At 34.3% G+C, this 72,089-nt stretch overlaps 1 protein-coding gene across 1 annotated transcript; it reads left to right on the top strand.

Moving 5' to 3' along the window:
- The first annotated feature begins 33,209 nt into the window (after window positions 1–33,209).
- LOC139857873 (auxin response factor 5-like) lies at window positions 33,210–39,153 on the top strand. Its single transcript, XM_071846723.1, has 14 exons — window positions 33,210–33,312; window positions 33,550–33,662; window positions 34,133–34,231; window positions 34,323–34,379; window positions 34,660–34,812; window positions 34,915–34,999; window positions 35,197–35,287; window positions 35,695–35,859; window positions 35,933–36,055; window positions 36,163–36,238; window positions 36,339–36,474; window positions 36,681–37,696; window positions 37,802–37,992; window positions 38,882–39,153. Exons 1-14 carry the CDS (start codon window positions 33,210–33,212, stop codon window positions 39,048–39,050), a joined length of 2,577 nt encoding a protein of 858 aa, XP_071702824.1. The 3' UTR covers window positions 39,051–39,153.
- The last annotated feature ends 32,936 nt before the right edge of the window (window positions 39,154–72,089 follow it).

Here is a 72,089-nt window from a genome sequence, read left to right as displayed (position 1 = left end):
CCCTACACACACGCACCCATTTTACACATACATATGCGTATAGTAAATTTACACTCACCTTAAATGCCTCGATGAAGTGCAATCCAAATCCCACAACTTGCCAATTGAACGTACCTATTTCATTTATCGCATAATCATCAATACAAACTCATTTGGACTCTCGAACCGCCCAAATGAATAACAAGTGCAAATTACACCCTTTTGCACTTTTAACGCTACTCGAAGGTCCGAAACCAACAAGACCAATTCCCGCGTACCTGAAATACCTAACTGTACCAACTTTATCACTCGAACGCATTTTACTCGAGTTTCGCTGGAAAACCCATTTTGACCCTTAAAAGTCAAAATCTCACCATTTACAAGTTTTGACTTCAAAATGCCATTAACTCGAGTTTATACTTCAACTTAACTCATTTTAAGTTTATAAACCTTATACAAATGACAATCGAACCGAATTCACCAACAATCCCAAATTTTGACTCTATTCAAGATTAGTCAACTAAATGAACACAAATGGTTTCCATTACTTCAATAATCACTAAATACTAGTGATTACACTCATTTGCAAGTCTCACATGTATAAACTTGCTCACCAAACCCAAAACCCGCCTACAACACTAATAAACCCATTTTCTAGTTCACATCTTCCATTAATGAACTAATGGGGTTTTACTCATGAACAACCATTCAAACCCAAGATATGAACAATGAAGCACAAGAATGAATTTCAGAATTAGAACTTACCACTAGTATCACCGCGTAGCTAAGAACGAGGAGAACGACATTTCCTCTTGTTCCAAAGATCGAATCTAACTTCTTCACTTCCAAATCTCACTTTGAACGTATTGGGGTTTGAAGAGAATGAGAGAAAATGGAGAAGAAAAAGAAAATGAAATGAATAAATGAGGTGGATGGACCAGATCTCATAGATATGATCTGTCTGGAACAGATTTTTAAAAGAACCAGCCATCAGCTCCTGGGCCCGCGGCACGGCTTAAAGCTGAAAAACCAAGTCGAGCTTTTTAAAAGAACCAGCCATCAGCTCATGTTATAGGCCGCGGCGCGGCTAGAGGGCCCGCGGCGCAGCTCGTGTCTGGAACAGATTTTTGGGATATTACAACTCTCCCCCACTTAAACTGGATCGCGTCCTCGCGCTCTAAACCTCATCGCGAACAAGAAAGCACGCCTTCCTCAATTTTTCGAGTCCTCACACAACTCTACACCCCCTTGATTCCACCCCTTGCATCCTATCGGTCACACTTTCTCGCCACGAAACGTTCCAATCACACAACTATCCTCCATGATTCTTTGGCACACCCTAATTTACAACTTAGAGCATCCTTGCCATCCTTCAACTAATTTGAGTCATCTACATCATGCACACGGTGATGGGATTTCTCGCAAACTCTTCAGTAACTCCAATAGACACGCAACCCTGCATGACTCACAACTCGCCCACCATTACTCTGTAAACATCATTTCGATCATCTATTAAGGATGATCTTGTCGCTTCTCGCGCATACAAGTCCTCAATACTTTAGAGAACTTACTTTCGAACACGCACTACACTAACGCATCTCTACATGGAATGGTCAAAATCAACACTCTACGTCCCGAGTTCGCTCACCAAACGAAACGACTCCCGACAACCACTCGAACGCGCCTAACAAACCGAGGCAATATCGTACTCTCTAGGTACACACTCCCCCACTTAGGGTTTTAACCCCATACTTTCACCGCCAAGATGATAACATCTTGCGGAATTTTGACATTCCATAACACACATGACCGGTCTCGACGTTGGTCACACTCCACAATTCTACGCGGACTTACTACAAGGTACTCGAACCTCGACCTTTCAAATCGGTCAAATGTTAACGCCGCTAAACACCACCATAAACTGCCCAAGTACCCAAGTACAAAGTAATCACACCATCGGAGTCAAACATTACACTAGCGGGTACAAGGAGGCACCTGACACAGCGTTACGTAATTCTCCCACTACTACCACCGAGACTCAACACTTGACCCTCACGGGGTCTACTCCCAGTGTCACACGTCACCTGACTACTCAAGTCACACAAGTCTAACAAACCTTACGGCTCAACGCTCACAACGCTCTAGCGACACCCGCTAGTCACAATCCACCTAGGCCGCACAGCTAGCCTATTTACTCTTCAGCTCACACTAAGGAGATGCTTGGGAACACCAAGACTTACACCCTTACAACTTCATCATAACCATTAACACGGCTTCTTTCCACCTCCCAATCTAGTCAACAACCATGACCCTACTCACACACGTACATGGTCGACGAAAGCGCCTACCGAACGGTACTACCACGCATACACACGGGAAAAGTGGTCGACAAAGAGTGTACAACACTCACCACATAACTTCACACGCAAAAGTGGCCGACGAAGAGTGAATAACACTCGCCACATAACTCACAACGAGCATCAAAACACGATACTCTAGATAAGACGATCACACGTCACGTACCATCACATGGTGTTAAAACACCTGGTACATCCTAACCCAACAACATGCGCACACAAAGGAACGGTACTCGCACAATAACCGTCGGTGTTCCTAACAACCATTAGTATACTTACCGCCACGTATCACTAATCCCTAGGTGGTATCGAACACGCGAACTTAAACCAACCTAACACGCCCACACACACATGATGATATGGTATCGAACGCCCGAACTTTAAACCCATATCACATGCCAACACGATGTGGTATCGTCAACATCTAAGTTAAAACCCACATCTCACCGTATGGTTAACCATACTTGCGTCATGGTGCTACCGGCTCCGTGGTTCACACCATACGCATTTTCATGATGCTACCGGCTCTGTGGTTCACATCATAACTCGAGTCATACTCACGCTAAGGCGTTACCAGCTCCGTGGTTCATACTTTAACAACTCGTACTATAGTGCTACCGGCTCCGTGGTTCGCACTACAACACATGTACCATGATGCTACCGGCTCCGTGGTTCACATCATAGCACACTCGCACGTGCTATGGCACTACCTGCTTCGTAGTTCGTACCATAACACAACAACACACGCTCTTTTGGCCTCGATCACAATGAGTAGTGTAACATCGCGCCCTGCTACACCATAATGAATCCTAACGGATAACTCTAACCATACCACCGAGAACAATTAATTCTTATACATATATGCATAATCGTTCTACTCACCATGACACTATCGCCTCCAATGTCCTACAGGTCTCACTCAAGCGAGCTTAACGACCTGAACGCCATAACACAAAATGCCTAAGTAACAAAGACTCACACAAATGTCAAGGCATCAAACAAGCAACACACTCTACCGAGTACAAATCAAAATCACAATAGTAGGTCGACCACTCGCTACTATTATCTCCAATGGAGAATAAAATTTAGCTAAGGCCTATACTCACACTGCATTTAACACAAAAATACGTTATACAAAAACAACATAAATGTACCTTATCGTCTCCTCATGACGTTCGCCGTTCCTAGCGCGGGACACTCCGCTTTGCGATGCCCTTTTCCACGATAATTAAAACACACAACATCACCATCACCCGATGCCGGGCACTCCCAAAACTTGTGACCTCTTTCGCCACATTTGAAACATCTAGACGCACTAGAATTTGATGTTCCTTTCCCCACATTACTCGTACCTCCAATTGCGCTCTTAGTCTTCTTACTTGGAGCACCATAAGAATCGACCCTTCTCTTACTTGAAGGTTCACTAACCATCGACCGCGAATGCGATTCGAAACCCCTAGCCACGTCGAATAACTCTGCAAACGATTTTACTTGACCAAGGCTAATTTTTTTCGGCAAGTCATCATTCAAAGTTCGATAGAAATCTCCCATCAACATACTATCCCTTCCGTTATACTCCGGGAAAAAACGAGCCTTCGCCATAAAGGTCGTCTTAAGAGTATTCAAATTCATAGAACCTTGTTGCAAATTTCACAACTCGTCACTCAATTCCGCCAAATCGGCTTGCGTCCGGAACTCCTCGAAGAATTCCTTCTTAAAATCGTCCCATGATAACCCCATAACCACCAACAATATCAATTTTATCATCCAACCAATCCTTCGCCCTACCCCGCAACAAGCTAGTAGCGAGTCTTGTCCTCTTCTCGGGAGGGCATTCATTAGTGTGAAAACACCCTTCGACATCCGAGATCCATGTTGTGCTTATCAAATGATCCGGTTTCCCCTCATACATTGGAGGTTTAGTTACTCGGAACTCCTTGTAACTAAACTCCTTTTTACCATTACCCTGAGGCTCGATAAGCCTCCTTTCGAACTCTTCCCGAATCGTTTTCACTTGCTTCGCAACCTCGGCTTCAACCTAGCTGCAAACTCATCGTTGTTATTTCGTTCCTCACTCGATGCACCACTTCCCGTCGCCATTCTAAAGAATGCAAGAAACCGATTAAACACGAACGAAAATCAACCATACGCCCCAAACCGCCCCATCTTGCTCGGCACTTGGCGTACATCACTTGTAGACACGATCTGCACCCGTAATAAGGTTTGCAAGTCCTTATTACGCACGCACTTCGTACCAACTCATTAGTACAACGACCATCTTGCTCAATGACAAACACAACCCAATAATAAGCGCATGCAAAAATAAGTGCAACACAAACACCATCCTAGTTAGTTAACTTACACACTAAGGCACTAACTATGGTCCCGTCAGACCCGTACTCCTACAAGTCCCACAACAACAAGCAAACACAAAAATTCTAAGTCTAGGCACCTATCTCAAGTCGCCTAAATCCCTTAGACCATGCTCTAATACCACTTGAAACAACCCAACCCGTCAATTTCCGGCCCATAATTTTTTTTCCTTTTTAATATACATTAAATAACACTTTATGTCCCATTACGCAATTCCCAAAACATATTTGTTATCATAATAAGTTCAACGAACTTAAAAACATACAATAATAATTTAAACTCCTTAATACAATAATACGTTAGTTAAATCATAAACCGGTTTATACTCATGACCCGTTTGACTAAGCCAATATACGTCACATGACCCGACTAGTTACTTTACACAAAACCGAGCATGGTGATTGGGACTACGCTACCCAATCCTAAATCGAATTCAAAAGCAAGATCTTCTAAAGCAACCTAGCCAAGATCTCTAATCCCCACGCTAACCCGAGCCGCCATCACGCGAACCTATAAAAATATCAACAACGAGAGGGTAAGCTAATGCTTAGTGAATGTAAAGGTACTATACACATACATATGCATAAAATGACTACGCATCACCAAGCATAAAAAATAAACACATACCACCTCCGCATAATAAGCAAGCTAAAAATGAGCTCATACACAAAGTAGCTACGCGCTATGTAAACACCAAGCTAACACCACAAGATTAGCTACAACACAACAATGAGTATATACGCGCACACAATAAATATAATCAACAACATCAATAAGGTTAACCCCTTAACCTAACCCACATGAAGGTTGGCCAAACTTCACGCGCCTTAATGAATTCGGACTTCACGCGACTCACTACCTTCAAACAACTTGACTATTAAGGATGGCCGAACTTCACGCGCCTTTATGAATCCGAACATCACGCGACTAATACCTTAGTCAAACATCACAACAGGGTTGGCCGAACTTCACGCTCGTTAGTGAATCCGAACATCACGCGATTCACTACCCTAATCATCTCCACGACAAATGCTAGCAAAACCCATCGCCAAAGGGGTTTATCCAATACGCTAGCCAATCACAACATCAAGGGTAGTAACCCAAAATGCATAAGCGTATCACATGAGCCCGAAGCACAAGAGGGGTCCATTATCCCACACAAACATAGAGTAAACCCAAGCAAGGGTCATTCTACACACACGCACCCATTTTACACATACATATGCGTATAGTAAATTTACACTCACCTTAAACGCCTCGATGAAGTGCAATCCAAATTCTGCAACTCGCCAATGGAACGTACCTATTCCATTTATCGCATAATCATTAAAACAAACTCATTTGGACTTTCGAACCGCCCAAATGAACAACAAGTGCAAATTACACCCTTTTGCACTTTTAACGCTACTCGAAGGTCTGAAACCAACAAGACCAATTCCCGCATACCCGAAATACCTAAATGTACCAACTTTAGCACTCGAACGCATTTTAAATCGAGTTTCGCTTGAAAACCCATTTTGACCCTTAAAAGTCAAAATTTCACCATTTACAAGTTTTGACTTCAAAACGCCATTAACTCGAGTTTATACTTCAACTTAACTCATTTTAAGTTTATAAACCTTACACAAACGACAATCGAACCGAATTCACCAACAATCCCAAATTTTGACTCTATTTAAGATTAGTCAACTAAATGAACACAAATGGTTTCCATTACTTCAATAATCACTAAATACTAGTGATTACACTCATTTTCAAGTCTCACATGTATAAACTTGCCCACCAAACCCAAAACCTGCCTACAACACCAATAAACCTGTTTTCTAGTTCACATCTTCCATTAATGAACTAATGGGGTTTTGCTCATGAACAACCAATCAAACCCTAGATATGAACAATGAAGCACAAGAATGAATTTTAGAGTTAGAACTTACCACTAGTATCACCGCGTAGCTAAGAACGAGGAGAACGGCATTTCCTCTTGCTCCAAAGATCGAATCTAACTTCTTCACTTCCAAATCTCACTTTGAACGTATTGGGGTTTGAAGAGAATGAGAGAAAATGGAGAAGAAAAAGAAAATGAAATGAATAAATGAAGTGGATGGACCAGATCTCATAGATATGATCTGTCCAATACGTGAAAAGACCAAAATGCCCTCGAAAACCCTCATTTAAAAATGCTGATCAATACTTTCTGCCGTTATAGGCCGCAGCGCGGCTCCTAGGCCCGCGGCACGGCTTAAGGCTGACAAACCAAGTCGAGCTTTTTAAAAGAACCAGCCATCAGCTCATGTTATAGGACGCGGCGCAGCTAGAGGGCCCGCGGCGTGGCTCGTGTCTGGAACAGATTTTTGAGATGTTACATCATATCGATTGGCTCCAATGGTTGAGAATCCTTCGTCTTTCGAATTTGCTGGGCACAACCAGACTGGAGTGGGCTAACAATCGAATTCTTATGCCAATTATTGTTTTATGTATGTTAATTTTACATCGAGTTCATAGTCTGTACATGTTGTATCTATGTGTCTGCATGATTTAGCTTATCATGTATTGGGAGTATGCTTGCTGTATCATGCCATGTAATTGTGTGTCCTCATGTACTTTGATATTGTCTATATATAAATATAATTTTTGGCTTTTCAAAAAAAAAATTAAAAAAAAATAATAGTCCGGGGTATAATTATATTCAAATAACACAGTTTAACCACATTATTTCGTAAACGTTTTGACCATTTTTCGTTACCACGATATATGCTCATATTGCAATTTGAACGTTAGACACCTTGTTAGGATATTAAGACTCAAAATCATTAAGCTATCCTGAAATAATTTAATCAATCATGAACAAGTAAGAACTATTGTCGTAATTTAATGAAAATCACAAGATGATCTATAAGACCCTCTAACGTTCGCGTGCTACACCAGATGTGTCATCAACACGCCCCTAACACGTGGCTAACACAGCGTGTTGGAGGGTATACTCTTTGGAGTGCCGGAAGTTAACATGGAGAGGAAGTGAGCGTGGAGGGTTTTTGTGTGCGACGTGGAGGCTTGTGGTTGGAGGGAGTGGCAACGAGAAGAATATATAAATTAAATTATGGAATTAAAATAGAGTTGAACTAATTTGTATCAATACCTGGTACACGATCGATATAGAGAAATGGATGAAAGCTGCTTGAAGGAAAAATAAATAGAAGTGTGAAATTAGGGTTTGAAGTGAATGGAGAGACAGAGGGGAAATAAATACGGTGATAAATAAGTAGCACCGTATGATATTAAATTTTTATGTATAAATAAATAATACTCCGTAAATATGGTTTTAATCAACCCAACTCCATTCATGATAAATTTTTTATTTTATGCAAGGTCCGACTTTCTCAACTTTATTGTTGAAGTGGATTTTTAGTTTGATTATTACTTCGTATATATTTGTTTTATTTATTGATTACTTATATTAATTTTTAAAGTTAACTAATTAAACAATATAAAAATTAAAGTCATTGTACAATAACAAAAATAAGAAAAATAAAAAAGAAATTAAAAATACTCCACCCCTTATCCAATAACATGCCACTCAGCACAACACTCATTATATAGCAGTTTACCAGCACGCCCATCAGGCACCACACCACCACCCAACAATACCCCAACATGCCCGAAAAGGTTAAAGATGGTCTAAACTTAAGTATGAACGATTGTTTTTTAATGATATAGTCAATCATTAAAGTACTTTTCAGACTAGAAAAACATTTAAATACGGAGTATAATTTAATGAAAAATACATACTGTAATACAATATACTCATACTTTTATGCATATAACAACTTATATTTGAAAAGTAGAAAAGACGTGCATGATTAAAGTTGATTCAACACGCGATTCAACTACAAAATGAACTTTGCAAATGTGAAAGGGATAAACTATAAAATAAAATCGAGTAATTTCGAAATTACTTTGATTTTTTTTATCCTTGACCAAGCGCTCATCGTCATATTTTGAAATGATTTGAATGTTAGACATCTTGTTAGGATATTAAGACTCAAAATCATTAAGCTATCCTGAAATAATTTAATCAATCATGAACAAGTAAGAACTATCGTTGTAATTTAATGAAAATCACAAGATGATCTATAAGAACCTCTCTAACGCTTGCATGCTACACCAGATGTGCCATCAACACGCCTCCAACAGGTGGCTAACACGGCGTGTTGGAGGGTATACTCCTCGGAGTGCTGGAAGTTAACATGGAGAGGAAGTGAGCGTGCATGGTTCTTTTGGTCGACGTAGAGGCTTGTGGTTGGAGGGAGTGGCAACGAGAAGAATATAAATTAAATTGATGGAATTAAAATAGAGTTGAACTAATGTGTATCATTACCTGGTACACGATCGATGTAGAGAAAGGGATGAAAGCTGCTCGAAGGAAAAATAAATAGAAGTGTGAAATTCGGGTTTGAAGTGAATGGAGGGACATAGGGGAAATAAATACGGTGATAAATAAGTGGCACCGTATGATATTAAATTTTTATGTTAAATAAATAATACTCTGTAAATAAGGTTTTAATCAACCCAACTCCATTCATGACATTTATTTTATTTTATGCAATGTCCGACTTTCTCATCTTTATTGTTGAAGTGGATTTTTAGTATGATTATTACTTCGTATATATTTGTTTTATTTATTGATTACTTATATTAAATTTTAAATTTAACTAATTAAACAATATAAAAATTTAAGTCATTGTACAATAACAAAAACAAGAAAAATGAAAAAGAAATTAAAAATACACCACCCTTACCTAGCAACACGCCACTCAGCATGCCACTCATTATCTAGCAGTTTACCAGCACGCCATCAAGCATCCCACCACCACCCAGCAACACGTCAACATGCCCGAAAGGGTTAAATATGGTCTAAGCTTAAGTATGAACGATTGTTTTTTAATAATATAGTCAATCATAAAAGTACTTTTCAGATTAGAAAAACATTTAAATACGGAGTATAATTTAATGAAAAATACATACCGTAATACAATGTACTCTTTTATGCATATAACAACTTATATTTGAAAAGTAGAAATGACGTGCATGATTGAAGTTTATTCAACACACGATTCAACTACAAAATGAACTTTGCAAATGTGAAAGGGATAAACTATAAAATAAAATAAAATAATTTCGAAATTATTTTGATTTTTTTTTATCCTTGACTGAGCGCTCATTGTCATATTTTGAAATGATTTGAATGTTAGACATCTTGTTAGGATATTAAGACTCAAAATCATTAAGCTATCCTCAAATAATTCAATCAATCATGAACAAGTAAGAGCTATTGTTGTAATTTAATGAAAATCACAAGATGAACTATAAGTCCCTCTCTAACGTTCGCGTGCTACACCAGATGTGCCATCAATATGCCTCCAACACGTGGCTAACACTGCGTGTTGGAGGGTATACTCCTCGGAGTGCTGGAAGTTAACATAGAGAGGTAGTGAGCGTGCATGGTTCCTTTGGGCGACGTGGAGGCTTGTGGTTGGAGGGAGTGGGAACGAGAAGAATATAAATTAAATTGATGGAATTAAAATAGAGTTGAACTAATTTGTATCAATACCTGGTACATGATCAATGTAAAGAAAGGGATGAAATATGCTTGAAGGAAAAATAAATAGAACTGTGAAATTAGTGTTTGAAGTGAATGGAGAGACAAAGGAAAAATAAATACGGTGATAAATAAGTGGCACCGTATGATATTTAATTTTCATGTATAAATAAATAATACTCCGTAAATATGGTTTTAATTAACCCAACTCTATTCATGATTTTTATTTTATTTTATGCAAGGTCCGACTTTCTCATCTTTATTGTTGAAGTGAATTTTTTGTTTGATTATTACCTCGTATATATTTGTTTTATTTATTGATTATTTATATTAAATTTTAAATTTAACTAATTAAACAATATAAAAATTAAAGTCATTGTACAATAACAAAAACAAGAAAAATGAAAAAGAAATTTAAAATACCCCACACATACTCAGCAACACGCCACTCAGCACGCTGATGTGTCAAGACGTAACCTTTAAAATATAGACAATATGCTTAATAATTAACACATAATACAGGCAACTAAAACCCAATCATGCAGTAACTAGCAAGTAAATTGACCAGTTCGATCCACATGGAGAAGTTTGTTTTAGGAACTTTAAACGATTAATTATTCTAAAGAGGGATTTGTGTTTGAAGTTGTATTTTTGTTTAACGAAACAGTAAATAAATATAATGAATAACAAGAATGAGAATGTAGTGTTTACTTCTATGCTTGATAAATGACAGGAATTGTTCTTTTATAATTAAAACCGTTATGTGATAGTTACATTAGAGCAGTTTATATCAATTTCACAATATCTATAAACTTAAGAGCTATGTTTAATCAACAAGATTCTTTCGTGGTTGAATTCACATAAAACCTAGTTTACTAAGATCACTCTAAGTAAACTACATGATTGTATATCCTAGATATCATTCAATTAACATCCTATACTCACATATAGGTGGCTAAATCACTAGGTGTTGAAGTATAAGCTATGGCCTTTGATAAACTCACATAAACCAAGTCATAACTTACATAATTGAACTAGGATACAAGGATGGTTACAACAATGGATCTTTTGAAAGAACATGGTGATTTAGATTGATTAACTAACTAGACCCAACCCGGTTAAACTCACGTGAAACCTAAATTACAACAATCACTTGAGGTAATTTCATAACTATGTTGCTTTGGAACTTATTCAATTACCAAATTAAACACATAACAAAATCACTTAAGCTTATGCATCTAATCGTCTAGATTACTAGGTGTATTGAAGTATAGATTGTTTTCCTAGTTAACTCACATTAATAGGTTTTCAATCTATATAACTGAAGTAATGAACTAAGCAATCATAACTATGGTTCTTGTAGTTGGACTAGATGATTTAATCAATCAAACATATATATAACTAGCATAACATCAAAGTATAGAACAATCCCAAGCCATAAATCTTACATTGAAGCAAACACACAAGGCTTTTTGCCAAACATAATCATAATAGAACTAATGGAACAGTTAATACAAGTTGAATTCATGTTAAAAGATATAGAACGATAATACCGATTGCGGTGAATAATCCTAGCTTAATCTTGATGTTGAAAGAATGGAGATTGACTTGTAGTCTTCCTTGAGCTTTGAAAAAACGTATTGAAACTGAGAGAGGATGTAACAGTGAAGGTGTATGAAAGAATGAATCAAAGGCTCTCTTAAATAGGCTCAAAAGTTAGGTAAACTGGCCAGAATTTGATCAGATGCGCCGCATCTCAGACCAGATGCGCCGCATCCCTTTACAGTTTGTTTAATCCAGCTTATTTAGCACTCAGGATCTGTTGGCAGGCACTAGATGCACCGCATCCCACAACAGATGCGCCGCATCTGGCTTTCTAAATGCGTCTCATGGCCTAAAAACGTCGTATCTGAAACCTTCGGCAAAAACACGCATACAGATGCGCCTCATCCCTTTTGGGATGCGCCTCATCTGAGTCTGGAAGTGTATTTCTGGGATGTTTTCCTTATCGGACTTCATTTTAAGCATCGTTTTCGCTGTTGGTCTTCATTTATTCAATCACAATGGACTTTTACAAATATACATGAATTACAATACATACGTACAACAATTACATACAAATAGATACAGAATTAGATTGAAATAACGACAATAAACATGTATGATTTTGGCGTTATCAAAATCCCCACACTTAAACCTTGCTTGTCCTCAAGCAAGACTTACAAGAAATCAAAATTTACTATAATGAACACACGCATTTAATTGAGAACATAAAAATGGGAATCACACTCACACGATATAATACACAAGTTTTTACTAGTCACACGAAGTACACAAAAACACACACTCGGATCACACTCACACTTTTTTTTATTTATTTCACAATGTAACACGCGCACGCGTTTGAGTATACACACACCTTTTGAGTACTCACGCTTTTGAGTACTCACGCGACTTGAAATCGCACCAAAGTCGAAAGGTGGGTTTTAAAGTCCACATTTATTGAAAATTTGGATCCTTAGGGAAATTAGGACCTTTGCGAAAAACCTTTGATATTTTGAAAAATCTCCATGTTAGTTTTTACACTAATCAAGTTTTTCGGTTTTAACCTCAAAGTCCGGTTGAGGGTAACTGAAAACCGAAGCCTCAGTCGGCGCTTAGCAAGCTACTTGCCCCCATGATTGAAGTATCATGGAACTTGAAACCGGATGTCCTAAAAAATGGTTTTACATAATATAGTTCATAAAATAGTATAAGTTTTAGAAGAAACTATATCATGTCCAAATATCATCGGTGAACCATGAGTTTGCACACCTCAATTTGTTATGGCATATGTATGTTGACCGCAATCAACATAGATGCGGTTGATCTTTACGGAGATCATTCATCTGGGGATTAGATTCATTAGTCTTAAAAGCTAATTTGCACTGTGCCCCCCCATTGTACGAGACAGATCCATCTCATGGTTAGGATAAGTCTGACCACCAAAAACCCTGTTTGATGTTGAGGTGAGGTGGATTTCTAGCCGATTATAGGGATGACTTTTCAAGATTTTTCATCAACCTACAGCTGTTCTGGACTACATCTTCTAACATAGGTTAGCAAGTGTGTCATTAGAAGACTTGACTTCCTTTACAATCATTACATAGATGAGCATTGGATTAGATTGTTAGAACAACAAAGTACTTGATGATTCTTTTCATTAAGAATGTGGTATAGCATGATGATTATCTCTTTTATATGACTACTAGTTTTATGATTTTTAACAAAATAAACTCAATCATTTGGTTGTTTCTTAATTTGTTTTGTGATAATAATTTCGGTGTATACACCTAGTTTTAAAATCTACAAATTTTAAATAAAATTTGAATTTATGAAGATAAAAGTTCAAAAATTTTCACCATTTTAAGCCTTTTTAACCAAAATCAAAACCCGAAAGAATTTATAACTTCCTCCCCACACTTGAGTTCATGTATCGCCCTCGTTACATGAAATCAGAAAATTAAATTTAAGAGGGTTAAATAGTGTATAAGAGAGTTATTACTTTCTAGGTTTAAAACCGAAGTGTACGGGATGATGGAGCTGAACTGAATGCTAGCATAAGAACATCATCCACTTCTTGCAACCACAAAACAATCACCAATCAAGTATGTGTTGAACTTATTGCCAATTTTTGTAAAAATACAGCATATAGCACAATGCTCACCTGTATCAAACCAAACCAAGGAAGCATTTCATACAAACAATGGGGTGGTACTCCATGTACCGAAAATACCCCACTTATAAAAACCTAAGGAAGTCAAATTAAGCAAATTACATCACAATCCAAATTACCATAATCCTAAACAAACCAAATGAAATAAATTATTTTCAAACATAACCAACATTGTTCAAATCATCAAAGAAACAAACCATCATCCACGAAAGTCATCAATATAAACCTGCGAACACAAATCAAGGGTTAGAAAAATCCCCAAAATGAGCTGCTTGGTCCAGCTCCACCTTCATTTTGGTTTGCTGAGTCGTCATCCTGAAATACTGAAGGGTTGTACCCTTGATCGGTCGCTTGAGCAGGAGGGTTAGGGGAGTATGCAGGAGGATAAGGAGGCGGATATGGATCACCCATTCTTACCCATGGGTCGTATGCCGGCCAAGGAGAGGGAGAGTAGTTAGCGGGATCTGCAGCATATGACACAGTCTGATCATGTATCCAGTTTAGCTTAGCTTGCTGCCCGGCTTGAGTGTACCAATTCCTATCATTCCCCTCGTCAATGTGCCCCATCAAATCTTGATAAATTGTAATGGTAGATTGTTCTCTGAGTTTCCCGAGTTTGATGAATTCGTAATTCTGAAAATTGGGTGTTCATGTATGATTCCCAGTTACCCGGTGGACCCGAACCACTTGCACCTGTACCAACTTCATGGTGCACTTGTTCCTCCATAGGAACATCACCTCCTTCCTCCGGCTGAGCAGCAGGCTGTGTATCCACATATCTTCTTAACAACTTATCTTAACCCCTTTTCAAGATTTTTGCCCCAATGTAAAACTGGGTGTCAAATGCATCCATTTCTCTCTTCTCCAAACCATGCAAGTCAATGTTGTAAAATTTTGCAATTAAGGTAACAAAATGCCCCCCGCGGTTTGGTCTAATCTTCTTTTCACCTTTTTCACCCAACAAGAAAGTAAGAATCATTCTAGGAATATGAACATGGACTTTGTTCCAAATTCGATCCACATACCAAATATCCAGATTTATGACTTTTTCGCTACTATCTTTTCTAAAATTAATGGTGCTTGAGATAAACCTTTGAATGCACCTCTTTCTGCAGTCATTTATTTTGGTACATGGATTCTTGCTTGCGCTATAGGCTGCATTGCTCATGTTACTCCATGCAGTTGCATGGTCAAAGTTGGAAACATAGTATTCATAATTGGCGAAGCAATTTGAGAGTATGTTGACGGGCATTCCCTCATAGATACCAAGAGCATGAACAAATTATAAGAGTGTCATTGTCCGGTCTTGGCCACCTAGTCTGAACCTCATAAAAGAATCATTACCCGAAGAACCAAAACAACACCTCAAGGTGGCTAGAAACTCAATAGTGATCAATGAATAAACATCTTCTTTTAAACTAAATAATTATTTCCAAGCTCTAACAATTCTTTCTTCGTATGGGATTCAAAGAACTACTCGAATGTTCATTAATTCATTTGCCTCCACTAATGGTGACCAATCAATATATCTCCCAGGATGGATCGCTTTTGCTTTAACTTTCATTGCCTTCTTGCGATAATGAGGATCTTCCAAGATATCATTGATCCATTTATCTTCGGTTCATTGATAAGGAATTTGCATAGCTTGACCGGTGTATTGGTATGCTTCCATGAACTCTTCTTCACTCTCTTGCTCCTCTTCACTTTCTTGTTGAGTTTGTTGAGCGGGTTCCTTTCCTTTTCTCTTCCTAGTTGATGGACTTTCATAAACTTGTTCCTTCCTTTTATCCTACAAACAATCAAATTTGACAAAACAAAACCAAACAAAAAAAACAAACCAAATTGATTAGCGTTAGAAATCCAAATCCAAAACCTAACATTAGCCACAATTTATACACCAAAACCATTTAGAATAAGTTTAAACACGTTATATTATACATATCTAGTAATCTCTCGAATTACATGCGAAACATAATCCTATCATGGTACGGACTCATTCCATCTTCAACAAACATGTACTAGTATGTCATATGATTAGAGACACTTTTACAAGCATAATCATACCAAACATGTTTAATTTCACCTAAACTTTAAATGCCATAACATATTAAACCATAAGCATTTATCAATAATCATGTCTAACAATATGCTATCTATGGTTTTTATACATTTAAACATTAAAGTCAAGCCAAGCCAACATTTCACCAAAAAGCCTAACGCATACAATGCTTTAACTCTCAAATGTAATCTTTCAAATCGAATAAACAATAAGTTAAGGCATAAATGAGTTTAGCATTAGTAATGTATTGCAACAATTCCACTTAGAACAACAACAAGTCAACACAAGTCAAAATCCCCAAATTAAGAACCCTAGATTTCAATTTATGCAAGATTATGTGATTCCGCAAGGATTCATGGCATTTTGCTAGTGTAAACAAGTAGTTAAACATCAAAACATCTCAATTTAAACAAGTAATGGTCAAAAATTCGAAACCCCCAAATTTCATCAAGAACCCTAATTTACAAATTGAAGATTTAAGCATGTAATCATCAAATTAGAGCATGAATAAGGATTAATAGCAACATTACAAGCATAGTATGACCAACACATGAAGATTCAAACATCCCCACACTTAGAGTAATCTTACCTTTCCCATGTTAATAGTCGGATTTGTTGTTTAAAGATGGGGTTAAACTGTTGATTTTGTGTTTAGAGATGAATGTTTTGAGAGAAAATGGAATGGGGTTCGGTTTTGTGTGTGAAACTATGAAAAATGGAGTTTACAACCATATTTGGGTATAAAATCACGCAGACCAGGAGAAAATAACCCCAGATGCGGCGCATCTGGGGATAAATGCGGCGCATCAGGCAGTTTAAAAGGGCACCAGGAAAAAACATACCCCAGATGCTGCGCATCTGGGGATCGATGCGGCGTATCTGCTTGATAAAATGAGGCGTATTTCCTCTATGCGGCGCATCCTTAACCTTAGGGATTTTCATGCATTCAGATGTGGTGCATCCATCACAGATGCGGCGCATCTGGCCTTGGTTCACCAGTTTTCGTTGTTTTTCACTTTTAGTTCAGTTCTTAATGTGTCTAAATCACTTGGCTCACATTAAAACTCGAAAAATTAAATTAAAACACTAAAATCTATCAACGAGACATACGAGTGGAACTATATACAAAGTGTGAAGTTTATTAGTGAGTCTTTCACGCGACTCCGTCCCAAGCTAATTAGCCTTGGGGAATAGGGTGATGTCATCTCGAATCGTGGTGTCAACTCCATCGAAATAGAGTTTTAATCGATGATCATTCACTTTAAAAGTGTTTCCATTTCCAACTAATTCAACGTATCCTGATGAAAATGCTTGTTTCATCAAATAAGGTCCCGTCTATCGGGACCTCAACTTTCCGGGAGAAAATTTAAACCGTGAGTTAAAAACCAAAACCTTATCACCGGTTTTAAACTCTTTTACTTCCTTCAATCGGGCATCATGCCACCATTTCATTTTCTCCTTATATGAGCTCGAATTCTCGTACGCTTCTAACCTTAACTCCTCCAATTCATGCATTTGCATGAATTGGTTTTCTCCGGCCTTTTCCATGTCCAAATTACAAAGCTTCAACGCCCAGTATGCTCGATGTTCTACTTCAACCGGTAGATGGCATGCTTTACCATATACAAGTTTAAATGATGTGGTACTGATAGGTGTTTTAAACTCAATTCAAAAAGCCTACAACGCGTCATCTAACTTGCCTTGCCAAATCTTAGGGTTGTTATCAACCGTCTTCTAAAGTATGCGTTTCAAGGCACGATTTGTGTTCTCTACTTGACCACTCGTTTGCGGGTGGTACGGAGTAGAGAAACGATGAGTTACGCCATACTTCTTCAACACCTTTTCAAGAAGGTTGTTGGCAAAATATGTTTCTCGATCGGATATGCGCCCCTTTGGAATTCCAAAGCGCGAGAAGAGATTTTTCAAGAAGTTCACCACCACCCTAGCATCATTTGTAGGCAAAGCTTTTGCTTCAGCCCATTTGGACACATAGTCAACGGCTACTAAGATGTACTTGCACTTATGGGAACTTGGAAATGGTCCCATGAAATCGATTCCCCGAATATCAAAGACTTCACAAACTTGGATGCCGTTTTGAGGCATCTCATCCCTTTTTGATATGTTACCCGTTCGTTGGCATGTATCGCAATTCCAAATGAAACTATGGGCATCTTTGAAGATCGTGGGCCAATAAAAACCTGAGTCAAGGATTTTTCTTGCGGTGTGGTTTGGTCCGAAATGACCGCCGGTTGGCCCTTGATGGCAATGCTAAAGAATTTGTTGAGTCTCTTTTCCGCACACACAACGGCAAATCACTTGATCCGCACCAACACGAAATAGGTTGGGGTGTTACCAGAAATAGGACTTCAAATCCGCAAAGAATTTCCTCTTTTGTTGATAAGAAAGTCCTTTTTGAAGAATGCCTGAAGCAAGATAGTTTGCAAAATGGGCAAACCATGGGATTTCAAATTCCTTGTCAACCCTCATTAGAGATTCGTCGGGAAATGTGTCCTTGATGATTGTATCATCGAGTTTATCTAATTCAGGGTTTTCAAGTCGGGATAAATGATCGGCAGCTAGATTCTCGACTCCTTTCTTGTCACGTATCTCAATGTCAAATTCTTGAAGTAAAAGAACCCAACGTATGAGACGATGCTTTGCATCTAGTTTTGAGAATAAGTACCTAAGGGCCGAATGGTCGGTGTAAACAATGGTTTTGGACAACACCAAATATGACCAAAATTTATCAAACGCATAAACAACCGCCAGGAGCTCCTTTTCCGTGGTGGTATAATTAATTTGAGCTCCCGTTAGCGTTTTGCTCGCATAATAAATTGGAAGAAAATGATTATCGGGGCGTTGTCCTAAAACAGCACCTAACTCATAGTCGCTCGCGTCACATATTAGCTCAAATGGCATACTCCAATCCGGAGATACGAGAAAGGGAGCTTGTGTGAGTTTTGACTTTAGAATGGAGAGTGCGTTCTCGCAATTAGAATCAAAGTCAAATGGAGCATCCTTTTCAAGAAGTTTGGTCATTGGGCGGGCGATTTTAAAAAAATCTTTGATAAATCGTCTATAGAATCCCGCGTGACCAAGAAAGCTTCTAATGGCCTTAACATTCGATGGTATAGGTAGCTTAGAAATAACTTCAATTTTAGCTTTATCTACCTCTATTCCCGCACGAGATATCTTGTGGCCAAGTACAATGCCCTCCTTCACCATGAAGTAGCATTTTTCCCAATTTAGGACCAAATTTACTTTCTCACATCGGATAAGCATACGTTCAAGGTTAAAAAGACACGATTCAAAGGAGTCTCCAAACACGAAAAAGTCATCCATGAAGACTTCCATACAATCCTCTACCATATCATCAAAAATTACCATCATGCACCTTTGAAAGGTTCCGGGTGCATTGCATAAACCAAATGGCATGCGGCGATAGGCAAAGGTACCGAAAGGACAAGTGAATGTGGTCTTTTCTTGGTCGTTGGGATCAATTGGAATTTGGAAGTAACCGGAGAAACCATCTAGAAAGCAATAATATTCTTTCCCCGCTAATCGTTCAATCATTTGATCAATAAAAGGCAACGGGAAATGATCCTTTCTAGTGGCATCATTGAGACGTCTGTAATCAATACAGACTCTCCAGCCGGTAACCGTTCTAGTTGGAACGAGTTCATTCTTTTCATTTACAATAACGGTTGTACCCCCCTTTTGGGTACTACTTGTACTGGACTAACCCAAGGACTATCAGAGATGGGGTAGATTAACCCGACGTCAAGAAGCTTGACTACCTCCTTTTTAACAACCTCATTCATGTTGAGATTTAGCCTACGTTATCTTTGTACTACTGGTTTGAAGTCATTCTCAAGGAGAATTTTATGTGTACAATAAGACGGGTTTATCCCAGGAATGTCGGTCGTTTACCAGGCTATAGCCTTTTTATGGGTTTTCAAAACAGAGATTAACCTATCCTTCTCGTTACCGGAAAGATGTGAAGCAATAATTACAGGTAATTGAGATGTACCTTCAAGATAAGCATACTCCAAGTGTTTGGGTAGCTCCTTAAGCTCGAGTACGGGTGGTTCTTCCAAGGAATTCTTTATACGGAATTTATCTTTATTTTCGATATCTTCAAATGATTCCACTTCCTTGGGAATTCCTTCTTCTATGGTCTCATCATCCGTTATCACCTTCATCAACTCATCAAAATCTTCATCAATATTGAAGTATTCACTTTCACTTATCAGGGCAAACCCCGAGGTATCAATTTCAAGTAGCTCCTGTAATTCATCCTCAACACAAAGATTTATAACATCAATTTGAAAACAAGAGTCATCGGTGGAAGTGGGTCGTTTCATGGCCTTGTCAATGTGACAAATTATTCTATCATTTCCCACACCTAGACTTAATTGTTCTTTTTGGACATTAATGATAGCATCTGCGGTGTTAAGGAAAGGACGTCCTAAAATGATAGGAACTTTTGTGTCCTCTTACATTTCTAGAATAACAAAGTCGACGGGAAAGATAAGTGAGCCAACTTTTACAAGAATATTCTCGGCTATACCTATAGGAGTATCAAATGATTGGTTTGCTAATCGAATACCCATCCGGGTTGGTTTCAAGTCTCCTAAGTCAAGTTTTAAATATAACGAGTAAGGCATTATGTTAACACTTACACCTAGGTCGGCTAGTGCATCGTACACTACCGAATCACCCATCATACATGGTAGGATAAAACTACCCGGATCTCCCAATTTTGGAGGTACATTTTGCTTTTTCAATATGGCCGAACACTCCTCATGGAGGAATGTGGCAGAAACTTTGTTGTATTTACCCTTCGAGGATATGAGATCTTTCAAAAACTTCCCATAATGGGGCATACCCTTAAGAACCTCCGCGAGTGGCATGTTAATGCTGATTTGCTTGATCATATCCGTAAATTTTTTATATTGGCTAGCGAGTCTGTCTTTCTTCAATGCTTTTGGGTATGGAATAGGTGCCTTGTACACCTTTACTGGTGGTTCTTCACTTTTCTTTGATATGATCTCTGGTGGATCATCTTTCTCTTGTTCCTTTTCAACATGCTCATCTACATTAACGGGTACCTGTAAAACAGAAGGAGACAAAGGAACTTCTGGGGACTTAGGGGTCTCCAGGTTAATAGTTAAACCACTTCTAGTAGTTATAGCATTTACATGCTCATTCCTTGTTTGATTGTTGTTGGGATTCACTTGAGTATTTGAGGGGAGAGCACCAGGCGGCCTCTCTGCTAATAACCGTGACATCCTTCTAACATCTCTTTCTAAATTCTGAATCGTAGCTTGGTGATTTCAAATTTGCTGAGTTTGAAGTTCCGCATTTTGCTCGTGTTTAACCATAAAATCTCTCAAAAGATCTTCTAAACCGGATTTCTTCTCGGGTTGTGGTTGTACATGTGCTTGTGGTTGTGGTTGTGGTTGATTGTGTTGGAAATTATTTTGGTAATTTCGTGGAGGTTGATTACGGTTATTTAGGTGATTGTAACCCGGTGGTGCATTTCTTTGATTTTGATTTGGGAAATTCCGGTTATTTTGGTAACCTGGATTTCCTCCGTGGTAATTATTGTTTGAACCTGAAGGTCCTCCTATTTGATAACTGTTGACAGGATGATATTTCCGGTTCATTGCTTCAACCGCCGAAAAGTCGTCAAAATTCATTTCACCTTTACGCAAGTAACCTAAAAAATTTGCTTGCTCTTCCATTGTCGTTTGGTCGCAATCTCTAGTAAGATGGGGACCTTGGCATAATTCACACCCTACCTTGATAGCATGCATTTCTTTTGTCATCTTCTCAATTTGCCTTCCTTGATTTGCCAATTGAACTTTTAAAGCAGCGATTTCATCGTTGCTTTCAATACTAGCAACCGTGGTTGATCTAGAGAACTCCATTTCATGATGCCAATTATGAGAATGTGCTGCTATATCGGCAATGATTGTGTGAGCTTCTTCACGCATTTTTTTCATGATTTATCCTCCTGCTGCAACATCAATATCCTTTCGAGTAGCCACATTGACTCCTTTATAGAATATTTGGACCTTTTGGAATGTATTCAACCCGTGTTGAGGACATACCCTAAGCATTTTATTGAATCGGGTCCAAGCTTCATAAAGAGTCTCATTAGGCTTTTGCTTGAAGTGATTTATATCACTTTGCAATTTTGCTGCTTTTGAAGCAGGGAAGAATTCTGACAAAAACTTGTCCATCATATCATTCTAATCTTCAATATAACCTTCTGGTAATGAGTCTAGCCAATATCTTTCATCATCCTTTAGTGACCATGGAAAGATTTTTAAACATGCGACATCATCGGTGACATCCTTGATCTTGAATAGCATGCAAATGCTTACAAACTTACGAAGATGCTCGTTAGCATCCTCATTTGAAGCTCCACCGAATTGGCATGTATTAGTCACCATGTGGAGAAATTGACCCTTTATTTCGAAGCCATCAGTCATCGTAGGTTGAATAATTGCGTGGCCTTGACCTGTTCTTGTTGCCTTCATTAATGCATCCATCGTTTGATTTGTAGCAGCCATCTCTTCCTCTTCTTTAATAACTGGCTCTATGACTGGTTGAATAACTGGTTCAGAGTTAGAATCCAATGAAAGTGATTCTAAACCCTGAGCAAGAGATTCTACTTCTTGAGCTCTTAAGCGTTCGTGAAGCTCTCTTTCAGGTTCAGGATATGAAGCAGTTAAATCAGTGTTGGAAGAACGTAGATTCATGCATCAATACCTATTATGCAATCACAACACCACAAACAAACCAATTGCAAAAACACAAGCTTACAATAAAAAGTAACTTTTCTAGGAATTGAATTCCTACAAAAGGATCGAATAATTCAAAGTTTATTGAAATCTTTCAACAAAACTGCTCCCCGGCAGCGGCGTCAAAAAGTTGATGTGTCAAGACGTAACCTTTAAAATGTAGACAATATGCTTAATAATTAACACATAATACAGGCAACTAAAACCCGATCATGCAGTAACTAGCAAGTAAATTGACCAGTTCGATCCACAGGGAGAAGTTTGTTTTAGGGACTTTAAACGATTAATTATTCTAAAGAGGGATTTGTGTTTGAAGTTGTATTTTTGTTTAACGAAACAGTAAATAAATATAATGAATAACAAGAATGAGAATGTGGTGTTTACTTCTATGCTTGATAAATGACAGGGATTGTTCTTTTATAATTAAAATCGTTATGTGATAGTTACATTAGAGCAGTTTATATCAATTTCACAATATCTATAAACTTAAGAGCTATGTTTAATCAACAAGATTCTTTCGTGGTTGAATTCACATAAAACCTAGTTTACTAAGATCATTCTAAGTAAACTACATGATTGTTTATCCTAGATATCATTCAATTAACATCCTATACTCACATATAGGTGGCTAAATCACTAGGTGTTGAAGTATAAGCTATGGCCTTTGATAAACTCACATAAACCAAGTCATAACTTACATAATTGAACTAGGATACAAGGATTGTTACAACAATGGATCTTTTGAAAGAACATGGTGATTTAGATTGATTAACTAACTAGACCCAACCCGGTTAAACTCACGTGAAACCTAAATTACAACAATCACTTGAGGTAATTTCATAACTATGTTGCTTTGGAACTTATTCAATTACCGAATTAAACACATAACAAAATCACTTAAGCTTATGCATCTAATCGTCTAGATTACTAGGTGTATTTAAGTATAGATTGTTTTCCTAGTTAACTCACATTAATAGGTTTTCAATCTATATAATTGAAGTAATGAACTAAGCAATCATAACTATGGTTCTTGTAGTTGGACTAGATGATTTAATCAATCAAACATATATATAACTAGCATAACATCAAAGTATAGAACAATCCCAAGCCATAAATCTTACATTGAAGCAAACACACAAGGCTTTTAGCCAAACATAATCATAATAGAACTAATGGAACAGTTAATACAAGTTGAATTCATATTAAAAGATATAGAACGATAATACCAATTGTGATGAATAATCCTAGCTTAATCTTGATGTTGAAAGAATGGAGATTGACTTGTAGTCTTCCTTGAGCTTTAAAAAAACGTATTGAAACTGAGAGAGGATGTAACAGTGAAGGTGTATGAAAGAATGAATCAAAGGCTCTCTTAAATTGGCTCAAAAGTTAGGTAAACTGGCCAGAATTTGATCAGATGCGCCGCATCTCAGACCAGATGCGCCGCATCCCTTTACAGTTTGTTTAATCCAGCTCATTTAGCACTCAGGATCCGTCGGCAGGCACTGGATGTGCCGCATCCCACAACAGATGTGCCGCATGCGTCTCATGGCCTAAAAACGTCGTATTTGAAACCTTCGGCAAAAACACGCATACAGATGTGCCTCATTCCTTTTGGGATGCGCCTCATCTGAGTCTGGAAGTGTATTTCTGGACGGTTTTCATTATCGGACTTCATTTTAAGCATCGTTTTCGCTGTTGGTCTTCATTTATTCAATCACAATGGACTTTTACAAATATACATGAATTACAATACATACGTACAACAATTACATACAAATAGATACAGAATTAGATTGAAATAACGACAATAAACATGTATGATTTTGGCGTTATCACACGCCACCAATTATCTAGCAGTTTACCAGCACGTCCATCAAGCACTCCACCCCCACCCAGCAATACGCCAACACGCCCGAGAGGGTTAAAGATGGTCTAAGCGTAAGTAAGAACGATTGTTTTTTTAATAATATAGTCAATCATTAAAGTACTTTTCAGATTAGAAATACATTTAAATACGGAGTATAATTTAATGAAAAATACATATCGTAATACAATATAATCAGACGTTTATGCATATAACTACTTATATTTGAAAAGTTGAAAAGATGTGCATGATTGAAGTTGATTCAACATGCGATTCAACTACAAAATGAACTTTGCAAATGTGAAAGGTATAAACTGTATAATAAAATAGAAATAATTTCAAAAAAATTTTGATTTTTTTATATCCTTGATCGAGAGCTCATTTTCACATTGTATTGTCAGAAGGTAAGTCGCGTAATATCGGTTTGAAAGAAGCTTCAAACCCTTAAATAGTACGCATCTCATACTCTTCCACTAGCTTTTTCATTGTTTGTTCTGTAACTAGTGCGGTAGCTTCCACGGACTCGACTATCTTCTGATGTGGTTCCTAGGACGATCTACGAGAAGCGACATCGAATGTATACGAATCCTTTTGGATCTTGGTTCGACCAGGTGGACGTTGCATCACATCATCACTAAATAAACTCTCGTACAAAGACTAGCTTGGTACGTTTCCGACTTCATTTCCTGGAGTCACTTGTGTGTTTGGGAATAGGTTATCGGCTTGAACTTGCTTTCTTTTGTGTGACATAAGGCCTTCAAATGCTAAAAACTTCACACAGTCTTTAAGTACACGTCACACATCATCGTACATTAATTTTATTCATTTTTTTTGTTTGAATTGTTTGTGTGCGTGTCTCATAAGATCTTCCCATCCAGCACTGCTTTGCCAACGTTGTTGTAGTTTTTAGTGGATTGCAATAATTTTGACATCACGTTGTAGTTTGCTCCATTTCCCGCTAATTTAATCGCTTCGTCTTGGAATCAGAACAAGAGAGTTGTATTGAATACGTACATACGCCAAAACGAGTTTGAGGTTTCTGAGGTTATAGTGAATGGATTTTCAGATACACGCATAAAAAACTCGGCTAAAATTTTGCTTTCTTTGTATGTCCATGGTTTTTTAGGACATTTCACTTTCTTGCCTTTGCGATCGCTTGTGGATTCGGGTTCAGGCTCGGGCTCTAGTTGAGTTTCTCGAACCGCGTTAACATCATCATCGTCTCCGTCTCCGGGTAGAGTTGGAATATAAAGAGTTTGATAGTTGGGATTCGGGATGAATGGAAGTTGTTGTTGTGTTTGGTTCAACAACGACATGTAGGATTAGGGATGTCAATGGATCGGATATGGATCAGGTGATACCGAATCCATATCCATATCTATTTAGTTTTTGTTCCTCCATATCCATATCCACTGGATTAAGCAGTTTAATGGATATCCATTGGATATTTAAAAAAATGACATAATATTTCCTAATATGTGATATAAAATAATGACGTCGTATAGCAAAATAAATATAACATGACATAAAAAAATCTATTCACAAGAATGTGTAAACTTTATCAAAGATAGAACATAACTGTTTAATTTACTAATAAACATAGATTAAAAAAAAATTCATATATGTAATTTGTATGTTTATTTTGTTAGATATATGTATCAAAATATCTAAGGATTTAGGGTTTAAGGTTTATTGTAATATGTCATAATTATTTCATTATAAGGTTGAAATTAAAATGTAAATCTAATGATAAATGCAATTGTGATAGTAAATATGTAAGCATATATCTATATTTAACTATTTGTATATGTATTTCGAGTGTTAATGGATATATACCGATGAATGAAACTTGATGAATGAAACTTTTCATCCCTATCCATTTAGGTTCATACATATCCGTATTCATATTCATTTAAGTTCATTTATATCCATCATGAAGCGGGTGAATATCCAGTGGATCGGGTGACCATTGCTATCGCTATGTAGGATGTGTTATTTGCATAAGCCTCAAAACCGAAATTTGGTACAAATGGGTTGGAAGATGACCCGGTTGGAGACGAATAAGTGTGTGTACCCGTCAAATGGTTAAACATATCATTAGCTTGACTAGTTTGAATTTGAGATACTTTGAATTTAGATTTGTATTTGTTTTTAGGTGTCATTTTGTGTTTTAAGTATGTAAAATGAGAGTTAAAATGGAAGTTGCCATGTGCTACGTATGTATGAATTGTTGTTTAAAAAACAAAATGAAAAAATAGCTGTTTGGCAACTGCTAGTTTCCACTTCATTTTCTCGTCCTCGCTTATGTTTAATCGAGACATATAGCACCACATCCATGGCAGGGCGAGTTGGGAGACTCCACTTCTGTCGCCTCCTTTGGGCAGTTTCCTGCCCGACTTTGGACGAGCCCTGCGTTGGGAATTGCCTTATAAAGTTACCATCAACAAATTTACAGAAAGTTACAAATTAATTTCTAATGTTTTACTTTTAAGTCTTAATTAATTAGTTATTACAAATTTCCTACTAACGAGAGCATAAATAATGTAAATGTGGAAAGAAAGATTTCTTTCGTCTCAATTTAATAGTCTCGACTTTTTTTAAACTTAACTTTAAATTATTTTTGTTATATTATATAATAAATGATGAAATATATATGAATAAATTAAGTTTTATATTGTATTTTCATTTGATATAACTTTCGTGAAGTATTATATAATATATAAAAAGTTATTTACAGTCAAAGTTATAACTAAGGACTATTAGATTGAGACAGAGGTATGAGGATAGTTTTTGATTTTTTTTACGGGTTCGGATCCGGGGATGGTTTTAGACACAAACCCGATTACCCCCCATATACCCGAAAAAAGACCCGAGTCCATATACCTGGCCCGTATACCGATTACTTGGCCCTTTACCCCATTATCCGACCCGTATACCCGAAAAAAGACTCGAATAACCATGGGATAACTCATTTATCCAATAGTTCTTAAGTAAATGGGGATCCGAATACCCATAGAGAAAACCGATTACTCGCTAGTTATTAACTAAATAGGGACCCAACAGGTTCGGGTCCGGGTTTGGGACGGGTTTTTCTAATCGGGTTCGGATATGGGATTACCTAAACTCGGTCCAAACCCAACCCGATGTAATCCCTAAACGTGACAAATGAAACTTGTATTACAACTTTTATAGAATGTAACCAGTGAAAATGATACTTAATTGATATATATATATATATATATATATATATATATATATATATATATATATATATATATATATATATATATATATATATATATATATATATATATATATATATATATATATTCATGATATGAGAGAATCCATAGGACCTAGAAGCCCTGCAGACTGAGTTCAGTCTGTCCACACACAGAACTCAATCTGTCACATATTGAACTCAATCTGCCAGAGAACAAAATCGTCCTGCCACCGATCGAGTTCAGTCTGTACATATACCAATTTCATGTTGTATACAGACTTATATTTTAGATGCATATGGTATATGCATTTTTCAAAATCAAGCCTACAACGAAAAGTAATAGCGCATATCTATTAGGTTTAATCTCATGAATGTATATGCAAAATTTCATATTCTAACTCTTAAATTTGAGTTCGAATACATGAGTGAGGGGGGGGGGGGGGGGGGGGGGGGTTCAACAACTTCTTTATAATTCAAATTCAAAACCTATATGATGTTTCAGGTTATAATATAATGATGATTGACGACCATTAGTAATACGATTTCAAACAAATTTCATGAAGAATTCGATCGCTGAAACATTCGAGATATCATTGTTTTTGGATTTTGAGTTCATATAAACACTATTTGGTGTGTTCATCATTGAATTTATTAAATTGAAAGTGTTTTTGGTTTGAATATTTCACAAGAATGCGTAATCGCTACATATGAAGCATATTGTAATCGATTTCAAGGTTTAATTCAATCAATTTAAATTTTTGATAAAATCTCACAAGTACGTCGTAGTACGTCGCGTTTTTTCTTTGTCTCTATGGGTTATTTACCATAAAAGTTATCCTTGAATCTTTCGAATATACAATGTTTACATAAAGAACGTTTTTATTTAAAAATATGATGATCACAATTCTGGCCATTTGTTTTTTAAAAAAATAAAAGAATTTCTCATTTTTTATCATCTTTACATTTGTAACCCCTTTTTTTTATGTGAATTGATTGGATGATATTTGTTCTCTCAAAAATTTAAAATGAGAATGTATTCACACGAATGCTACCGAGCCTAATATATATATATATATATATATATATATATATATATATATATATATATATATATATATATATATATATATATATATATATATATATATATATATATGTGTGTGTGTGTGTGTGTGTGTGTGTGTGTGTGTGTGTGTGTGTATTTAAAGGATCCGTAGAGAACTTTTCGAATGAGAGAACCTAGAGAACCAAAGTAGAAACAAAAGCGCGTTTATGATTAACGATGAACATGAATTCTATTCATCAACCCAATGCGTTGTAGATGATGCTATCAACACAAAAGTTGCTTAAAATGTTACATCTAATGCTCGTCAATCGTCATTATAACTTGAAACATCATATAGATTTCAAATTTGAATCATGAAGAAATTGTTGACTCCCCCAATCTTTGACTCACGAATTAGAGCTCAAATCTAAGAGTTAGAATATGAAACTTTGCAGATAGATTAACGAGACGAATCGCAACAGATTTTCGTTTTTAATTTTTGTCATAGACTTGAGTTTGAGAGATGCATCTACCATATGCACCTAAAATATAAGTTATGAGTTCACTCTGTTTAACGTAATCTTCTATTCATTAGTAGTAATAACGGATGGATTGAAATGGCGGTGGAGGAAGGATCTGGAATGAACGAGGTGTGTGCGGTTTTTGTTGGGCACTTAAATTGATTAGAAAAATGACGTTTATGCCCTTGTCAACAGTATCAGGTTCATCCTAATTAGTATTAGAGATTAATATATCTTTTGGCTTTTTTAAAAAAAAGTTTTGTCCATGTATAAAATGAATTCAATTTGTATACAGACTGGGTAATACATAACGAGTTAAATCTGTAGGCAGATTGAGTTCAATCTGTGGCACATTGAGTTTAATTTGTGCTTACGTTATTAATGCCACGTGAATAAATTTCTTTTTTTATTTCTTTTTTCTAAAAAATTTCAGTATGGTCACAGACTGAAGTTCAATATATGAGCAAATTGAGTTCAGTTGTGGATAAATTTGTTCAATATGTGAGCAAACTGAACTCAATATCTGGTTCTTTGAATTCTCTCCCTACCTAAATTCACCGTGAATTTCTAATATATATATATATATATATATATATATATATATATATATATATATATATATATATATATATATATATATATATATATACTTCGTATTTGTTAATAAAGTAAGTAAAAAAAACTAAACCCACATTGATATTATTAATTTGAAATTGAGTATTGAATAATTGAATGATAAACATACAAATAGTAGATACTATCAATATAGAACTAAAAATTTATCCTTATTAAATTAATTATTAATTATAAATTATAATTATAGGGGTAAGTCGAATATATCTTGAATCGATTGACTAAAAAAGTCGATGTAATTGCCATTGAACTCACTTTGTAATTTGTTTTTAGGACCACCTTGTAACTTACTAGGGAGTGTAGTTTTATAAAGATGTAGACAAAATTTATATCGTGTACTTAGAATAAATACGAAGTACTTAAAGCTTTACAAATTTTCAACGTGATATATTCTCAACTAACGTATAACATTTCTACTCTACTATATATTAAAAGAAAAGTATAATAAAACAATAATCTAATTTAAGACAAAATTTCAACCATTAGATAGATAAATTACAATTAATACTCATATGATATAGCAATTCATTTAAAAAATTTAGAGTTACACTGCTATAAGCAAAAAATTAGAATTGATCTACCAAGAATTGCCCTTAAAAACAATTAATTTATTTATGATTCCTAAAATTTATAACTTATCCACTTTAATTGATAGTATACTTTAATTTAAGTTAATAGAATTAACCTTTTCTATAAATACTCAATATATAAGTTGGGTATTATTAAAAAAATAATATGATACAATTGATAATATTAAATAATTATCTTTAAAATATTACTGTAATTACAAAATATTATCTATTTACGGGTATTATTATTATTATTGAAATATTAATTATAATAAATCATTATATTTATTGTTAGTTAATTATAAATTAATAATCAATATTCATATTCATATTTGTTATTAAAAAACATTATACTTGAATATCGTCGAGTATAGTTGACGGATTGTAAGGGGATAACGAATATATAATATTTGATTTGATGCAGTTAAAATCTGGCTCGAGAATTTGTAATATCCTTTGTACAGTCAGCGGGTATACATGTTAGTCCACGTACTTATAATTAATTACATATCATTATTCCTTATTTATTATAACTACAATGTTGAACCATCTGCCTATAATGTATTTCTTTTTTTTTTTTTTTTTTTTGACATCAGTTTGGGATATATAGGGAGACTTAACCACAATCTCCCGTAATTGCATAACCCGCCCTCAACTACTGCCCTGGAGGAAACCCATACCAATCCGAGGGCAAGGCCGATAAAATACCCCCCTCACCGCTGCCCCTACACTAAGCGAAAGGCGACCTGAGTGGATACTTCAGATCAGAGATAACATTGAGTGCAATGTTGTAGCCCAACGGAGTCGAACTCCTGACCTCTCGCTAAGAGAGGCATGCCACTAGTTGGATTGTACGTAGTATATTTTTATGATCCGCTGGTCGTTGGTATCCGCGAATTAGAAGTATAGACCAAAAAATAACCTGTAAACAGGTACATGGGCAGTGATGGATAAAGATATTTTTTAGGCGGGTTATTGATATAAAAGATTCGTAGCCCGCCGTTGGTATATCTATACAAAAAAAAAAGTTATAATTGGTTCTTACTCCCTCCGTCCCATAATATTGTAAACAGACTTGCGACATTGTTTATATACATTTCACATTTGTCTTAAAAATATATTCAGATTACTATCAACTTATATTTAAGGTCCGGCGAAAACGCGAATAATAAACTAGTAGTTTAATATAGTACATTATTTTTATACAAAACAAATACAAATATTATAAAATACAAGTGATAACTTCGTAGTAATACGGTGTAAATCCCCAATTTCCGTATTTAAGTATTAAATACTCAGTATTTAAATATTATTTAATTACATATTTAAATATTTAAATATAAACATGATTACATTCCCACATTAAAGAATTTGTCTTTCCTAGAGAGGTGATGTATAAAAGTTAACTACCAATATTTTATTGAAAGTGTGAGTGAGTTTTCGTGTATCTATACTCTTTTCTTTTCTGTTTTCTGCAGAATTCTTGGTTAGAAAAAATTAATCAAGAAAAAAAAAGAAAAAGAATCTTGAGTTGAAATTGCAGAGTTCAAAGCTGCAAATGTAATCACCCAATATACACAAAGTGTGTGACAGCAGGTTAGGATTTTAGCATGCACTTTTCTTGCTTTCTTTCTTTTTGCTTTTAAAATGTTTTTTTTTCAAATATCCGAAGGTTAAAGGTTATATCTGTGTGTGTGTTGTGATTTTGTTTGTTTGTGGAGTGAAAATCAGTATTATGACCACTTTCACAGAAAGGTGATTGCTTTTTTCATGGAGGACCCTATAAACACTCATACACAGAGGCACTCCTAATGCTTTGGTAGGCGTGCTTTGATGCAAATAAAACAGAAACTTTAATTTATTTTAAAGAAAAAAAATTCTCTTTTTACTGTTGTTTCGATTACAAACTAGCCCCACAAAGATTTTGCAGGTTTGTGTTTCTTTGTTGTGTGTTTTTGGGGCATTTTCTGTAAGTATTTTGGATTGTATTTTAGATTCCTTTGTGTTTGCCCCCTAAAATATACATCATATTCCTTTCATTTCTTGGTTTTATTTCAAAGTAATGTGAGAAGGGTTCTTTTTGTTTTTGGTTGATTCTCTCTTTTTTACCATGGTGGTGGGGTTTCTTTGTTTCTTGAGTTGAAAAACTTTGGTTAACTTTTGTGTCAAGATTGAATCTTGATAGAGTTTTATGAGATGGGTTGTTTTTGTTCTAAATAATGTGTGAAGGGTTCTTTTAATGTTTGGATAATTTTGCCCTATTACCATGATGGTGGGGTTTCTTTGTTTCTTGAATTGAAAAACTTTGGTCAAAGTTTTGGTCAAGATTGAGTCTTTATGATTTCTATGAAATGGGTTTTTTTTTTAATTATATGAAGTTCTGATTGTTTGATTATGAAGAGGGGCTTATTTTGTTACTGTTTTTGCTAAAGTTGTTGATGTAGCAAGGACTTGTGTAATATGTCCACCATTGAAGAGAAGCTTAATTCAACAGGTGTGAATAGTGGAACACACAGTTTACTTGAGGAGATGAAATTGTTAAAGGAAATGCAGGACCATTCTGGTATATTGATTCTTGTCTTTTCTTCAAATATTATTTCTCATAAAAATCTTTTCCTTTTATAACATTATTTTATATTTTATTATTATTATTATTATATATACATTTTGCCAGATTTTGAAACTAGACTCAAGCCCTAAAGAATCTGCACAAAGATTTAATCTTTTATGTTGTTTCTTTGTAGGCTAATAGATTAGTTTTGGATTAATATATATTTTTTTGTCTTTGTTAAAATTGTAGTGATTAAGAAGCCAATTAATTCTGAGCTATGGCATGCTTGTGCTGGGCCATTGGTGACCCTCCCACAGGTGGGAAGCCTTGTTTATTACTTTCCGCAAGGACACAGTGAACAGGTTTAATTTCCATCTTTTTTTGTTTTGTTTAACTTTGTTTTTTTGTTCACTTCACCTTGTTTTTGTAGGAGTTTCATAAGTATTAGCTAACATTTCTTGTTTTTATAAGACCTTTACTTCAACCAATATTTTGTAATTTTGTATATTTTGTTTCTAATGAAGCTTGTTTTGAATTAAGTCTGAGATTTATTATCAAAATCCTGGAATTTATGTTTTGTTTTTATAAATTTGAATTAACTCTGAGATTTATTAGCAAAATCCTGGATTTTATATTTTGAGTTTATAAATGTATACATATACAATGTAGAATGCATAGGACATTGTACCCATATTAACAAATAGAGTAATTATTATTATCTATTTTTTGCACTGGAATCTCTCTTCGGGTTACGGAAATTGACTGTTACTTTTGGTTTTTGAAATGTGGTGTTGAGTTCAAGGCTATCAGCTAACTAGATTACGCTTACCAGGTTGCAGTTTCGACAAATAGAACCGCAACGTCACAAGTTCCGAATTATCCGAATCTACCATCTCAACTGTTGTGTCAAGTTTTAAATGCTACATTACATGTACATACCCTTTATTCATTTCAACTCTTATATAGTTATTTTTTTATTTAAGCTACCCTTTTATATTTCTTTGTTTAATTCTGGTCGTTAGGCTGACAAAGATACAGATGAGATCTACGCACAAATGAGCCTTCGACCCGTGAACTCGGTGAGTTCAATGCTACTGTTTCCCGAAAGAAATAAGCAACCTATTTACGTTTGTCGGAACCATTTTTAGTTAATAGATTTATGAATTTAAATAACTTCACTTTCTGTTGTTAATTTCCGATATAAAAAGTACCATGTTTAGAACATAAAACCTCAAAACTAGAATATTTTGCAAGAAAAAAAAGTGATCTTGAACAGATATCGATTCCGACAGTAATTTAATCTTCATCACTGAATTTTTTTTAACTGATTTTTGTTTATTGATTTTACTTGTGAATTAGGAAAAAGATGTTCTTCCTATACCGGATTTCGGGATGAAACCGAGCAGACATCCAAATGAGTTTTTCTGCAAGACTTTGACTCCAAGTGATACTAGTACCCATGGTGGCTTTTCGGTACCTCGTAGAGCAGCCGAAAAACTGTTTCCTCAATTGGTAATTATTTCATTGCTTTCATTTCCCTAATGACCAAATGTTAGACCATTATATGACCTACGCCTTTTACAATCTTATTCTCGGCCATTATTTTATTATCAGGATTTTTCGATGCAACCTCCTACTCAAGAGCTTATCGTTCGAGATTTGCATGAAAACACATGGACATTTCGCCATATATACCGCGGTGAGCTTATAATAATCTTTTTTCGCATCATTTTCTTGGTTAGAATTTGAAAGAAAGGTTACAACTTTACCATTTCTTTCTTATCTTTGTAAATTGGTTAAGTTTGCACGATATTTCCAAATTTTCCGATATTTATATATGGCATTTTAATTTGAGTTCATTTAATAAAATTTGGTTGTGTTTTTCCTTTTTTTCAGGGCAGCCAAAACGACACCTATTGACTACTGGCTGGAGTATGTTTGTTGGTGCAAAAAGACTTAAAGCTGGTGATTCTGTTCTGTTTATAAGGTATAATTATAATTATAATTATATCATTTTATAGTCGAATTGTGGATATAAATTTAAGTGTTTTACCTTTTTGCGAATTGCAAAAAATATCCTGTTGATTAAGAACAATAATATTATTAATTTCCAGAAATAGCAATGAGCAAATAAGTAATTTTTGGTTGCAATATTTTCAAAAAAGACAAATAACGTTTATCACATGACGATTGTAAGGGGTACTTTTGTCTTAACTCTTTGGTTGCTAAAATGGGTATATACAGTTTTGACAGTTCATAACAAACTTTTATATGTACCAAATGCTTCCCTGTAAAGTTTTCTTTTGTAACGATTGATAAACCGATACATTAATGTCCTTAAAACAAATCTAAACCATAATCTAATACCGAATTTACATGTAATTTTGTTTTTAGGGATGAAAAGTCACAATTATTGTTAGGAGTACGACGAGCAAAATGTCAACAAACGTCTTTGCCATCATCGGTTTTATCTGCTGATAGTATGCACATTGGTGTCCTTGCTGCTGCGGCCCATGCAGCATCTAATCGAAGTCCCTTTACAATATTCTACAATCCCAGGTAACTATTTGTTATAACAATCATACACTCAAATACTAGTTTTATATTTAGCTAATTTTTAACTGTATTATAGGGCGTGCCCTTCGGAATTTGTTATTCCGTTGACGAGATATCGGAAGTCTGTTTATGGGACACAACTTTCTGTAGGCATGAGGTTTGGCATGATGTTTGAAACCGAGGAGTCTGGAAAACGCAGGTATGTGTATGCATAGATTATATATTATATATATAATAACTGGAGATCCGTCGATATGTAATAAATGTCGATTACTAGTAATCGAATGTGTTTTGTTGTTAATGTAGATATATGGGCACAATTGTCGGTATGAGTGACGTGGATCCATTACGATGGCCCGGTTCCAAGTGGCATAACCTTCAGGTAATTAATTCATTGCGTGAACTACATCAGTTTTTACACATTATTTAACTGAATTAACTACCATAAATTGCCAATCTTAATTTGATGGTTGTATAATTAGGTTGAGTGGGATGAACCAGGGTGCGGTGATAAGCAAAGTAGGGTGAGTCCGTGGGATATCGAGGCACCCGAAAGTCTTTTCATCTTCCCTTCTCTCACGTCGGGTCTTAAACGACCCTTCAATTCTGCATTTTATGGTTAGTCTTCTCCTTCTACATTTTTACTCGTCACAACTGTTAGTTAAACATACTTTTATTACTCTTTTAGAAGAGCATTAATTCTTTCTATAATTAGAAATAAAAGTTTTTCCATAGACACATTACGTTAAGTGTGCAAATTAATCGTTTATGGTAGTGATTCATTGTTATTCTAAACTCTTTGGTTGTTGTTTTTAACGTATCAGGAGCACAACCTGAGTGGGATAATATGGGTAACCGGTCTTTCATGCGGGGCCGGGAAGCCCTAAACGGGAACTTTTCGAACCCTTCAATGTCTAGCTTATGGTCGGAACAACTTGTCAAGATGTTAATGAAACCTCAAAACGTTAACAACATGACAAACATATCACCTGTAATTCACGAAAATTTTACTAACAGAAACCAGTTACAACTTGATAACCGCCCTCAATTTCACCTCATACAACCCGACACTACCATTGCTGCCGCCAACACTGCCGCCGTATTGTCAAACATGCAACCGCTATCCAACCAAAATGTTTCTGGAAATCAACAACAGCAACAGTCGGAAACTATAAAATCCGACTCGAAGCCAATGAACGCTCTGAATCTTGCACACGAGTTACCATTCCATAATCCATTGTCACCTTTCGATTCAACTGTTCTCCAATCACAACACTTCGATTCACCCCAGATTGATTCTTCAACGCTAAACGGGCTATTCCCGTACCCGGACGCTGGCGTACTAAACCCGTATCCGTCTCTCGGGCAAGATACATGGGACCCACAGACAAACAACTCCAAATCTTTCTTCCAATCAAACACTTGTCCCTCAAACATGTACGGTTTCAAAGACTTATCGGATGAGAATCATCACAAGAAGTCTCAAGATGGAAATGTATACAATAGTCTCAATTTCGGAGGTAGTAACGCTGGTAGTACTGTTGTTGATCCTTCGGTTTCAAGTACGGTATTGGACGATTTTTGCAACTTGAAAGATATTGAGTTTCCAAATCCTTCAAGTTATTTAATGAGTAATAATAATTTTAGCTCAAGCCAAGATGTTCAGTCTCAAATCACTTCGGCTAGCCTTGTTGATTCTCAAGCTTATTCTGTGCAAGAACTACCCGATAATTCAGGCGGGGCCTCTTCCAGCAATGGAGAATTTGATGGTAGCGGACTTTTGCAGAATAACTCGTGGCAACAAGTTGCTGCGCCTGCACGTGTACGCACATATACAAAGGTTGAAACTTTGTCATGAAATCATATAAATTTGAAGTTTTTGCAATATTGGTTAATGTTAATAGCGGTTATTGTAGAGTAATCTTTGCTCTTTGGTATGTTGCAGATTCAAAAGGCGGGGTCGGTGGGTAGGTCTATTGATGTATCGAGTTTCAAGAACTATGAAGAACTTTGTGGCGAAATTGAAAAGATGTTCGGTCTCGAGGGGTTGCTTAATGACACCCGAGGATCGGGTTGGAAGTTGGTGTATGTGGATTTCGAGAATGATGTTCTTCTTGTCGGAGATGATCCGTGGGAGTAAGTTCTGTTTCTATGGCATTAAAATGGGCAATGATAAATCCACTTTAATTTTTGATAATTTTTTATAGATCCAATACATTTATGCATTAATAAGTTGTACATTACAACTTCTCAATGTATAAATGTAGTGGATTTATAATTAAAGTGGAAATAACAACTCCGAGGGTGTTTTTGGATGAAAGTAGCTGGAGCTTAAGCTTATGAGCTAGAGCTGGAGTTTATTTTTAAAGCTAGTAGCTCGAGCTTATAATTTTTAAAAGTGTTTGGTAAACTAACTGGAGCTTATTTTTCAATTCATAAACTCTATTTTTTTTCATAAGCTACTAGAAGTAGCTTATTTTTTAAGAGCTTATGATTTTCATAAGCTCTGCTTTTTATATCTACCAAACAAAGCTTATGACTTGGAGCTTATTAAAATTATAAGCTCAAGCTTTTATAAGCTCCCATAAGCTCCAAGAAGCTCGCGTGCCAAACACACCCTGAGTGATAAATCCACCACTCAAATTGATAGATACACTGCTTTGTGCATTCAATATTTTTATTGTACAAGTATTTAATGCACATTTATCAATTTGAGTAGTGGATATATTTTTTTTTCTTTTGGCGAAAAAACGAAAACTTGTATAATATAGGGCTTTCATCAATCGATGAAAAGCCGGCAAAATGATACAAGGAACAATGCCGAAATGCCACACAACTAGACAACAAAACATTAAACGACTTTTTAACCTACTTGACGCGCTATGTTTTTTTTAGATTATTTTTTAGTTGACCTAGGGCATTTCGTGATAAAGTATGACGAATGAATCCTTTTTAGGTAAATAGATAATTGTCGATACTTAAACGTATGATGTATAACGGTATTTCGTTGTTTTACAACATGCAGGGAATTTGTTGGGTGCGTGCGATGTATCAGGATCCTATCGCCTTCTGAAGTTCAGCAAATGGGTGAAGAAGGAATGCAGCTTCTCAACAGCAATGCAGCATTACAGGCTGGGATTAACAGTGGTCCGTCCTCGGACGTTGGGACCCACAATTGGGTTAACCTCACATGAACCATATCAGAACGATTGTGGCAACCAGATCAGAGATAGGAAGATTCTTGGTATTCTAAGGTGGTTGTATTGTGGACTGTAAAGGTAAATTGAGTGGTAAATTAGTGAGGAATCAACCCATTGTAGGTTTAGTGAGATGTTATCAAGATTTATTTATTTTATCTAACATTTAAATTAAAATGCTATATTAAATATTAATATTAATTAATATGAGTCCAACACTACTTCTTGTGGTCTTCAAATCTAGACCATATAAAATGTGTGTAGTTACCATTAAAAAACTTTATTCGCATTAGCAGATCTATTACTGTTATTGACATTCCATTATGCTTTGGGTGCTATATTAAATCTTATGATGACGAAAGGTTAAATTCTCCTTATTGAGTGAACTTATTTGGGTGCTAAGAGCTGGAAGTGGCGATTGATGTCACTTGGCATGTCAGGCGTGACTTGCTGAGTCAGAAAAAGTGGGGAGTAGTGACCTATATCAGTTAGTGTGTGAAAATAATATTTTATTATATTTAATAATTTATTCCTTTGGAAAAAAAAGCAAAATAAAAAAAGAGGGTAAACATCTGTCGCCATTGCGACTTACATGGGGGAAAGGGCACAAGTGACTAGGGTGTGGAGTGGTGTCACTAAGTGACATGGAGGTGACATGCTCCACTCCTGCTGCTCTAATTGAGGCTTTGTAGTTGATTCTATTTCGAGCACGCCTTTTGTTCCCAGTGGGTGGTTTTCTTGTTTTAGCTTGTGTATTCTATGTATATGCAGTGTTGTAAATCTCCTTGTTTCTTCCCGCCCAAGATCTCGTTTTTAAAAGGCCGCCGAGACGAGATCTACATCTCTCGAGATTTCTTGGTCAACAAGGTCAAAATTGGTCAAAGCCACGATTTCTCGAATTTTCTCTCTCATTTCTCGAATTTTTCTTATAAAATCTCGTAAAATTTTGGATTATCTCGTTCAATTCATGTATTTTCTTGTAAGATGTCGTAAATTATATATAAATATACATATATTAATTTATTTATATATATTTATATTATAAAAACTTAAAAGCCAACGTAAGTCAACGTCCGATATCTCTTCAAAATTTTCCCGAGATGCTGAGATCTCCCAAAAAATATTCAAACGAGATCTCCCTGAGATCCGAGATCTCCAACATTGTGTATACGTGCTTTGTGGTGTTTGCTTTTTTCTTGCAACTTTATTTTTGCGGTGGTTATGTTTAGTAGTTGGTTTCGTAGGCTAACTTCGGTTTTAGTTAGTGGTATGTTGTTTAGTTTGGTGTTAGTTTTTTAGTCTCGAGTCTCGCTTGCTTGTCTTGTTTGTAATTTCGTTTCGATAGGCTCTTCCCTTTTGTGGTAGAGTCTTGGTTTTATGGTAATCATTATCATTATTTGTTCAAATAATAATAAAAAAAAAAACGATACAACTGTATATGTAGCGTGTAGCGACCCGACCAAATCGTCATTGACGGCGCCGACTACTTAGGTCCCGTTACGTGGTCGTAGTCCCTATATGAGACTCGTTTGACCAAAATTATGTCGCATTCATTTGAAAGGTACAAGACTTGCAAGTTTAGTTTACAAAACCGTTCGACAACAAGTCTAAGTTTACAAAAGTCATAAAGTATAAATGAAATAACTTGCGACATAATATAAGTTGAAAAACACAGTTGCTATAAATAGCGTAAGTATGTAAACAATATGTTTGAATCCAAAGGTGCTATCACTAGCGTATGCATGTATGTATCTTGACTCCAAGCAAATAATCAGAGTGTATGCGGAAGCATGTATCAAATAGCCATGTATGAACCTGAGAAACATATAGAAAACTGTCAACGAAAAACGTTGGTGAAATCATAGATGTATTTGTAAACGTTGTTTTTGAACCACAAGATTTAGTATTCCCATAGTTGATTATCAAAATCGTTTGCATTCCAAAAGTATTGTTCGCGAGCACCCAATTATCAAGACTTAACGTTTCCTTCCATTGAACCCCATCACTATAGTGTTAGAACATACACTGTTTCTCAAAAATATATTTCACCCGTAGACGGTAGCGAACCGTCCGTAGTGAGGGTTTGTCAAACCCGTATGGCCACACAATATAAGTTCTCGCTTACACCCTGCAAGTGTAACTAATGATAATCGAATTGAGGATTTTTGTTCTAACTCGCTGTGGAATGTTTGTTTTCCTTGTACTTGTGTTCAAAGTATAAAAGTAAGTAGCACCAAATGTAACAAAGTAAATGTTTCTCAGCCCACAATTTAAAGTATAAAAAGTTGTTGAAAAGGTGGGACTATGATCTCACCTCGAGTGCACGAGTATAAAAGTACTTCACAAAGTAAACGTGTGCATGATAGTTGTTTAGCCTTGACCTAAACAAATAAGTTGTATCAATTAACCGGTTACGACACAAGGTCGGGTGAAATGTGTTCAATTAGTCCTATGGCTCGTTACGACTCGATTAAGTATAGCATGTGAATCACGTTGTCAAGTTTCATACAAGAAACAAGTATAAAAGCATGTTAGAACGATTGTAATAAAGTTTGAGTTGACATTTCAAAACCTTACCATTAGAAAGGAAATCTTATTACGTTTCCAACGATATTTGATTCATCGAAAACGGAGTTACGGTCAAAAAGTTATGGCCAAAACAAGTTTGCTGAAGTTCGGATGAAACAGGCAATTGTCGCGGCGCGACAAATTGCTCCGCGGCGCGACAAATGCCTATTTTGAAGGTCAGAAAGCCTGAAAAACATGTTCTAAAATCACCCTTTGGGCCACGGCGCGACAAATTGCTCCGCGGCGCGACAAATAACGTGGTCTGGTGCCTGGTCAGTCTCAAATGTTCAAGTCTTGGTCAAAACTTCAAACAACCATAAAACGCAAACCGTAAACAACTAGAAGGCGTATCTTATACCGTTGGAAAGCTCTTTTGACAAGGAACACAACTAACCACATATCATCAAACAAAAACATCATTTATAATAGCCGAAATCTCATCAAGTGATCAATAAAAGTCCATTTTCAAAGTTCCAAGTTCGTAAAACGTATTTTATGATTCGGGAATCCAATTTACACATACAATATGCCGTTTTGAAGGTAATGAGGCATACATTACAACTAAACACTAACAATTAACATTCCATGGCATTTAAGCATCCAAAAGTTCATGTCAAGAACTATCAAACCCTAGTCAAACATCACAAAATCATTAATCGGGTTTTTGAAGTTTTCTTAATCAACCTACGCATCAAAACGAAGCTAGTGATACTAGTAACACAATTAAAACATGCACTTTAACAATCTAACAACATTAACTCATCCAAAATCAAGGATTAAGCAAACCCATTTCAAGTTCATGCTAGTTACCCCAAAAACAACAAATCGAGCAAACCAAACATATATTCATGTTAGACTTGAGCCATAGACACTAACTAACACCATTTCAAATCAAAAACACGAATTTAGAGAAATCTAGAGTTTTAGAAATGTTACCCAAACGAGATGAAGTTGGTATCAAATTGTAGAGGATGAAGAGAGGATTCCAAATATGTAATTTGTTTTGTTGTAAGCCTCCTAAATCGAATTTAGATGATGAATGATTGAATTGGGTGTTGTGTGTGTGTGTTCTTGCTAGAGAGAAAGAGAGATGAGGGAGATGGATGGAAATGGATGGGGGAGGTGAAGTGGTTGACTAGTTGACCTAGTCACCACTTTGCCCACTTGTCAACTTAAGTCCCTCATGTTTGTAGTCGGGTGCGGGAATTAACCAAACGAATATTTTTAAAACGCTCGAGTAAACGGGTGATGTCAAAATTAAATAGCGGGAATATAATGAACGTTACTCACGGAAACTATTAATTTAAATACGAAGGATTATGTTTTTAAAAAAAAGACGGTGTTAAAATTAAATTTAACGGAAAAACGCGGGATGTTACATTATCCACACCTCAAAAGAAATTTCGTCCCGAAATTTAGTTGGAAGTAGTAGTTGTTGAATCTTCCTCGAGATCTTGCGTTGCCAATTCTACGAGTGAGGGAGAAGTACGTTCTAGGGTATTTCAACGAATTTTGACGGTCGGGACCATACGATGTTTTAAAGTTTGGCTTCACGATTTATGGTTTCAACCGGTCCTCCTAGGAAGTGAGGGTTATCGTCGATAGTGAGTTCATCAAAGGAGATAATAAGTTCTCGTTTCGCAAAACACGTCTTTGAGTTGATACATCGAATGTAGGATAAACGGAGACCCAAAATGAGTCGGAAAAGTCTAAACGGCTAGCGACGGGTCCAAAACACCCCAAGAATTTAAAGGATCAAAATATCGCGGATTTAGCTTCCTACGTTTCCCGAAACGGATTGCACCTTTCCAAGGTGCGACTCTTAACGTGACGCGGTTTCCCACGTGGAATTTGAAATGTTTACGTCTAACATCGGCGTAGCTCTTGGTGATTACGAGTCGCGTAGGGTTTTGCCTGAATATGAATAAATTTTCTCGGTTGCTCATGAATAACCTCGGCCCCGGTGAATTGATCATCGTTTACTTGGTTCGACAAAAGGAGAATGACATTTCCGGTCACATGTGGTTTCAAAAGGAGTGACGTTAAAACTCGAATGAAAATCATTGTAGTACGAGGATTCGGTTAAAGGAAAATACTTTTCTCAAGTAAATTTGAAGTTAGTAATACAAATTCGTATTACGGTTTCCAAGGTTTGAATCATATGTTTGCTTGGTCCGTCGGTTTGTGGATGATACGCGGTACCCATGTCTAAACGCGGTCCCGAGGCTTTTTGTAAGGTACTCCAAAATCTAGAAGTGAAACGAGGATCTCGATCCGAAACGGGGTACATTTCCCTAAGGCATATAGAACAAGTTTGCTAGGAATTGAAAACGTTAGCTAGGACAAGTTTCTCAAGAAAATTCGCGTCGCGGAAGATTTATCGGTTTCCAAAAACGTTCGTCGGGGCAAGTTCTTATCGGGTTTTGAAAACGATTGTTAGGACTATCCACCCTCGCGGCGAATACTTGTATGACGTGAAGAGTCGCTCTCCATTGAGAATTTAGAATAAGGACCTCCTGAACCGGAAGTACGAGGGTGATGCAAAAGAAGTTTCCGCCCCGATGTGAGCATAACGAGTAAGTTGTAGTTAGTCAATAAGACTGTGCGAGGACGAGCTAGTATACCCGTGTGACATACGGTTGAAATCGAATGGAATCGGTAATTCATTCGGAAGCATAAGTATAGTTCGACAAAAGTCGAAGGGGTGTCCCCGGTATGGTTGTTATCAATATTCTCGGAGTTTTCGGATGTCCAAACCTGAAAGGATGAAGTCATGTACGTGGCACATGGTGGTGTTTAGGTTGATCGAGTCTAACCACCATCACGCTTCACTAGAACTTTGGTATGTCTTACCGTAATATAACCACGTTGATCGAGTGTCGTTATATTACGCTAACTCATACCTCCATTCCCACATCACTCTATAGCTTCAAGTTCGTGTCATCGCGAAAATCTAAAATGAACAAAATGTAACGACGTCTCAAACGTGACTCGTATTAAATCGAAATAGTTTCTACAACACTAAGGAAGCGTTTCCCCGCGGGAAGTGTATAAATGATTGTTAACGTCAAATCGGTTCGATTCAAACAATAATGTATTTAGGTATGAAAAGAGTAACGAGTCATGATAACGAGTAGCACGCAACCGTAATGATAAATGTTGATGACGATACTCACCTAGAGTAGTGATGGTAGTAACACCAAAAAGTAGATAGTAAGAAACACCAGTGAGAAACCGAGAGTAAGTTGAAACGGTGGCAAATAACAATCCGGGAGACAGAGTTCCCGAACAAGTGTGACTAATGAAGTCGTCGTCATCCATACGTGTATGAATCATGAATTTACGTGTGTTACCAAAAAGTGGCGGAATACGAGTTCGTATGATGAAGGTTGGGTACCATTAAAAAGTTTGCCTAAGAATGATTCAAGTATAATGCACAAGTAGTCAAGTAAGTGCTATCTATAGCAAATGTATGTCAGAATGCAAATGCTAACTATCCGGTTGTAGTCTAGACTCACTAATGCGTCCTAACGACTCTGTTAGACACACTAATGCACGTCCTAGTTCCCTACAACCAACGCTCTGATACCATCTGTAGCGACCCGACCAAATCGTCATTGACGGCGCCGACTACTTAGGTCCCGTTACGTGGTCGTAGTCCCTATATGAGACTCGTTTGACCAAAATTATGTCGCATTCATTTGAAAGGTACAAGACTTGCAAGTTTAGTTTACAAAACCGTTCGACAACAAGTCTAAGTTTACAAAAGTCATAAAGTATAAATGAAATAACTTGCGACATAATATAAGTTGAAAAACACAGTTGCTATAAATAGCGTAAGTATGTAAACAATATGTTTGAATCCAAAGGTGCTATCACTAGCGTATGCATGTATGTATCTTGACTCCAAGCAAATAATCAGAGTGTATGCGGAAGCATGTATCAAATAGCCATGTATGAACCTGAGAAACATATAGAAAACTGTCAACGAAAAACGTTGGTGAAATCATAGATGTATTTGTAAACGTTGTTTTTGAACCACAAGATTTAGTATTCCCATAGTTGATTATCAAAATCGTTTGCATTCCAAAAGTATTGTTCGCGAGCACCCAATTATCAAGACTTAACGTTTCCTTCCATTGAACCCCATCACTATAGTGTTAGAACATACACTGTTTCTCAAAAATATATTTCACCCGTAGACGGTAGCGAACCGTCCGTAGTGAGGGTTTGTCAAACCCGTATGGCCACACAATATAAGTTCTCGCTTACACCCTGCAAGTGTAACTAATGATAATCGAATTGAGGATTTTTGTTCTAACTCGCTGTGGAATGTTTGTTTTCCTTGTACTTGTGTTCAAAGTATAAAAGTAAGTAGCACCAAATGTAACAAAGTAAATGTTTCTCAGCCCACAATTTAAAGTATAAAAAGTTGTTGAAAAGGTGGGACTATGATCTCACCTCGAGTGCACGAGTATAAAAGTACTTCACAAAGTAAACGTGTGCATGATAGTTGTTTAGCCTTGACCTAAACAAATAAGTTGTATCAATTAACCGGTTACGACACAAGGTCGGGTGAAATGTGTTCAATTAGTCCTATGGCTCGTTACGACTCGATTAAGTATAGCATGTGAATCACGTTGTCAAGTTTCATACAAGAAACAAGTATAAAAGCATGTTAGAACGATTGTAATAAAGTTTGAGTTGACATTTCAAAACCTTACCATTAGAAAGGAAATCTTATTACGTTTCCAACGATATTTGATTCATCGAAAACGGAGTTACGGTCAAAAAGTTATGGCCAAAACAAGTTTGCTGAAGTTCGGATGAAACAGGCAATTGTCGCGGCGCGACAAATTGCTCCGCGGCGCGACAAATGCCTATTTTGAAGGTCAGAAAGCCTGAAAAACATGTTCTAAAATCACCCTTTGGGCCACGGCGCGACAAATTGCTCCGCGGCGCGACAAATAACGTGGTCTGGTGCCTGGTCAGTCTCAAATGTTCAAGTCTTGGTCAAAACTTCAAACAACCATAAAACGCAAACCGTAAACAACTAGAAGGCGTATCTTATACCGTTGGAAAGCTCTTTTGACAAGGAACACAACTAACCACATATCATCAAACAAAAACATCATTTATAATAGCCGAAATCTCATCAAGTGATCAATAAAAGTCCATTTTCAAAGTTCCAAGTTCGTAAAACGTATTTTATGATTCGGGAATCCAATTTACACATACAATATGCCGTTTTGAAGGTAATGAGGCATACATTACAACTAAACACTAACAATTAACATTCCATGGCATTTAAGCATCCAAAAGTTCATGTCAAGAACTATCAAACCCTAGTCAAACATCACAAAATCATTAATCGGGTTTTTGAAGTTTTCTTAATCAACCTACGCATCAAAACGAAGCTAGTGATACTAGTAACACAATTAAAACATGCACTTTAACAATCTAACAACATTAACTCATCCAAAATCAAGGATTAAGCAAACCCATTTCAAGTTCATGCTAGTTACCCCAAAAACAACAAATCGAGCAAACCAAACATATATTCATGTTAGACTTGAGCCATAGACACTAACTAACACCATTTCAAATCAAAAACACGAATTTAGAGAAATCTAGAGTTTTAGAAATGTTACCCAAACGAGATGAAGTTGGTATCAAATTGTAGAGGATGAAGAGAGGATTCCAAATATGTAATTTGTTTTGTTGTAAGCCTCCTAAATCGAATTTAGATGATGAATGATTGAATTGGGTGTTGTGTGTGTGTGTTCTTGCTAGAGAGAAAGAGAGATGAGGGAGATGGATGGAAATGGATGGGGGAGGTGAAGTGGTTGACTAGTTGACCTAGTCACCACTTTGCCCACTTGTCAACTTAAGTCCCTCATGTTTGTAGTCGGGTGCGGGAATTAACCAAACGAATATTTTTAAAACGCTCGAGTAAACGGGTGATGTCAAAATTAAATAGCGGGAATATAATGAACGTTACTCACGGAAACTATTAATTTAAATACGAAGGATTATGTTTTTAAAAAAAAGACGGTGTTAAAATTAAATTTAACGGAAAAACGCGGGATGTTACATAGCGCAGTTCATCATTTTTGGCATGTGAAATTTTAGTGGGTGTCTTCACGGTGCATCTCGTCCTCTGATGAGAACAAAAAAAATGTTTATTAGACCACTCTTAAACATGACGTAATGTCATGGTATCAAGGACTGCCATATCAGCGCCACATGAACACCTTCTTCCGATCACTAACTAACCACTAACTGCTAACATCCATGACGTACCCATCACACACTTCCTAACACCCATTAAATTAATTAATTATTTACGAGTACAAGTAAAAAAGCATTATGTATAACAAATAAATGCATGACTTCCGTGATCGATTTTATCATCCAACGACATGTTGCAACATTACTATTACTATTACTATTACTATTACTAATATAACTAACAGACAACAGCTTATGAATAGTACTATTCTTTTTTCCAATTTTTACAAACTTAACCCCTTAACTTTTATTAAAATATAAATCGAACCCCCACTTTATACATATATTTTTCCAATTGTCACAAACTTAACCCCCTAACTTTTATTAAAATACAAATCGAACCCCCACTTTACTAACTTTTTTTTTAAAAATAAAACCCGAACGCTAAAAGAAGCAACTTTCACAAAAGGAACAACCCTTCGATGTTAGATGTCGATTTTTTATTTTTTTTTACAAAATAGATCAAGACTTTTTTTTTTAACTCGCATTCAAAACGGAGCCCCCGGCGCGAAGCGAGGGCTCCACAACTAGTTAGTGATCAAGGGCTAAGCAATCACTAGTTGCTAATATTGGGTCTTTGATTACGAGACTCAACGGCGGGCCAAGCACGGTACCGATATTAGTGGTCTTAAACACAGGAAATACTAAAAACTTAATGGAGGAGTTTTGCATTAGAAAAAACTGGAACTTGGACTTGTTCATGGGCCGAGATCAGCATTTTATATAACTAAGTAATAGATAGATATATTAGTTATTGCGTCTCATTTTAATAGTCCACTAACAAAAAATAAACAGTTTAAAGAATCTCATAATTACACTATTTTTTCTTTAGTTTATAATTTTACTAATTACGTTTTACCTATATTTTTATCTTATATGTAATATGTAATAAATGAACTTTACTTTATTATTTTTATCTACTTAAAGAAGTGAACTAATAATATATGAAAATTCAAAATGAAATAGTGGATTATTATCAATATGAAATGGATAAAGAATTATTTATGTTAATTTAATAAACTTTGAATAATAATTTAATTCAAAATTTATTTTTATGATCGAGAGACGTAAAAAAATAAATTTTGATTGTTATTAAAGATTGTCTAATACATCTCACCTCCTTCGTACACCACTTATGTGATATTGAGTTTTGTTATTGTTGTTATTACAGATTTAACGTGTCCTTATCGTTTGAGTCATATCAGTTATGCAAATCACGATTTAGTTAATAAAAAGTACAAACGCTTGTAATTGAAAAGGATACAAATTAGGTCTATATTGTGGGAGCAACAGCCCCCACTTCCCATATAATGGTATGTTCTATATAAGAATTCCATTTCATGATACGAGTATATCAATATATCATTGAAATTTGTTTAAATAACTTTCAACTTGAGACATATCAAGTATTTATAAGATTTATTTTTCCTAACTTCGAGTGTACGTATACAAAGGGCGTCTTAGATAAAAAGGGGATGATCTACACTCCGTAAGGTGCCCGGTATGAGATGACGACATCGAAACACTTCAACATTCTCTTTTAACTTGTTCAAATTCCAATGACATTTGGAATAGTTTTCGAAGGTGGTGGAACCTGGATCACCTAAACCTCTTGTGCCTTGCGGACCTTACCAAATGTTCGAATCCACAATTGAACACAAACCTAGGCTTATCTCTTTGGCAATCTGTAGTGTGGATCACTAGCTATAACATTTGGCTACATCGTAATGATCGACTTTTTGGTAGTAATAATCTTAGCTCTTCAAAAATCGTGTCTGATTTCCAATCTAAAAGTTTTGAATGGATAAATAGTCGTTGGAAGAAAGGCAATCTAGATTGGATAAAATGGATCACCAATCCGAGATGGTTCGATGCTAACCATGCACAAGTTGGTATTGGTTAATGAGCAGGTTTTTTATGCCAGATTCTTACGTTTCTCGCCTCGACTTGGGACTAAGAGGGGTAGTGTCATTTACTTTGTCGCTGTTTTTTACAGTACTGTAATTTGATCACTACTCCTGCTTGTCTTATACAAGTTGCTCTCATCCTTGGCGCTAATCGTGAGTTGAAGGCTTTTTCCTGCACGTGAATATTAACTGTAACGACCCAACCCGTTAAACATCGCAAAACAATTTTTTTTATTTTTAAAAGTGGACAGGCCACGCCTGTCAGGCAATTACCGCGGCGCGGTTCATCTGACCGCGGCGCGGCCCACAACAGAAACTGAAGATCAGGGACCATCAAAAAGCTGATACCAAAGTGCGTTTAAACTCGCGGCGCGGCCCAAAGGGGTCGCGGCGCGACACAACCCTGGATCTGATTCTGACTTGTACAAAAATTATACAACACCAATTTCGAAGTAATCGACAACCATCAACACAAAGGCTTTACGCCGTGTAAGTAAATAAAGTGTGCATGTTTTAGCAACCACAATTTGAGTATTTGACCACCGAGCTCCATACGCTCATTTACACATCAAAAGTATAAGTTTCGAGCCACAAGTTTAAATACCAAACAAAAACCCGAGCATGGTGTTTGGGGTTAAAATACCCAAACCTAGGTCGAACTTCAAAAGCAACACGCTAGCATAATCATTAAGGAGTCCGCTAATCCAAGCAAATACCCTTGCCTTTATCCACGCCGGAGCCTAAAAAGGTAAACAACGAGACGGTAAGCATAACGCTTAGTGAATGCAATAATTATACACATACATATATAATATACCTACTTGCAAACTGTGATGACCCGTCCAAATCCATATGGACGAATACATCATTCATCGATTTCTTTGCGAGGTATTTGACCTATATATGATCCGTTTTGTAAACATTGCATTCTTTTGAAAAGGCACACCATAAATGAATAATTAAATCCAAGGTTTTCGACATCTGATAATTTCTACATATAGACAATCACCATAAATAATGGTTTACAATAATACTTCCGTTGACAATGTAGTCAAAATAGATACATGGTGATGATTTTGTGAATGCAACGTTTTCTCGAATAAAGCATGTATGACTCCATGCACATAGCTTGTCTAACATATAAGCAAACAGCGGAAGACTTCTAGGGAACCTGAGAATAAACATGCTTACAAGTGTCAACACAAAGGTTGGTGAGTTCATAGTTTTAATGTTTCGCATAAACTGTATATAAAGGTGGATCACAAGATTTTAGTTGTTTCATCCAGAAACGTTTATCAAAATATTCTACAAGATTGAGCACCCTGGTAACTAAGCTTTAACGTCTATATAATAAGTACCCCTGTTTTAACATACATGCAACCAACATGTACAATACACGCAATCTGTGATGACCCGGGAATTTCCGACCAAATTTAAACTTTAATCTTTATATGTTTCCGACACGATAAGCAAAATCTGTAATGTTGAGTCTTGAAAATTTTGAAACTATATTCATGTAATCAATTACCCCTCGACCATGCCTGACGATTCACGAACATTTATGTGTATATTGATATGTATATATATATATATATATATATATATATATATATATATATATATACACTTATTAATTGAAAACATTAACCAAGTATTAGATATATAATACTTTACATGAACGTATTTTGTTTCAATATAAGTTTATTATAATTATCGCCGAGATTAAAAGATAATATCAAATGATTGATTTATCAGATACATTGTATGGTTATGAGCTTCTGTTACGAGGCCCATGTTGATTTGAGAAATCGTTTCTTTTAACGGTATTCGGAAAAATTGGTGAAGTGATTTACAAATAAGAACAAAGTGTCATTTATCGAATGTTAGACAAAAGTTAGTGGAGAATTGAATTTCATAATGGTTGATTGATCTATTTTTTTTAAACGTGCGAAAACGTTTTCGATATAATAAAACTTATTTATTAAAGTGTCTTTGTTTAAATAACGTAATTTGAATATACAATAAGTAGTAACAATAATCATTAGAAATAAATATGTAAACTAATAATTAAATTGTTATTAATATATATATATATATATATATATATATATATATATATATATATATATATATATATATATATATATATATATATAGTTAAATGTGATTCTTTATAAAATGGTTGATAATATATAAATTGTAATATATAAAAATGTATAAACATTAAATATTAAATATATGTTATCTATATTATATAATTATTAAACACTACATAATTAAAAGAGTGTAATATTAATATATACAATTACAAGTTGAAAACATGATTGTTGTGATAATATTATGATTACTTTTATTATTAATTTCAATATTAATATCAATATTAGTATTATTAATATTATTAGTTTAAATATATAACATGTAGATATAAAATGGGATATTATATAAATGGTTATATTAATATTACCGATATTATTATTATCATTATTATAATTAGTATTAATATTATGATTAATAATGTTATTATTATCATTTTTTTATACGATAATTAATATATTATTTTGTATTATTACTTATTAATATTATTTATTAACTTTATGAAGTCAATGATTAAGAAATAGATAATATTATCTAAAAACAATTTTTTATTATGAACATATCATTATATTATATATAGTTAATAAATTATAATATTAAATTAAATAAATATATAAATAGAAATAGAGAAACAGATTACCAGCGTATATCTTTATCTGATTTTTTTTTCTTTTGTTTTGTTACTCTTCTGTTCTACTCGTGAGTCTCACTGTCTTTTTCATCAACCCTACAAAAAAAAAAATAATTTTTGATCAAGTCTTATTTGTGGAATCAATCCTTGAACAGGCTATTATTACCCACTCCTACGAATTGATTAAAGAAGCAGATGTCTTTATATATTTTTTTTCTCTCGCTGGCATAAACTTCAAACCCATTAAACCTTCAATCGGATTCGAAACGAATTAAAGGAAAGTGGAATTGCAGTGTTGTTAGTTATCTTATACTTAAACTATCTGCAGAATTTCAATCCTCAATTCATGGTATCGATTACGAATTTTTGAGTCAAAGATTTTGAGATAAAAAGTCAACTTTTGTTCTTCGACTAAATTGAAGCTTTCTGTTACGATTAAGATGAAATTAAGGATTTGGAAAGTTGTTAGGTATGATATACAACCTTTTTTCATGTTATAACATTTCGCTATAATGATCTCAAAAACGAAAACAATATATTTTTTTGGAGCAAGCAGCGACGGCAGCTATGCTGCTGTATTTTTTTTTATTTTTTTTCGTTTTTAAATCAACTCAAGATCAATTAGGTTAATTATTATTTGTTTGAAAGTCCTAAAGATCGTTTAGTAACTATGTGTATGAAGGATTGATCCTTGGTTGATTGAAGGCATGAAGAAGAAGATGAGAAGGGGAACCACATAAATATACGGGTTATAATTAATTACAAGGGAATATGAAACAGAAAATGGGCAATAGCCCAATGGTTAGGACGAGTGTGATTCTTCGAGGGGTCTCGGGTTCGATTCCGAGCATGGGCTGTTTTCAATTTTTTTGGGGACTTCATCCTTTGAGAGGTAGTCTTCATTGTTTATTTATTTTTATCAATATTATTATTACTTATTAATGTTAATTATTATTATTATTATTATTATTAATATGATTATTATTGTTATGATTGTTATTGTTATTGTTATCAATTCTAGTATTAAAATTATTATTGTTATTAATATTACTAAAATGAGTAGTAATTATAAATTATTATTATTATTAAGTATTAGTAACATTATGATTATTATTATTATCATTTTGCTATTATGAAAAATCATTAAGTATTATTCATGGTTATTAGTATTATTAGTATCAATATATGTATTTTTATGATTAGGCTTAATATTATAATTGTCATTATGAAAATAATACAAACTATTATTATTAGGATTAATGATAGTATTAGTATCATTGTAGATTCATTATTATTATTATTATTATTATTATTATTATTATTATTATTATTATTATTATTATTATTATTATTATTATTATTATTATTATTATTATTATTATTATTATTATTAACAAAATTGTTATTATTAAAGATTATCATTCTTAATATTGTTATAATTATTATTATTAAGTATTATGTACTAATGTCAAAAATTATTATTTTCACTACCATTATTACTAAATCATTCGTTTTACCAAAAACTACTAATATTATTATTATGAGAATTATAATCAAAAACTATCATTTTTGGAACAAATAAATATTTATTACATAAAATATACTATTTACATATACTATAATTATATTAATATCTCATATAACTATATATCAAACATATTAACTTTATAAAAACTTACATGCAACAAATTAGGTATATTTTTTTTATATGTAATCTTATATATATATAGATATTAATATAACTATATTAATCACTTTAAATATATATAAAAGATAAATACATAAAACATATAATATAAGATATAACATAAAGTATATGTTTTAAAATGAAATCTAGTATAAATCTTATATAACTATAAAATATATATATAAATAATATACATTAATAAATGAAATTATGATATTTCTATCATATGTTTTAATATATATACAAATGATAAAGGTTCGTGAATTCAAGGCCAACCCTGCATTGTTCAGTATCGTCGTATGAATATTTTTACTACAAAATATTGTAGAGTGAGTTTCATTTACTTTTTTTTTACCCTTTATATTTTTGGGCTGAGAATACATGCGAAATTTTTATAAATGTTTTACGAAATAGACACAAGTAATCGAAACTGCATTATATGGTTGAATTATCGAAATCGAATATGCCCCTTTTTATTAAGTCTGGTAATCTAAGAATTAGGAAACAGACACCCTAATTGACGCGAACTCTAAAGATAGATCTATCGGGCCCAACAAGCCCCATCCAAAGTACCGGATGCTTTAGTACTTCGAAATTTATATCATGTCCGAAGGAGGATCCCGGAATGATGGGGATATTCTTATATGCATATTGTGAATGTCGGTTACCAGGTGTTCAATCCATATGAATGATATTTTTGTCTCTATGCAGGGGACGTATGTTTATGAAAAATGGAAATATGAAATCTTGTGGTCTATTAAAATTATGAAATGATTATTTATGTTAAACTAATGAACTCACCAACCTTTTGGTTGACACTTTAAAGCATGTTTATTCTCAGGTACGAAAGAAATCTTCCGCTGTGCATTTGCTCATTTTAAAGATATTACTAGGAGTCATTCATGACATATTTCAAAAGACGTTGCATTCGAGTCGTTGAGTTCATCAAGATCATTATTAAGTCAATTATAGTTTGATATAATATGAAATGGTATGCATGCCGTCAACTTTCGTTGTAATGAAAGATTTTCTTTTCAAAAAAAAAAAAATGAATGCAATGTTTGTCAAATGTATCATATAGAGATCAAGTACCTCGCGATGTAATCAACTGTTGTGAATCGTTTATAATCGATATGGACTTTGTCCAGATGGATTAGGACGGGTCCTTTCAGTTGGTATCAGAGCGGTGGTCTTAGTGAACCGGGTCTGCATTAGTGTGTCTAACTGATAAGTCGTTAGAATGCATTAGTGAGTCTGTACTTTGACGGTGTCTGCATGTCAAAAGTTTTGCTTATCATTTCGTGTCGAAAATTTCCTGCTTATCATTCATAGAGAATCAATTGCTTATCATTCTTATTCTAGACACGTTTTACTGCATTGACTGCATGAATAGTGTATAGACAAAATTCATATCTTAGCATATCTACTATTTCATATCTTATCGTATCTGTTACTATAACTTTGCCTGAAAACTTCCGTAGATTCCTCCATAACTTATGGGATTTTAATATTATATATGCATATGTAAATTATGTATTGCAGGGTACTAATCTACATCCTATAATCTATTTCTTATCGAAAATCCTTCATCTGATCGTACGAAATGAATACTACAACCAGTTCGAGTTCCTCAGATTCCGATAGCTATTCCGATAGTTATTCCGACAGCTATTCCGACATAGATGTTCACCTAAGCTCCGAAAACAGCGTCATCAGCATGAATCAACCAATCAGCCATTATCAATTCATCTGATGGGTTCGTAGTCGACTTAATTAATGGAAACGCGCAGAAGGCAATCCCTTCCACCAACTGAATTCACCTCTTGACAATGAACCTGAAGCGTTTACCGGCGAACCTGTTCGAGACACCATTTTCAGTCTCATTTCCGGGGTAGCTCGACAAGATTATATTCTATCCACAATTCTGAACCTTATTCATCCGCTCGTTCTGACCGACAATTATCCTGGAGTAATAAGTCAACGAACTTCGCGCTCGAATAATCAATTCGGAGAATATGGTGCAAAATGTACCAGCTTCAACAACATCACCGACACCAACAGTACAATCAATAACAGCACCAGTACCATCAACAATCCATGCTTCAATATCATCATCTGTACTTTGAGTATGATCTTCGTTCGACATGTCGAATATGTAATCTCTAAAGTTTTAGAGATTATTTATTCTAGTTCCAACCGAAAAGCAAATGAGTTTAATATCATATTAACTCATTAAATCCATGAATACATCTGAAGAAAATATATATGTATATATGTTTTCATAAAGATTGTAATTAAAAATTCTCTTGTACAAACTGTTAATGGTGAAAATATTTTAACGGGTAGGTAATACCCGAGGAATATTTAAATTTCACATTAATAAGTTACATTGTACATTCTTCGAATCTGTTTCAACAGTCATATACTATCCTACTTACATCCACCGATATATAAATCCGTTCACCATAGAATAACCATATTCATCCAATTACATATTTGGATTTTGACCTATCAGAATCCAACAAGTGGCATAATGAAGAAATAATGGACACAATAAAAATTGATTAGAAACAGATTAATTAACAATATGAAATTCTATTAAGAATCCACGCTAACAAAATCCTAGCTAACTGTTCCTAGCTAACTGTTAAATCCGTATTACCATTTAATTATCGCAATTTATTTATCGCAGTTTATTTATCGCAATTTACATTCTCGCAATTTTATTTATCGTCATTTAATTTCTGTTATTTACTTTACGCACTTTAATTATCGTCATTTAATTTCTGTTATTTATTTTACGCACTTTAAATATCGGGACACGTATACAAGGTTTTGACATATCATATCGACGCATCTATATATATTATTTAGAATCACCATAGACACTCTATATGCAGTAATGATCGAGTTCTCTATACAGGGTTGAGGTTGATTCTCAAATAATATATATACTTTGAGTTGTGATCGAGTCTGAGACATGTACACGGGTCACGATATTTATTAATTAATTCGAATATTATATATTAAACTATATATGAATTACTGGACTGTTACTGTGGACTATCAACTGTGGACTACCAACACTGGACAATTAAAATGAATTAAAATATTGATTATAACATATGAAACTAAACAATTCTTCAAGTTTGCCACTTGATTTCATTTTAAACCCCATTCGTATCTTCACAATTACAATCTACGTTCAAACCTTTAATGATTCTTGAAAACACCTCAATCGATAGGATGAATCAACCGCACTTCATCTATGGAAGAAAAGATCGATGCATATAGTTATGCAACTGAAAAACTTTCGGAAACTGAATAAACGTTTAACACGTAGTTGTGCTAATTCCTTAGTGTTATTATTACCCAAAATAACTTGATAATCTCTTTTCAAAGTAGCGAATTTTGTCACAGCTTCAGCAAGATAACTTCGACTTTTCGTTCGAAACAACCTTACTATAACCTTGATATATATGCGTGCTCATTTATTGTTATCGGGGAACCTTTTATATTTCACCATATTACCAGCAGATGTACCAGCAAACTCGTCGCTCTTTGGTTTAAATCTCTTCGACAAATAAGTATATTTATCTATTGAAGTCTCGTCATGTAATCATCCGCATCTTGTAACGAGAACTGCCATATCAATTACCAGGAATCAGCAATCAGTACTTTGAAAACTCACAGCATATCTACATCAACAGTTATATGTACGACATTTATCTTTTTGAATTATGATCTCTCCTTCTGGAATTCTGAAAAGCACTCAGTCACAAATCAATACTCTGAATGTTGAAAAAGCTGAATGAAGCAGCAGAAACCATAGACAACCGTAAACGACCATAATCATCGAAAGTTTAATGATAAAGATTAGTATGTTGAAAAAACTCAGAAAAGTTGGAACTGGAAAACGGATTGAGCTAACCACGAAGGAGACCGAGGATAAATACAAGGACCATACCCTATATTCAAAGAATCCAGATAATTCTGGATCCGTTGAAATCTTTAGAGAATATCTTGCTCCGAAGTCATGTTAAAATCTTGCGGAAAATCTTTCTCCATCAATCATCGAACTTAGAAATTCCAAAATATCATCATCAATATCTTCGATATTTCTGAAGATATTTTTTATAAATATTCTCGTCCGAAATTATATACCTCTTCGTGCTTCCTGTGTATCATTATATTGGAAATATTCAAGAGAAAATTTAGTACCGAAAAGCAGATTATGCGAAACTATGAAGAAAGCCGTGGACAAATCACAAAGAATAAGTTTGACTTCAAAGAATCCAAATGATTCAATGTCTGCTAAAGTCTTTAGTGAAAATCTTACTCCTTACTCTAAACCTTTACGGACAATAGTTTCTATCATCCTCTGATCTTAGATATTCCGAGATATTATCGTATCTTTCATTATAAATATCCTCGATATTTCTGGATATATTTTCATGGCTAATCTTATCTGAAATCATTAATCTCTTGGTTCTATCAGTATTACATCATATAGAAAATGTTAGTTTCTATATTCTGTAAACTTTCGAGCTTAAAATATGAATGTTATTGAAGTAATGTTGGGAATTGATGCATGAGTTAGTATAATATAATGACACTTGATCAACGTGATTATATTACAGTAAGTCATGCTAAGTTTCTAATGAAACGTGATGATTCACAGAACATACCATCATCGTGTGCCATTTACACGACTCTTGCATTCTACTTAATCTCTAAACATATCAAGAACACATTTTATTGATAGTTCTATCTTTTCTCTTGAATTCTGGTAAATTAACCAATCAAAATCGTGCTAATACAATTTCTTCTTAGAACATTAACTATGTTCATCCAAAACTTCATACCTACTAATTCAGGACCATTACATGCGATGCTTAATGACAAGAAGAGGAAATGAAAGAATGAAGTTTTGAAGTGTAAATTGGGGGTATAAATCGCAGCAAATAGGAGAGAGCATTAACTGTGGATGACAAGGATTATAGGAAATAAAAGCATGGACTTCGAAGAATAAGGAAAGATATAAATCCTGACAACGACACATAATTTACAAACCATATATATCGATGCATATAGCAATATAAAGACACGGGAGAACTAAGAACACTATAAAACCTAGAGTATAGTAGAATTGAATAGATTCTTCCGGTGGTAAATGGAAAAGAAGGATGACAGATATGAAGGTTAGAAGTATATCGAGAACCAGAACTGGATGGAGCATATTGACAAATGATTCAAAGTACGAATTAAAGGAGGAAGAATAGAAGTTGCGAGTTGTAAGGAAACGACGGGAGTGGATTTATAGTAAGATACTCGACAGAGCAATCAAAACAGATGATCGCATTTAAAACGGATCCTAATTCCCTTGATTACCGAAGAATCAAATCTTATTACGAAGATTTTCTCCAACCTCTTGAACTTGGAAATCAATCCTATCTACGTCAAAATATATGACAAATCTATACCTACTCATTTCACTCTTTGGTGATATCTTAATATGTACTCTTCACAAAATCAAATGGTTTTATCTATATTACTCAATGATGATAAAACTCTATTATCAACTCATATTCATCAGGAAAACATTCTTATTGTTATCCATGATGACCTCTATCAAATTTCGGGGACGAAATTTCTTTAACGGGTAGGTACTGTGATGACCCGGGAATTTTCGACCAAATTTAAACTTTAATCTTTATATGTTTCCGACACGATAAGCAAAATCTGTAATGTTGAGTCTTGAAAAGTTTGAAACTATATTCATGTAATCAATTACCCCTCGACCATGCCTGACGATTCACGAACATTTATGTGCATATTGATATGTATATATATATATATATATATACTTATTAATTGAAAACATTAACCAAGTATTAGATATATAATACTTTACATGAACGTATTTTGTTTCAATATAAGTTTATTATAATTATCGCCGAGATTAAAAGATAATATCAAATGATTGATTTATCAGATACATTGTATGGTTACGAGCTTCTGTTACGAGGCCCATGTTGATTTGAGAAATCGTTTCTTTTAACGGTATTCGGAAAAGTTGGTGAAGTGATTTACAAATAAGAACAAAGTGTCATTTATCGAATGTTAGACAAAAGTTAGTGGAGAATTGAATTTCATAATGCTTGATTGATCTATTTTTTTTAAACGTGTGAAAACGTTTTCGATATAATAAAACTTGTTTATTAAAGTGTCTTTGTTTAAATAACGTAATTTGAATATACAATAAGTAGTAACAATAATCATTAGAAATAAATATGTAAACTAATAATTAAATTGTTATTAATATATATATATATATATATATATATATATATATATATATATATATATATATATATATATATATATATATATATATATAGTTAAATGTGATTCTTTATAAAATGGTTGATAATATGTATATTGTAATATATAAAAATGTATAAACATTAAATATTAAATATATGTTATCTATATTATGTAATTATTAAACACTACATAACTAAAAGAGTGTAATATTAATATATACAATTACAAGTTGAAAACATGATTGTTGTGATAATATTATGATTACTTTTATTATTAATTTCAATATTAATATTAATATTAGTATTGTTAATATTATTAGTTTAAATATATAACATGTAGATATAAAATGGGATATTATATAAATGGTTATATTAATATTACCGATATTAATATTATCATTATTATAATTAGTATTAATATTATGATTAATAATATTATTATTATCATTTTTTTATACGATAATTAATATATTATTTTGTATTATTACTTATTAATATTATTTATTAAATTTATGAAGTCAATGATTAAGAAATAGATAATATTATCTAAAAACATTTTTTTTATTATGAACATATCATTATATTTTATATATTTAATAAATTATAATATTAAATTAAATAAATATATAAAATAGAGAAACAGATTACCAGCGTATATCTTTATCTGATTTTTTTTTCTTTTGTTTTGTTACTCTTCTGTTCTACTCGTGAGTCTCACTGTCTTTTTCATCAACCCTACAAAAAAAAAAAAAAAATTTTGATCAAGACTTATTTGTGGAATCAATCCTTGAGCAGGCTATTATTACCCACTCCTACGAATTGATTAAAGAAGCAGATGTCTTTATATATTTTTTTTTCTCTCGCTGGCATAAACTTCAAACCCATTAAACCTTCAATCGGATTCGAAACAAATTAAAGGAAAGTGGAATTGTAGTGTTGTTAGTTATCTTATACTTAAACTATCTGCAGAATTTCAATCCTCAATTCATGGTATCGATTACGAATTTTTGAGTCAAAGATTTTGAGATAAAAAGTCAACTTTTATTCTTCGACTAAATTGAAGCTTTCTGTTATGATTAAGATGAAATTAAGGATTTGGAAAGTTGTTAGGTATGAAATTAAGGTCTCGGGTTCGATTCCGGGCATGGGTTGTTTTCAATTTTTTTGGGGACTTCATCCTTTGAGAGGTAGTCTTCATTGTTTATTTATTTTTATCAATATTATTATTACTTATTAATGTTAATTATTATTATTATTATTATTAATATGATTATTATTGTTATGATTGTTATTGTTATTGTTATCAATTCTAGTATTAAAATTATTATTGTTATTAATATTACTAAAATGAGTAGTAATTATAAATTATTATTATTATTAAGTATTAGTAACATTATGATTATGATTATTATCATTTTGCTATTATGAAAAATCATTAAGTATTATTCATGGTTATTAGTATTATTAGTATCAATATATGTATTTTTATGATTAGGCTTAATATTATAATTGTCATTATGAAAATAATACAAACTATTATTATTAGGATTAATAATAGTATTAGTATCATTGTAGATTCATTATTATTATTATTATTATTATTATTATTATTATTATTATTATTATTATTATTATTATTATTATTATTATTATTATTATTATTATTATTATTATTATTAACAAAATTGTTATTATTAAAGATTATCATTCTTAATATTGTTATAGTTATTATTATTAAGTATTATGTACTAATGTCAAAAATTATTATTTTCACTACATTATTACTAAATCATTCTTTTTACCAAAAACTACTAATATTATTATTATGAGAATTATAATCAAAAACTATCATTTTTGGAACAAATAAATATTTATTACATAAAATATACTATTTACATATACTATAATTATATTAATATCTCATATAACTATATATCAAACATATTAACTTTATAAAAACTTAGATGCAACAAATTAGGTATATTTTTTTTATATGTAATCTTATATATATATATATAGATATTAATATAACTATATTAATCACTTTAAATATATATAAAAGATAAATACATAAAACATATAATATAAGATATAACATAAAGTATATGTTTTAAAATGAAATCTAGTATAAATCTTATATAACTATAAAATATATATATAAATAATATACATTAATAAATGAAATTATGATATTTCTATCATATGTTTTAATATATATACAAATTATATAGGTTCGTGAATTCAAGGCCAACCCTGCATTGTTCAGTATCATCGTATGAATATTTTTACTACAAAATATTATAGAGTGAGTTTCATTTACTTTTTTTTTTACCCTTTATATTTTTGGGATGAGAATATATGCGAAATTTTTATAAATGTTTTACGAAATAGACACAAGTAATCGAAACTGCATTATATGGTTGAATTATCGAAATCGAATATGCCCCTTTTTATTAAGTCTGGTAATCTAAGAATTAGGGAACAGACACCCTAATTGACGCGAACTCTAAAGATAGATCTATCGGGCCCAACAAGCCCCATCCAAAGTACCGGATGCTTTAGTACTTCGAAATTTATATTATGTCCGAAGGAGGATCCCGGAATGATGGGGATATTCTTATATGCATATTGTGAATGTCGGTTACCAGGTGTTCAATCCATATGAATGATATTTTTGTCTCTATGCAGGGGACGTATGTTTATGAAAAATGGAAATATGAAATCTTGTGGTCTATTAAAATTATGAAATGATTATTTATGTTAAACTAATGAACTCACCAACCTTTTGGTTGACACTTTAAAGCATGTTTATTCTCAGGTACGAAAGAAATCTTCCGCTGTGCATTTGCTCATTTTAAAGATATTACTAGGAGTCATTCATGACATATTTCAAAAGACGTTGCATTCGAGTCGTTGAGTTCATCAAGATCATTATTAAGTCAATTATAGTTAGATATAATATGAAATGGTATGCATGCCGTCAACTTTCGTTGTAATGAAAGATTTTTTTTTCAAAAAAAAAAAAACGAATGCAATGTTTGTAAAATGTATCATATAGAGGTCAAGTACCTCGCGATGTAATCAACTGTTGTGAATCGTTTATAATCGATATGGACTTTGTCCAGATGGATTAGGACGGGTCCTTTCACAATCCAACGTGTACTAACCTCAAATAGCATACGTCCGCTTTATAGTTCAGGCTAGGGTCTCTATACCTGGAACGGACGGGGATGTCATGCCCTATGGATCCATATATAACTACTCGCGCCCACCAGTTCTTATAACCGGCAGTTACTAGTTACCAAAGCTAAGGGATTTTTGGTTCAAACTCGGTGTAGAATTTAGTATGTCCTTGTATCCATTGCGTTTAAAATAAAGTGCATGTATTCTCAGCCCAAAAATATATATTGCAAAAGTAATTAAAAAGGGAGTAAATGAAACTCACCTTAGCAGCACATAAAGTCGTTCACCGAAATGTGACCGAAACTCGGAATACCAAATAACCGTAGATCTCAATCTGGAGAACATATGTTGGTCAATAAATGTCTATCAAGCAAGGTCAGGTCATAATGTATCACAATCCTAATGCTCGAGATCGACATATAAAAGTTATCAAAAGTCATTTCAAAAAGTCAAGTTTGACAATTGTTCAACAAAACGAGACGTGCCTTATATAAGAATTCATTTACGCGGCTGGTAATATTTAAAAATCAAATTTATCAATCTTATAAACAAGTTGTTTAAATATTAATTGCAGATTCAAAAGCAATTCCAATTAACGTTAATCATAATTCAGTTGTCCATATCTTTTAATTCGTTCATCGAAATTACGCGATTTCTAAATGAAAAGTTATTGATTTTTCGTCAGCTTTTCAATAACATGCATATCATATACTTTTTATTAGTAGTATATGTATTAAATTCGTGATTCATCATAAACTATCTAACGACAAAATTTAGCATACAAGCATGCATAAACATATATACTCGAGCACTAGACATGGATACACTATTAATATATAAAAGATAAGATATGAATGCTCACGTATCAATATTGTGATTCAATATTGCAGGAAAGTACGTAGACGCAACAGAGATGATAAACACTAGGTTTGACTTGCGAACAATACCCATGAACATTACCCATAACCTCCATAGCTATAACCCATAGTTTCCTTAGCTCTATCCAGCTCGAAAACCCATTTTGAAAGTGACACGCTCATGACGTCATCGTAGTATTTTATGTACAATACTAATAATATTAATACTAATAATAATATTAGGATAAATAATAATAATAATAATAATAATAATAATAATAATAATAATAATAATAATAATAATAATAATAATAATAATATAAATAATAAAATGAATACATACGGAGTAATATATTGATTAGAGAGATTGTGGATGGATCTAGCAGAAAAATGTTCGACCTATTTATAGGCATTCTGAAATTGGTCCCCATGCGATCGCATGGGGTTTCAGTTCAATTTTCATGCGATCGCATGGACAGACTGTCCAGATCTGGAACCCACAGCTTCACGATCGCTGTGTTTTTGTGTGTGGGGGCTCCGCGATCGTGGAGGTCCCCTTTCCAGCTCATGATCATTTTGGCTTTTTCTTTGTCTACATATTTTTTATATATTTATTTAATTTATATAATTATTTATATATTATATTATATTCTCGTGCATAGTTAACTTGTAATTTTGGTTCCGATGTCTTGTACGTTTAAGTTTGACTTATGTCCCGATTCCGGTTTTTCGAACGTCCTTTCGTACACTGAGAAAACTTGTACTTTACGTTTCGCGACTCGTACCTTTGTCAAAATATAGACTTAAATTATCCATAAACTATACCACTCAAAATATAATCTATACATTTGAGTGTTTTGGTCATTTACTTCTATAAATCATCGTCTTGTTATTTACTAATATAATAGTATTATCAAACGTTTTATAATCAAGTTAATATATATTTTCAATATTTATAAACACGTTGTAAAATACACATCGCAAGTTATTCATACAATTAATATTCCAACTTATCATATATATTCAAATAGATATTTAAACCAATAAGTTTAATGTACGGTATCATACAATTAATACCTTGTTACGCTTTCAAGTTATAGTATATATATGTATCTATTACATATAATTGTTCGCGAATCGTCGAGAACAAACGAAGGGTAATTAAATAGTTTAAAGTTTTGAGATTCAACCTTACAGACTTTGCTTATCGTGTCGAAAACATTAATAGTTTAAAGATTAAGTTTAAATTTGGTCAGAAATTTCCGGGTCGTCACAGTACCTACCCGTTAAAGAAATTTCGTCCCGAAATTTGATCGAGGTCGTCATGGCTAACAATAAGAATGTTTTAATGACGAATATGAGTTGAAAATTAGAGTTTTATTACCATTGAGTAATATAGATAAACAATTCGAATATGTGAAGAGTACGAGTGAAGCTGTCACAAAAGTTTGAGGTAGAGATTTAACATTTGACGTAGTCACGGTGGATTTTCGGATTTCAAGGAATCTAAAGATAATCCTTGAAATCTATAAAAGATTTGATTCTCCAGTAACCAAGGAAATTATGATCCTCTTTGATTAAATGCGGTAATCTGCTCGATTACTATGTTTAATATTTTGCTATAAATTGACCTCTTCCGTTCCATTATTTTCTCCACCTCTATACTTTCTTCCTTAATTCATACTTTCAAAAGATTGTGAAAATGCTTAATCCAGTTCTGATTCTTGATATTTTCTTGGCTATTGTATCCTTCATTCTTCTGTTTCATCTGCTACCGGAGGAATTTATTTTCTTCTACTATTACCTTGGGGTTATAGTGTTTTTAATTCTCCCGTGTCTTTACGTTGCAATACGTATTGATATACACGGTTTGTAATTTATGTGTTGTTGTCAGGCTTTATATTTTCCCTTATATTTAGGAGTTCCATGCTTTTGTTTCTTCTTCCCGACTTCAAGTCAAGCGAATAATGGTCCAGAATTTGTAGGCATGGAGTTTCGAATGATCATAATATACAAAGTAGAAAAGAAAGGTAATAGCACGATTTGATTTGTCAAATTATCAGAATATCCGGAAAAGACCGAATCATCAAGAAAAATATTTTCTTGATATGTTTAGAGGTTAAAAAGAATGAAAGAGTTATGTAACATGGTTCATGATGAGGGTATGATCTATGAACCTTTATCACGTTCCATTAGAAACTCAGCATGACTTACTGTACTATAATCACGTTGATCAAGTGTCATTATATTATACTAACTCATGCTTCAATTCCCAACACTACTTCAAAACATTCATATTTTAAACTCGAAGGTTTACAGAATATAAAAACTAAACAGTTTCCTTTATGATGTAATACAGATAACGCAAGAAGATAAATGATTTCAGATAAGGATAGTTATGAAAATATCTTCAGAAATATCGAGGATATTTATAATGAAAGATACGATGATATCTTAGAATTTCTAATATCGAAAGGTGATGAAGAATATTTGTCTGCAAAGGTTTAGAGTCAGAAGTAAGGTATTCGTTAATGACTTCAACAGACACTGAATCATTTTGATTCTTTGAAGGCAGGTTTAGTCTTTGTGATTTGTCTACAACCTCCTTCATGGTTTGCTCAATCCGTTTTCCAGTTTCAAACCTTCTCTTTTTCTGAGCTTTGCCAACGCACTATTCTTTATCATCAAACTTTTGGCTGTTAAGGTCGTTTACAGTTTTTGCTGCTTCATCAGCATTTTTCAAAATTTCGAGAACTGATTCGTAGGCTGGGCGCTTTTCAGAATTTCATAATGGAAGATCATAATTCTAAAAGATAATTGTTATATGTATGCATATAACTGTTGATGTAGAAACACTGCGAGATTCAAAATACTGATTGCTAATTCCCTGTAGTTAGTATGACAATTATTGTTACAAGATGTGGATGAGTACATGATAGAGTTTCAATGAGTATAATGATTTTTTGGAAGGTCAAAGATCAATGAAGTTGTTGGTAAGTTTACTGCTAATGTGGCAAGATATAAAAGGTTCCCCTGTAACAATGATGAAGGGGTAATCGTTATAATAAGGCTTATTCGAATGAAAATTTGAAGTTGATTTGCTGGAGGTGTGACAAAACTGGCTACTTTGAAAAGGAATTGCAAAATTATTTTCGGTAATAATAATGTCAAAGGATCTAGCACAGTTTTGAATTCAAAGTATGGTTTTGTAAGATGTGAAAATCTAATAGTGATATCATCTGTTAAATCTTGACTCGGATTCTGATATGTCAAAAAGCAGAATGTGTAATCGAATTTTTCTGAAAATGGTTGGTATGATTCTTATGGAAGAATGTATATCGCTGTGAATGTAGTGAGTATAGTTAATGATTCTTGAATCAAAATTGAAGAATGTACAGTGTAACATATTAATTGTGAACTTATATATTTGTAACACCGGCCTTTTTTTTTTTTTTTTTTTTATACACAGCGGAAGACTTTAATAATAAACACAATATAAGTCACGTCATTACATTAAACCGTATAATTAAGTTTAAGCTTACACAACAGTGTTACGTTATTACAAAACATTATTTAAACAAAAGTCCACATCAGAGTAGGGTTGTCAAACATGTCTTCAGCATCCATACCCATCCCGACTAGCAGTACCTAAACCTGCAAAGGGGGAAACATGTGGGGGATTAGCGTACCGCTAAGTGAATGGAATCTATCTAACAGATATAGCTTAAGCCACACACAAGCTATATACTAACAACAACACTTGCTAACTACCAACTAGCATACAATAAGACAATACGAGGATCGGCGGCTTGTACGAGCACACGACTCCCAGCTGATCGGGCCTGAGTCTACCGATAGTCCCTGCTACTCAATTCACAGTATAGTTATCCAGATGCAGGGGGTGCATCATTCACACTATACTTCACAATCAGTAGCCTATGGACCCAACCTCTCCTAGGCACGGTTGACCTCATACGGACTCTAACCTCTCCTAGGCACGGTCTCGAGTCCCCAGTCTCCCTAGGCCCGACTGGTGTCATTCACACAGTGTATACATAAATCACATACAACATCAGGCAAACGATATTATTCTAACATAGCAATTCCTACACTATGCATGGTAAAAGAGTCAACCACAGTAGCATGATATGCTACTTAAACTCTATCCGTAGATAGACCCACTCACCAATTACCAGCAACTGCTCAGTTATTATTTCTGAGCTTCCTCCTTGTCCTTATCTCCTGAGAACAGCAAAAACCAAGTTAGAATAGTGTTCCCATCAAGATTAGACACACTGACAGCGAATTATAGCAAATTAGTAAAAATTTGCGTCCGCTAAAATTTTCATGCTTAACACTTGGTCAGAAATTTCCGTTTGCCTGATGTTTAAAGATTATGTTTAAAGATTAAAATTTTCATAGTTTAAAGATTAAGTTTAAATTTGGTCAGAAATTTCCGGGTCGTCACAGTACCTACCCGTTAAAGAAATTTCGTCCCGAAATTTGATCGAGGTCGTCATGGCTAACAATAAGAATGTTTTCATGACGAATATGAGTTGAAAATTAGAGTTTTATTACCATTGAGTAATATAGATAAACAATTCGAATATGTGAAGAGTACGAGTGAAGCTGTCACAAAAGTTTGAGGTAGAGATTTAACATTTGACGTAGTCACGGTGGATTTTCGGATTTCAAGGAATCTAAAAATAATCCTTGAAATCTATAAAAGATTTGATTCTCCGGTAACCAAGGAAATTATGATCCTCTTTGATTAAATGCGGTAATCTGCCTCGATTACTATGTCTGATATTTTGATATAAATTGACCTCTTCCGTTCCATTATTTTCTCCACATCTATACTTTCTTCCTTAATTCATACTTTCAAAAGATTATGAAAATGCTTAATCCAGTTCTGATTCTTGATATTTTCTTGGCTATTGTATCCTTCATTCTTCTGTTTCATCTGCCACCGGAGGAATTTATTTTCTTCTACTATTACCTTGGGGTTATAGTGTTTTTAATTCTCCCGTGTCTTTACGTTGCAATACGTATTGATATACACGGTTTGTAATTTATGTGTTGTTATCAGGCTTTATATTTTCCCTTATATTTAGGAGTTCCATGCTTTTGTTTCTTCTTCCCGACTTCAAGTCAAGCGAATAATGGTCCAGAATTTGTAGGTATGGAGTTTCGAATGATCATAATATACAAAGTAGAAAAGAAAGGTAATAGCACGATTTGATTTGTCAAATTATCAGAATATCCGGAAAAGACCGAATCATCAAGAAAAATATTTTCTTGATATGTTTAGAGGTTAAAAAGAATGAAAGAGTTATGTAACATGGTTCATGATGAGGGTATGATCTATGAACCGTTATCACGTTCCATTAGAAACTCAGCATGACTTACTGTACTATAATCACGTTGATCAAGTGTCATTATATTATACTAACTCATGCTTCAATTCCCAACACTACTTCAAAACATTCATATTTTAAACTCGAAGGTTTACAGAATATAAAAACTAAACAGTTTCCTTTATGATGTAATACAGATAACGCAAGAAGATAAATGATTTCAGATAAGGATAGTTATGAAAATATCTTCAGAAATATCGAGGATATTTATAATGAAAGATACGATGATATCTTAGAATTTCTAATATCGAAAGGTGATGAAGAATATTTGTCTGCAAAGGTTTAGAGTTAGAAGTAAGGTATTCGTTAATGACTTCAACAGACACTGAATCATTTTGATTCTTTGAAGGCAGGTTTAGTCTTTGTGATTTGTCTACAACCTCCTTCATGGTTTGCTCAATCCGTTTTCCAGTTCTAAACCTTCTCTTTTTCTGAGCTTTGCCAACGCACTATTCTTTATCATCAAACTTTTGGCTGTTAAGGTCGTTTACAGTTTTTGCTGCTTCACCAGCATTTTTCAAAATTTCGAGAACTGATTCGTAGGCTGGGCGCTTTTCAGAATTTCATAATGGAAGATCATAATTCTAAAAGATAATTGTTATATGTATGCATATAACTGTTGATGTAAAAACACTGCGAGATTCAAAATACTGATTGCTAATTCCCTGTAGTTGGTATGACAATTATTGTTACAAGATGTGGATGAGTACATGATAGAGTTTCAATGAGTATAATGATTTTTTGGAAGGTCAAAGATTAATGAAGTTGTTGGTAAGTTTACTGCTAATGTGGCAAGATATAAAAGGTTCCCCTGTAACAATGATGAAGGGGTAATCGTTATAATAAGGCTTATTCGAATGAAAATTTGAAGTTGATTTGCTGGAGGTGTGACAAAACTGGCTACTTTGAAAAGGAATTGCAAAATTATTTTCGGTAATAATAATGTCAAAGGATCTAGCACAGTTTTGAATTCAAAGTATGGTTTTGTAAGATGTGAAAATCTAATAGTGATATCATCTGTTAAATCTTGACTCGGATTCTGATATGTCAAAAATCAGAATGTGTAATCGAATTTTTCTGAAAATGGTTGTTATGATTCTTATGGAAGAATGTATATCGCTGTGAATGTAGTGAGTATAGTTAATGATTCTTGAATCAAAATTGAAGAATGTACAGTGTAACATATTAATTGTGAACTTATATATTTGTAACACCGGCCTTTTTTTTTTTTATACACAGCGGAAGACTTTAATAATAAACACAATATAAGTCACGTCATTACATTAAACCGTATAATTAAGTTTAAGCTTACACAACAGTGTTACGTTATTACAAAACATTATTTAAACAAAAGTCCACATCAGAGTAGGGTTGTCAAACATGTCTTCAGCATCCATACCCATCCCGACTAGCAGTACCTAAACCTGCAAAGGGGGAAACATGTGGGGGATTAGCGTACCGCTAAGTGAATGGAATCTATCTAACAGATATAGCTTAAGCCACACACAAGCTATATACTAACAACAAGACTTGCTAACTACCAACTAGCATACAATAAGACAATACGAGGATCGGCGGCTTGTACGAGCACACGACTCCCAGCTGATCGGGCCTGAGTCTACCGATAGTCCCTGCTACTCAATTCACAGTATAGTTATCCAGATGCAGGGGGTGCATCATTCACACTATACTTCACAATCAGTAGCCTATGGACCCAACCTCCCCTAGGCACGGTTGACCTCATACGGACTCTAACCTCTCCTAGGCACGGTCTCGAGTCCCCAGTCGCCCTAGGCCCGACTGGTGTCATTCACACAGTGTACACATAAATCACATACAACATCAGGCAAACGATATTATTCTAACATAGCAATTCCTACACTATGCATGGTAAAAGAGTCAACCACAGTAGCATGATATGCTACTTAAACTCTATCCGTAGATAGACCCACTCACCAATTACCAGCAACTGCTCAGTTATTATTTCTGAGCTTCCTCCGTGTCCTTATCTCCTGAGAACAGCAAAAACCAAGTTAGAATAGTGTTCCCATCAAGATTAGACACACTGACAGCGA

The sequence above is a fragment of the Rutidosis leptorrhynchoides genome, chromosome 1 (assembly GCF_046630445.1).
Source record: "Rutidosis leptorrhynchoides isolate AG116_Rl617_1_P2 chromosome 1, CSIRO_AGI_Rlap_v1, whole genome shotgun sequence".
NCBI lineage: Eukaryota > Viridiplantae > Streptophyta > Magnoliopsida > Asterales > Asteraceae > Rutidosis > Rutidosis leptorrhynchoides.
Note: the sequence above shows the minus strand (reverse complement) of the source record. Positions and strands in the feature narration are given on the sequence as shown.

Excerpts from the sequence above, each read along its gene's own strand:
- LOC139857873 (XM_071846723.1), top strand. The coding sequence starts at position 33,210 with ATGTCCACCATTGAAGAGAAGCTTAATTCAACAGGTGTGAATAGTGGA. Across the intron at positions 34,380-34,659 it reads GCCTTCGACCCGTGAACTCG|GAAAAAGATGTTCTTCCTAT; the intron begins GTGAGTTCAATG and ends CTTGTGAATTAG. Across the intron at positions 35,288-35,694 it reads GATTCTGTTCTGTTTATAAG|GGATGAAAAGTCACAATTAT; the intron begins GTATAATTATAA and ends TTTTGTTTTTAG.